Genomic DNA, 72,089 nt, shown 5'->3' with positions numbered 1-72,089 from the left:
GTTTAAAAAGAAAGTTTAACAACAAGAAGGAAATGTCTTTGAGAGGAAAATTTTGAAATACGGTTCAAATGGAGAAAAAGTCCAAATCTAAGTACCCAAAAAAAAATACTCCATTAACGATTAAAACAACAAAAAACCCACAATGAAAACAACCATGCGAACAAAAGAGGGAAAATATTTCACCTCGGTGCTTGAACATACAAAGGATTCCAGTTCGCCAAACATGAATATGAAGGAAACCTATTACAGTACAGATGGTTGTACAAAGTAAAGAAAGCTCAAATGAAATGAAAGAGGGAGAAATGTGAAAGACAAAATAGAGCAAACCCAGGGAAGAAAAAATCAAAGAAATGAAAGAGAGAAACAAAAAAAAAGCAACGAAATGAAAAAAATAGAAACAGAGGTTAGAGTAAATCGAAGAAAGAGAAACGAAAAATGAAAGTAAATGAGAGTTTGAAATGAGAGGGAAATGTGGAGATGGTTTTAAAAATGAGAGTTTTGTGACACGTGTAAGCTCTACAGCGTGCCACTTGTCACTCCAGAATGCCTTTTAGATTGCTATTTTGGGATAAAATTTGAATTTTTTTTTCTTTTTGATTTTGTTCTAGAACTTACCCTAGGAGTGCCTTCCATTTGTATTATAGATTGATTTACCAAAAAATATTTCCCTTAATCACAGAACACATCTCGCCTAACCGCAAAAATTGTTGTTTGAGCTAAACAATGTTGAGATTAATTAATTTTTTTATTATAAATTTCCAAAATTTTTGGGCCACTAGTCAGAGAGAATACATGGCACAAAAGTCCATTTTTTTATTAATCCATCATCCACACATTTTGATTCAGCGATTACCTTATCCTCAAAACGAAATTGTTGACCACGAATGCACATTCTTTCGCTACAATGACATCCCTCATTCGTTGGAGCGAAAACATGGCCAAAATTAACTAGAAGAAAACTATGGCTTCACCGAAGAAATTCTCGAAATGAACTGCACTCAAAAGCTCCACTTTTTGCTGCAACGAGAAAAGTTTGACTTTAGTGAAACACTACCTGAAATGAATTGCACTCAACAGCTGCATTTTTCGCTTCAACGACAAAAATCTAGCTTCAGCAAAAAAATGGCCAAAATGGAGTACACTCAAAACCTCCACTTTTCGCTCAAACGACAAATGTCTAGTTGAGCGAAAACTCTACCGAATTTAGTGGAAGAACTTTCGTCAGAGGAAGAAATGTGTGCTTAGAGCGAAACTTGGGGACAAACAAAACTAGTTATCCGTGTGACTCGACACGGTCAATTTTGTTACGGTCATGGTCACCCACTGATGACAGGATAAACTGCCTCAAGTCAATTAACAGTTACTTCTGCATCACCCCCACAACATCAGCAAAGTCATCCTTACTCTTCAATTACTTCGAATTTGGTCATGACAACTGTTTTTCGGATAACCGGAACAAACCATGGCAGAACTGGACACGCACCCTACCACAAGTGGTTACCCATGCATAGGTTTATGCACACTGCTACCCCTTGGCCAAAGGAATGTAGTTTGAACTTCACGAACCTTCCGCCCACATCCTTGCATACTGTGTATGGTATGAATTGAACATGTCAAAAAATTCTTACCAAGCTACCAAAGTCATACCAAAATATGTACACATCCACTACAACAAGCCAAACTGGTTACTCACGTCACTATAACTGGTCACTTTTGTTAGGTTTATGGTCACCCACTGGTGACAGTATCAACTATCTCAAATCACTTAACAATTAATGGTTGTTCCAATGGTACTTGGACAGTGGTTGTTCCAAACATATGACTGGAGATCTTAGAAAATTCACTAGCTTGAAGCTCAAGGCAGAGATACATGTAACCTATGGTGATAATAACCGTGGAAAAATTCTGGGAGAGGCACTGTTGGAACTGGGAATTCAACCACTATTGAGAATGTGCTTTATGTAGAAGGACTCAAGCATAGCCTTCTCAGTATCAGTCAACTTTGTGACAAAGGATACAAGGTTAACTTCAAGTCAAAGGGCTGCACAATCTCTAGTGACTCATCTGGTAAGGTGTTGTTTATTGGTAAGAGAGTGAATAACATATACCTCTTGGATATCATGGAAACTAACTCTTCAAATGAGTGTTTACTGTCTAGAAGTGATGAGTTTTGGTTGAGGCACAGGAGGTTAGCTCACATACACACTAATCAGTTAAATAAATTGAAATCTAAAGATCTTGTTTCTGGTTTACCTAACATTAAATTTCAGGATAACTGGCTTTGTGATGCTTGTGTGAAAGGTAAACAAATCAGATCCTCTTTCAATTCAAAAGACATTGTTTCTACAAAAAATCCATTGGATGTATTGCATATGGACTTATTTGGACCCTCTAGAGTTGCTAGCTTGGCTAGAAATTTGTATGTTTTAGTTGTTGTGGATGACTACTCTAGATTTCCATGGACTCTGTTTCTTGCACATAAAAATGATGCTTACAATGCCTCTAAGAAATTAGCAAAGGTTCTGCATAATGAAAATGGTTGCTGTATAAAATCAATTCGAAGTGATCATGGGGGAGAGTTTCAGAATGCTAGATTTGAGAGGTTCTGTGAGAAACATGGGATATCACATAGCTTTTCAGCCCCTAGGACTCCTCAACAAAACGATGTAGTTGAAAGGAAAAACAGATCATTAGAAGAACTAGCTAGGACTATGTTAAATGAATCTAAGCTTCCTAAGTATTTTTGGGCAGATGCAGTCTATATTGCAGCTTATGTGTTAAACAGAACCTTAATTAGACCCATTCTTAAGAAAACTCCATATGAATTGTATAAGGACAGGAAACCTAGTGTGAGTCACCTTAGAGTGTTTGGGTGTAAATGCTTTGTATTGAATAATGGCAAAGAAAATTTAGGTAAGTTTGATGCTAAATCTGATGAAGGTGTGCACATTGGTTATTCTTTGAATGGTCATGCATATAGAGTCTTCAATAAAATATTGCTCATAGTAGAAGAATCAATGCATGTTGTATTTGATGAAGTTGATCATAGCATATCTAAAACTGTTGCAGATGACCTTGAATGTGATGAATTTAAATCTGTTTTAAATCAAAATGAATCGATTCGTATTGATATTGTTGACTCACATGTTATCCAAGAACCTATTGTTTCTGCAGGTTTGCCAAAAGAATGGAAAATCCCAAGAGATCTAACCCTTGATAATGTCATTGGGAACATTGAGAAAGGAGTATCAACAAGGAAATCCCTGAATAACTTCTATGAAACAATGGCCTTGGTATCTCAAGTGGAACCCAAAAATCTGAATGAAGCCCTCAAGGACAGTAACTGGATTTTGGCAATGCAAGAGGAACTGAATCAATTTGATCTGAATGAGGTTTGGACTCTTGTTCCTAGAATACCTGAAATGAATATCATTGAAACAAAATGGGTATTCAGAAACAAGATGGATAAGCATGGGGGTGATTACAATAAATAAGGCTAGACTAGTAGCTAAAGGGTATAATCAAGAAGAAGGAATAGACTATGATGAGACATATGCACCAGTGGCTCAGCTAGAAGCTGTTAGATTGCTACTTGCCTTCTCCTGCATCAAAGGGTTCAAGCTATTCCAAATGGATGTGAAGAGTGCCTTCTTGAATGGTTATATAAATGAAGAGGTATTTGTTTCACAGCCACCAGGTTTTGAAGACCATCAGCATCCAGGACACATGTTCAAACTCAAAAAGGCTCTCTATGGGCTCAAGCAAGCTCCTAGGCAATGGTATGGGAGGCTAAGTGATTTCCTCACCTCACAAGGCTATGACAGAGGCACATCAGATAAGAACTTGTTCATTAAGAAGAAAGGAGATGACACAATTCTAGTGCAAGTATATGTGGATGACATCATTTTTGGATCAAACAATGGGGAATTGTGTGAAACTATTTTGGAAATCATGAAGAGTGAGTTTGAAATGTCAATGATGGGTGAGTTGAACTATTTTCTAGGCTTGCAGGTCAAACAAATCAAGGTAGGCATATTCTTGAATCAAGTTAAGTATTGCAAGGATCTGCTGAGAAAATTTGAAATGGACAAGTGCAAACCAATCAGCACACCCTTCTCAACTAGTTGTCACTTGGATCATGATGAAGCTGGAATTCCTGTTGATGAAACTAAATACAGAGGAATCATAGGATCCCTACTGTATCTCACTGCCAGCAGGCCAGACATAATGTTTGCAGTATGCATGTGTGCTCGGTTTCAATCTGCACCTAAATAATCACACTTCAATGCTGCCAAAAGGATTCTAAAATATTTGCAAGGTACTAAAGAAGTTGGCTTGTGGTATCCAGGTAACATTTCATTGAGTTTGACTGGATATTCTGATTCAGACTTTGCAGGTTGCAAAATTGATAGGAAGAGCATCAGTGGAACCTGTCACTTGCTTGGATCAAGCTTGATCTCATGGCAATGAAAAAAACAGGCATGTGTTGCTCTCTCCACTGCTGAAGTTGAGTACATTGCAGGGAGTTGTTGTGCTCAAACCATATGGCTAAGACAGCAATTAAATGACTTTGGTATCTTACTTAACCATATACCTTTGTTGTGTGATAACACAAGTGCCATCAACTTAATCAAAAATCCTGTCATGCATTCAAGAACCAAACACATTGAAATTAGGCATCACTTCCTAAGGGAACACATATCAAATGGAACATGTGAGATTAAGTTCATTGGTACAGATTTACAACTTGCAGATTTGCTTACAAAACCATTGGCTAAAGATAGGTTTAATTTTCTGCTCAATGAATTGGAAATTATAAATGTTAATTGTGTCTCGCAGTGAAAATTTAAATCTGTTTATTCGCAGTTAAATGTGTTTATTTTTGGTACTGATATGCTTTGATGACTAGGAAAGAGAAAGTTTGATCTTTGACTGATTGACTGACTTAGTGGGTATTAACCACTGTACCTTTGACGGTTTTGGATGTAACCGATTTGATGCATTGGTTGCTCAATTAAGGTGTGATATGTGTGCATCGTGACCCCAAATATTTGTTGCACATTTTCAAATATTCTCTGCACATTTTCAAAGAATAAAATCCTTGTGCACATCTGCTCTTAACTGCTCCATCAACCTATTCATTTTTCAATATAAATCTGTGTGAAATTGTTACCCATGTTGGCTACCCATATTCGTTGCTCACCATTGAAATCACAAGAAAAATTCTTGTTCAACCATGGCTTCCTCTTCAAGACAGAAAAAGAAAATCCAGGAGAGGCAAAGCACCTTTCAAGGAGTTCTAGAAAGCTGGTTTGCTGGAGATGAAGAGGGTATCAATGCCTACATTCACGAGATGAGCAGAAAACAGATTAACATACCCAAGGTGCTGGATTTCAACTGGCTGAAATCGGAAAAATTGACTGAAACAAGGTCTGCACTGAAGCACCAGACTCTGAAAAAGCTGCTGGTAATGTATACCCTAACTTGGTTAAGGTGTTTTACACAAATCTAACTCTGGATGGAAAGAACATTGTTTCCTATGTGAAAGGGATCAAAATGAAGGTCACAAGTGAAGTCTGGAATTCAGTGGCTGGAATCAAATATTATGGTCTAAAGGTTGGAAAAGGGAACAAGAGTGGGATTCAAGAGTTCAACAAAATTCAATATTACAGAAGTTGTATGAGGAACCCTGCCCAGAGCATAAGCATATTCCATGCAGGTAATCTGAACCTAACACCACGACTTGTTGCCTACACAATAGCATGGCAGCTCATCCCTAAAGGTACAAATCATGTTGTTTTACATGAAGAAGATTTAATCTTGTTATACTGCATCATGAATCTGATCAAGGTTAACTAGGTGTATATCATCAATGAGCATATGCTGAAATCCAAAAGATTAACTGATTATCGCTTTCCTTATGCTATACTTGTTTCAAAATTGATTGACTACTTTGGCATTGACACTTCTAATGAGCGAAATGAAACCATCAAAGATGTAAGTGAGATTGATAACTCAACTCTCACAAAAATGGGGTTTCATAAAGTGGAGGACAGCTGGGTGATTCTCAAAGGAAAGAATCCTTAAGAAGAACATGGAGCCTCAAACCTCAACAATGAAGATGGAGATGAAGTTGTTCCCATGGAAGATGACATGGTTCAAGCTGCAGAACACTCATGTTATCTTATCCATCACTCCTACGGGCAAGAGCCATCTGCTGATCATGCTGGAAGTCAAAGGATAAGTTCTCCATCTGTAGAAATCAAAGGAGATTCACCTGCTCCCCAATCAATGCATGAAGAAGCTGTTGCAACTCATCAAAATGCTACTGTTGCCTATCAAACCCCAGAGTACAGAGGTGAACCCTTATCCATGTTTGAGAGGCAAGTTCTGTATCGCCTTGATGCCATGACAGTAGAACAGAGAGCATATTTTGAGACAACTCAAGCAAGGTTTCAGCACCTTGATTATCAAATTGAAGGAGTTCAGTTGCAGCTTGCAAAGTTATATTACAAAGATTAGAAGTATCTTTCTTTCCATGCTTTCCTTTTATCAGTTTATATTTCTGTAATGTTGAACAATTTGTATTTGTTTTCTAGACTATTATGGTTGTGTTTCTGTTTTATCTTTCTTTATGCTTAATTTCTGTTTGATGAATCCAAAGGGGGAGAAAAATAGCTCACCTTGAAGCTAGGTGAAACAGGAAGTTACATTCTGCACCTTAAAACTGATTCACATGTTATGCATTGTTTCAACTTTCTGGTTTGATATTTGGTGCAATACAGGTTCTTAAAGTAACAGAGCTATGGGGTTTTGTCTCCATCAAACAGGGGGAGATTGTTGAAGATGGTTGTTGCCCCCTTCAAGACATGTGTTTGATGAAGTCATTTGTGTAAATTACATTTGCTTTAAGAATGTCTTATGTGTAGTTTAGAGGATGTTTAGAGTAGGCTTTTTGCTAGGTAACTCGCCTCTTAACCCCAGACCATGTAATAAGAGCAAGCACAATTTTTCTGAAACTATTTTTCACATGTTTTGCAAAAATACCCTTACTGCATAAAAAATAAATCTGTTCTTTTCTAAATGAATAGATTCTTTTCTTAAGTTGATGCTTTGATTAAAGTGTTTTTGAAAATCATGGTTTGTGCATCAAGTATTTTAACTAAGTTTTCATTCCATCAAAACGACTGTGTTTCACTTGTTAAGAAATTTTTGTTATCGTTTTGAAAATAAATCTCTTCATCTGTAAATGAATGGATTCTTTTTTAGTCTGGTGCCATGTTTACCATAAAAGGCTTTTTTCGTTTTATCTTTGCACCAGGGTGTTTGACTAAGTCTCCTTCACATAACAGATTCTCTAACTGCTTTTGAAAATAAATCTGTTCATTTTATTTTCAATCTGTTCTTTTTATAACAACTTTAACTGTTTTTTGAAAATTTGTTATAAGATGGTTTTCTATAAAAGGAGAGCTTATTCATGCGTTTAAGAGTGAAACATACAATTGAGAAAACAAGTTTTACAACAGAGAACTAAGGATTTACATAGAATTAGCATGTGTTCTGGAAATTTTTACAAATCACAAAGTGTGCTTGTTCTTGGTTGGCTCTGAGGCTTGGTTAGAGGTGTTGCTACTGTGTGAGCAATCTGTTCTACTGGTCTAAGGCAGATTTCTGCATTCTCTATCACGTGTATTCGTTTCATATTCATTTTCTTGTAAAAGTGTGGTTGCAAACTCTTCTTGATAGGGTTTCTTGAAGAGTTGTGTGTGCTGGAATAGTGTTTTTCAACAAAGTTTGGTCATGTTCTTGTAGGGTTCAAGAACAGTGGTGTTTGTAATTGTTTGAATTGTGTTTTAGTGAATTTCGCCTTGGATTAGGTGAACACTAGATGTAGCTCATTGGACTGAACCAGTATAATTGCTCTGTGTTCATTCTCTCTCAATCTCTGCACTCAATAACTGCTAAATAGACTAAACTGTCACGAAATAAATTTGTTCAATTGTAATTGAATTTTTTCTTTTTGGGCACGATATACTGTTCTTGATTTTCTAAAGAATTTCTGCATAAATCCATATGTGGTGAAACATCAGTGAATTTCATGCTCTGTTAAGGTTAATACAATCTTTCAAGTGTTTTGAAAAACAAAACATTAGTTGTGTATTCAAAGGTTGTGATTAACTGCTGAAGCTCATTGTTTTAATTCTGCAAAAATCAATTTGAATTTTGCCTGCAGATCATCTAACTCAATCTTAAAATCAAAAATTATTCCACTGGGATAAATGCCTTAAAATACATAAACAGTATAAAATAAATAAATTTGTTCATTGCTAAATAAATCGATTTATTTTCTGTGTACTATGACAATATCTAATTCTGTGCGAAACTTTTAAAAGGTCAATTCACCCCCCCCCCCCCTCTTGAACTTTGACACTATTGAACCCAACAACCCTTACTCCTAAATTATCTTGAATTTGGTCATGACAACCGTTTTTGGGCAACCATAATAAACCATGCCAGAACTGGACACCCACCCTACCACAAGTGGTTACGCAGGCATAGGCTTCGGCACATCTGCTAGGACAGGAAACACTAGTTACCCGTGACATTGTAAGTTGTCACTTCTGTTCGGTTTATGGCCACCTACTGGTGACAATATCAATTGTCTCGAATCACTTAACAATTACTTCTGCATCACCTCCACTACATTAAAAAGGTCACCCTTACTTCTCAACTACTTTGAATTTGGTCATGACAACCATTTTTGGGCAACCAGAACGAACCATGCTAGAACTAGCAACCCACCATACCATAATTGGTTACCCAAGAACAACTTTCTTCACACTAATAATTATTAGCCAAAGGAATGCAGTTTCAACTTCACCAATCGTATGCCCATGTCTTTACATACTATGTATAGTGTGAATTGAATAACATGTACCAAAATTCTTGCTAGGCTACTAAGGGCATACCAAAATATGTACACATCCATAAGACAAGCCGAACCAGATATGTGTGTCACTATAATTGGTCACTTTTGTTAGGTTTATTGCCACCCATTGGTGACAATATCAACTGTCTCAAATCACGTAACAATTACTTTTGCATCACCCCCATTACATCAAAAAGGTCACTCTTACTTCTCAATTACATTGAATTTAGTCATGACAACCATTTTTAGACAACCAAAACGAACCATGCTAGAATTGGACACCTACCCTACCACAATTGGTTACCCAGGCACAACTTTCTTCACATTAGTACTTCTTCACCAAAAGGAATGTAGTTTCAACTTCACCAACCTTATGCCCACGTCCTAACATACTGTGTATTGTGTGAATTGAAGAACATGTACAAAAATTCCTTCTAGCCTGCCAAAGGCAAACCAAAATATGTACACATCCACTTGGACAAGCATAACTGGTTACCCGTGTCATTATAAATGGTCACTTGTATTTGGTTTATCACCACGCACTGTTGACAGGATCAGTTGTCTCAAATTACTTAACAATTACTTCTGCATCACCCCCACCAAGTCAAAAACGTCACCCTTACTCCTCTATTACTTTGAATTTGGTCATGACAACCGTTTTTTGGGCAACCAGAACGAACCATGCCAGAACTGGACACCCACCCTACCACAAGTGGTTACCCAAGCACAGGTTTATGCACATCTATTGGGATAGACAAAACTGGTTACCCATGTCACTGTAAGTTGTCACTTCTGTTAGGTTTATGGCCACCCACTGGTGATTGTATCAACTATCTCAAATCACTTACACTTACTTCTACATCACCTCAACAACATAAAAAAGGTCATTTTTACTCCTCAATCACTTTAAATTTGGTCATGACAACAGTTTTTGGGTGATCAGAATGAACCATTCAAGAACTGGACACTCACACTACCACAAGTGGTTACCTAGTCACAGGTTTTTGCACATCTGCTGGCACAGGCGGAACTGGTTACCCGTGTCACTGTAAGTTGTCACTTCTGTTTGGTTTATGGCGACCCACTGTTGACAAGATCAATTTTCTCAAATCACTTAACAATTACTTCTACAACACCCCTACCACATCAAAAAGGTCACCCTTACTCCTAAATTACCTTGAATTTGATCATGACAACCGTTTTTGGGCAACCATAATGAACCATGCCAGAACTGGACACCCACCCTACCACAAGTGGTTACCCAGGCATAGGCTTCTGCACATCTGAGAGGATAGGCAGAACTAGTTACCCGTGACATTGTAAGTTGTCACTTCTGTTAGGTTTATGGCCACCCACTGGTGACAATATCAATTGTCTCAAATCACTTAACAATTACTTCTGCATCACCCACACTACATTAAAAAGACATTAAAAAGGTCACCCTTACTTCTCAACTACTTTGAATTTGGTCATGACAACCATTTTTGGGCAACCAGAACGAACCATGCCAGAACTAGCAACCCACCCTACCATAATTGGTTACCCAAGAACAACTTTCTTCACACTGATAATTATTAGCCAAAGGAATGCAGTTTTAAGTTCACCAACCTTATGCCCACGTCTTTACATATTATGTATGGTGTGAATTGAATAACATGTACCAAAATTCCTGCTAGGCTACTAAGGGCATACCAAAATATGTACACATCAATAAGACAAGCCGAATCGGATATGTGTGTCACTATAATTGGTCACTTTTGTTAGGTTTATTGCCACCCATTGGTGACAATATCAACTGTCTCAAATCACGTAACAATTACTTGTGCATCACCCCCATTACATCAAAAAGGTCACTCTTACATCTCAATTACATTGAATTTGGTCATGACAACCGTTTTTAGACAACCAGAACGAACCATGCTAGAATTGGACACCTACCCTACCACAATTGGTTACCCAGGCACAACTTTCTTCACATTAGTACTTCTTCACCAAAAGGAATGTAGTTTCAACTTCACCAACTTTATGCCCACGTCCTAACATACTGTGTATGGTGTGAATTGAAGAACATGTATAAAAATTCCTTCTAGCCTGCCAAAGGAAAACCAAAATAAGTACACATCCACTTGAACAAGCATAACTGCTTACCCGTGTCATTATAAGTGGTCACTTATATTTGGTTTATCACCACCCACTGTTGACAGGATCAATTGTCTCAAATTACTTAACAATTACTTCTGCATCACCCCCACCAAGTCAAAAACGTCACCCTTACTCCTCTATTACTTTGATTTTGGTCATGACAACCATTTTTTTGGGCAACCGGAACGAACCATGCCAGAACTGGACACCCACCCTACCACAAGTGGTTACCCAGACACAGGTTTCTGCACATCTACTGGGATAGACAAAATTGGTTACCCATGTCACTGTAAGTTGTCACTTCTGTTAGGTTTATGGCCACCCACTGGTGATTGTATCAACTATCTCAAATCACTTACACTTACTTCTGCATCACCTCAACAACATAAAAAAAGGTCATCTTTACTCCTCAATCACTTTGAATTTGGTCATGACAACAATTTTTGGGTGATCAGAATGAACCATTCAAGAACTGGACACTCACACTACCACAAGTGGTTACCCAGTCACAGGTTTTTGCACATTTGTTGGCACAGGCAGAACTGGTTACCCGTGTCACTGTAAGTTGTCACTTCTGTTTGGTTTATGGCGACCCACTGGTGAAAGTATCAACTGTCTCAAATCACTTAACAATTACTTTTGCATCACCTCATAACATGTAAAAGTTCACCTTTAGACCTCAATCACTTTGAATTTGGTCATGACAACTGTTTTTGGGTAACTAAAATGAACCATTCTAGAACTGGACATCCACTCTACCATAAGTACTTACCCAGACACAAGTTTCTTCACATCTTCTGGCATAGGCACAGCTGGTTACCCGTGTCACTATAAGTGGTCACTTTTGTTAGGTTTATGGCTACCCACTCTTGACAGGATACCCTTGTCATTATGCTGCAACTTTAGTAGGGTTTCCCTCTCAACCACTTCTGACAGTAAGGACTGTCATAATCAGTTAACTACTTTTGCATTACCCTGAGTACTTAATTACTTTGTAAATGGTAAGGACTAAAATTTGTAATCACTCAATTTCACAACACTTGAACAACGCAAAAGTGGATACCGTTGTACAATATGGTAACTTTGATGGACCTTTACACACAATTCAATGATAATTTGTGTTCAAATTAAAGGGTAATCGGTGTTCATTTTTTCATGACCTTTGATTTAGATTACAATTATAGTGTTTATATTTTCGTCACATGTGATTGAATTATTCAACTATTAGCATCATTCTTGTTTTTACTCAACATAATCAAACATTAAATCAAAACTCACATTTTGAATCAATAATTACATTTATACAAATGTAGCATTACATAAAATAGTCATTCTAGGTCATAAATATCTATAATTTTTCCAATAAAATGTCAACTCATGTCCAAAATCATTTAACAATTATAAGGTCAAAATTTGATTTACAAGTTGAAGCCTGTATCCTATCCTAATTACACAACATTGCAGGGCGTCACACTTTTTTGCCCCTCAAGTCCAAATCTGACAGCAAATGTTCACGATGGATGTCATCTTTGTGAAACACCCATTTGGAAATCAAATCCTCCAGCAAACTTTGAATTTGAACCTAAACAAACATCACCCATTAATATATACACAGATACCTTAAAAGACAAACAAAAACATATATAAATGTAATCAAAGTAAAACCAGTTGAGGTGTATTATGGCATAGTATTGCTATCAAACTTAGGGGACTCCGTCCCATAACTCCATATATTTCACAACCATGACCCCACAATCAAACTGCAAAATGCGAACCACAACCACATTATTCAGTAATACATACATGAACAACTTAAACCTATCTAACCTTAATTACAAAGTACTACAAAATCGATAACTACTCACATATTTGGTTATAATGGAAGCTTTGGTTCAATAACCTTAAGAGGACCATCCATTCCAACCATATTAAACATATGTTGAACTCTTTGTGTTTGGCCAAATAAAATCAATTTCAAAAAAACACATACCAAACAAAACACAAATCAGATCATATTTTATATTTCACAAACACTTTACATTTACTTAGCAACATACCACAACTTTATCAATGCAACTAGTGCAAAAAAAACGCATATAACATCGGTTCTAGGAGACATATAACATTGGTTCCTTCATCGATGTAGATCTCAGCGATGTTAAAGGTCAATCACATATAACATCGTTTGTAGAAACCAGTGTAAAATGTACCAAAATCTAAATAAAATATTAAAAAATATGTGCTTCAGAAGGCATATTCCGATTGTGGCTCCCAACCGGTGTTATATGTGCTACAAAGTCACGTACTAAGGCCACTTTTACACCGGTTAGGACGCGCAATTCACAAACACGTAATAGGCACTTATTCAATAAGCCATTTACTCGTCTATATAAACTCTTCAAGAATAGGAAAGTAAAAAACTATAAAAAATATTATCAAGATCATTGCATTTCTTTTCCTATCTATGCATTCTAGCCTTAATCAGAAAAAACATAAAATATTTTAAAAAAATATGCAAACTTGAGAAAAAAAATTCCCAATTCAATACTAAAAGCATGAGATTTTAGTATACAATTTCCGAAAATGAGCAAAAGCAGCAATTAGAAATGAAATCAAAATGAAAAAGGAGCGGATTTAGAAGTGGAAAAGGACCTGATATGTCTCTACTTGATGAGAACCCTGGCATGGTGGATGGACTTGGCCATGCCGAACTTGAATACGAGAGTCTAGAGGCGGCACTCTAGGAAGTTCTCAACAGTGAGTGCAAGGACGTAATCGAGTTTGTTCTGAATCTCGTCGAGGAGATTGTAGCAAAACATGCGACGGAGGAGAGCCTCGCCCTCAAAGATTCGGCGTGGGTTCTTCTTGTCGAGAGTGAGGAGGTTACAAGCGTTGTTGCGGATGCGAATAGGGAAGTACTGAACCCTCAACAACTCCTTGCATCGAGGCCCGTACTCTCCCACTAGCTTCAACTCCACGTCTAGACGCTCCTTCTCATAAGGACGACGAGGCTTCTTGAACGTTTTTCCATCTGCCATACAAAACAAAAGAGATTAGTGGTGTTATTACGGTTGTTGGAAGCGGCATTGGCAACAAAGTTGGAAGGAGAAATGGAGGCAAAAAGAAGAAGGAAAACATAGAGTAACGCGAATGGAGACTAAAGGCATAAGCCAAGAAAATAGGGTAAAAACATATAATACACCGATTATGACTAATAACTGGTGTAATATATCTTTTTATTCACTTAAAAAAATTGAATCTGAAATTACATATAACACTGATTGGATAGATGTGTAATATGTTCCAAATATTTTTAAAAATATCACCGCGTTTTTGTTTACATCAGTTCTCATTTAACTGACCTAATATGTCATTCTAAAAAGCGTTATTTGCATAGTGTGTATTTGCATGATTAGCCATTGTGTCCAAGGGAATCCAAGACAAACAACTCCCTACTGTCACATTTGACCGCATAACACCACCAGTGGTCATCATGCACAGTTGGCACAAACACCTAAGTGTTAGCAAAACGAAAGAAATTATTCTAATGTTCCTAAACATGTATTTCATATGTATGTTAAAAAATAATCACTCACAATATTAGCATTTAATATATCTTCTAATTCAAGGATGTCATTCGGGTAAAAAACTTTGTAATCCTTTGCATCCCAAGCCCACAATTTAGATTTTGGCTTCTTTATTTCTTCAAAATACTAGTTTGTAAAGAAATGGAATCAGATAATTACAACAACATGTTGAATGAAACAACAAACATATTACACATACCGCAAAAAAAGGATTCAAGCAAACATGTTTCAGATTGTTGCTTCGACTTTGCTTTTTTTTCATCGTACATCATTGTACTACATGTAAACAACATAACCTACCTGTATATCAAACATTATATGTAAAATTATAACTATGGATTTTACCATGTTGTCCACTTTCCCTCTAGGCTCAAGCGAATGGATGTCGCCTTCTGTCATGATCTGCTTATTGACTCAACTATGACTCTACACAAAAACAAGCATCATATTAACACTACATTTTGATGGGGACTCTCCACCAAAATGTCGTGCTTCAACCACTATATCCAACGTCTCTTCTTCCTTTAACAAACCCCAATCCCATACAATCTAAAAAAATTCCAATAAATGAATTTAGGTAAATTAAAACTTTCACTTCAAAAGTTCAATAAATGAATCATCAATTACTCCATAAAAAACTTCATAATACCTCATTCGAAGCAAAAACAACATGTATTTTGCTTGATCGGTCATTTACATGGGCCCATTGAAGAACACGCAAAAAACAAAATGTTGAACTGGCATGACCAACACCTACGTGTTGAACTGCCCACAACTGTTACAATGAAAAACAAAGTTCGTAAATCACTTTTTCAATTTCAAAAATACAACACTTGTCCATATTGAAAATATGCAAAAAGCACTTCAACTAACTTGTAACACAGCAACACCTACCAAATGTAGTTCGACTGAATTCTTTTGGAGGTTGAAAATTTCAGAAGCTCACTGTAGACTCCTAACAACTAACTCGTGCACGAATTCACCCAAATTATACATATTCAATTCATCTAAATTATCTAACAAACTCAAGGGAAAACTACTAAAACACCTAGATGTTCGGGGAAAATAAAAAATACCAAACCCAAACAATATATACAGTCTACAAAATACATCAACATGTTTTTTTTTCTTATTTTACTTTCCTTCAACTTGTTAACAATGTCAACTATTCTGATCTCCTCCTCAACAAATAATTTTTTAATCAAGTCACCCTCATAATCTTCTAACTTAACATTTTTACCAGTAATTCTCAATCCCAAACAGATACAAACATCAAAAGGACTAAATGACACTAGATGTTGCCTTATCCTAAAATATTAGTCCTCATTTGACCACCTACTAACCAATTCCCTTAAAATAGTACTTGAAATAATTAATGGTTTATCTAATCTAAAAGATAAACTGGGACTAGATGTAAAGTTGGTGTGGTTCATTCTAAAACCAAGACAAGCCCAACACAAAGACCAAACTAGAACCACACCAACAGAAGAGAACAAAGTGCGACACAACAGAAAACGCAACACCACCACCAACTGGAACCACCACGGAAAACGTAGCACATCGACGACGACCTGAACCAAGAGAACAACGACAACGAAAAGGAGGTCACTGTGAGAACATAAATGACCGCATAGAAACGAAGAGGGAGGTCACTCAAAAGTCAAACGAGCGTGGGAATGAATCTTTTCGACCTAACATTTTTTATTTCAAAAATTGCCACCTCCACTTGTCGCATCACCCACATCACTCTCACTATGCCAGCTCATGCCATAGAGGGTGTCAACGTATCGAAACCCATAATTTTATATGAGGTGATGAGGAAAAGCATAAACAGAATCACACGTTAGTGTTTGTTTGTGTTTGTGGACCCACATTATTGAACAAAATGCTTTGATGACTCCAAATCCAAGTGGAAAGCTTGAAGACCTTGCTGTTGTGTGTGTGTTGTCTAGTTGTTTGAAACTTGTTAATTCACTCCTTAAGATGATCCAAGTTCATTTGAATCTTTAACATTTTGAAAAGATGGGTTTTCTAAAAGGAAGTGAAATTTCAACAGGTTGAAATTTCGAATCAACAGGTTGTTTGACACTTAGTGGATTTTAAAATGATTTGGAAAAGCTTTGTCTTTGCCTTTACTGTCAAACAAATTTCAACAGGTTGAAATTTCGAATCAACAGGTTGTTTGACACTTAGTGGATTTTAGAATGATTTGGAAAAGTTTTGTCTTTGCCTTTGTTTTCAAACAAAAATCAATTGATTCTTTCGATAAAACAACCGATTGTTTTTCTAAAAACCTTAATAGAATTTTGTTAAGTAGTTTCAATATTTTTTTAATGATCTTAACTGCCTTAGCTCCTTAATTAAATGTTTTTTACCACTTAGTTGGTTTATATAAAGGTGGTTTTATGCTCCTAATCTGGAAGCAAGAAAGAGAGTTTATCAAAATAGTTTTTCCAAGATTTGAAAGAGCTTTGGATCATCTCAAATGTGTGGAATAGGATTGGATCTTGTATTCTGAACTTTGATCTTGTGATTTACCCAGGTTTATTCTATTCCCTTCTTCCTTGATAATTGTATTTTTGTACTGGTGTTGCCAAAAAGTGTTGTGTGTTCTTGAAGGGATCAAGATCAACATTCTTGGTGTGGGTTTTGCCAAGGAGTGGTGTACTCTTGAGGGGTTCAAGATCATCACTCTTGATTACATAGTGTATTCGTAGTGGTTTCTGAGGACTAGATGTAGCTTAGGTGTTGAGTGAACCAGTATAAACTTTCTGTGTGAATCTCTCTATCCTTACACTCTTTAAACTGCCTTAACTTTGTTTGTATAAACTGCTTATAAAAACAACCGATTTTTTCGAAAAAACAACCGATTGTTTTTCTGGAATCATTCTAAAAACAAGTTTGTTGATTGGCTAATCTTATTCCTTCTTCTGTGATACTTCATTAATCTTCATTCTCTCCTGTATTTGCGAAAATATTTAAACAAACAATTCACTCCCCTCTTGTTTAAGGCTTACAATTCTAACACACGTATGCAGTAAAGGTACTATTTCCAATTGTAAGGGTAAATCGGTAACACCCATTTCTAACATTGAAAATAGGTCATATTTGAGGAAATAAATAAAATAATGTGAATTAAAATAATAATATTTCATAATATATAAGTGAATGTAAACTTAATTTTAGAAGTTGGTATGTAAAGTTGAGTTAGACTTAAAGTTTATTTTTTAAGATTGTATCATAATCATTTAAAGTTTGTTCTAGCGAGAGTTTGTTTTAGCTAGAGCTTATTGAGTCTATTAAATCATTGTCAGACTAGTTATAAATATATAGTTTGACACACGAGTTGGAAGATCTCAGCGTGACGAGGTATATTGAAAATCTCACATCAGTTAAAAATAAAAACATTTTTATAATATATAAATTAATGCAAATCTAATTTTATAAACCTATTTTATAAGGTTTAATAGCTTCTTAACAAGGATTGATCATAAAAGATAAAAAAAAAAACTATATAAAAATAGAAATTAAATTAAATTTTTAATTACTTATAGTATAAAAATATGTGAAAAATAAAGATACAAGGTTTTGAAATTTTGGCCACTTAATTCATACATAAAAGATAACAAAAAATAAAATAAAATATGTAATTTAATTGAGGACATTGATAAATTGAGAACTGACTCTTATGTAGATCATTCTCCAATTAATAATACTATTATTTTAATATTTTTTCATATTATTTACTTCCAAATTTATTCTTTAATAAATATATTTTTTTCTAAAACATAGACTCTCATGGTTGTAGAGTACAATTTTCCTTTTTAACATCCAGTGAGGTTTTTGCTTGGATTGAGTGATTAATGTTTCTTTCTTAAAGCAAACCCAACAAAGCTTAAATGGAAGTTAGGAAATTGGTAACCTTAATGAAACAATGTTCAACTGTGAAGCAGGCAAAGCAAATTCATGCCCACATATTCATCAACGGTTTTACTTTTCTTCAGCCCATTTTAATCCATCACATGCTTCTTCGGGATGTCACTAACTATAGAACTGTGGCACACTATGCCTACTCAATGCTTCACCATTTGCAGAATCCAGATTCCTTCTCGTGGGGTTGTGTGATTCGGTTCCTCTCTCAAAAGGGTCTGTTTACTGAAGCTGTTTCACTATATGTTGAAATGCACAGGAGAAGATTGTATCCAACTTCACATGCTATCTCCTCCGCACTCAAGTCATGTGCTAGGATTCAGAACATGTTGGGAGGTGTATCAATTCATGGGCAAGTTCATGTGTTTGGATTTGATACTTGTGTTTATGTACAAACGGCCCTTCTTGATTTGTACTCGAAAATGGGTGACATGGGGACTGCTCGACACGTGTTTGACGGAATGGCTGAGCGAAGTGTGGTTTCTTGGAATTCTTTGTTATCTGGCTATCTAAAAGCAGGTAACTTGGATGAAGCTCAAAATTTTTTTGATCAGATTCCCAAGAAAGATGTTATATCTTGGAACTCTATGGTATCTGGGTATGCCAAAGCAGGAAATATGGATCAGGCGTGTACTTTGTTTCAACTAATGCCAGAGAGAAACCTGGCCTCCTGGAATGCAATGATCACTGGTTTCATTGATTGTGGAAGCATAGTGTCAGCAAGAGAACTTTTTGATGCAATGCCCAGTCGAAACTGTGTATCTTGGATGGCAATGATTGCTGGATATTCAAAGGGTGGGGATGTTGATTCTGCTTGTAAGCTCTTTGACCAGATGAATCACAAAGATTTGCTCTCGTATAATGCTATGATAGCTTGTTATGCTCAAAATAGCAAACCCAAGGAAGCCCTTGAACTATTTAATGATATGCTTAAACACAATATCTATATACATCCTGATAAGATGACATTTGCTAGTGTTATATCAGCTTGTTCTCAATTGGGGGATCTGGAGCGTTGGTGCTGGATTGAGTCACGTATGAATGACTTTGGAATTGTTTTGGATGATCATTTGGCTACTGCTTTAATTGATTTGTATGCAAAGTCTGGAAGCATTGGCATGGCGTACGAGCTATTCCATGGCCTGAGAAAGAGGGATTTGGTTGCATATTCTGCAATGATATACGGATGTGGAATAAATGGAAAACCATCTGATGCGATCAAGTTATTTGAACAGATGCTTGCTGAATGTATTATTCCTAATCTAGTCACCTATAGTGGAATCCTAACTGCCTATAATCATGCTGGATTGGTTGAAAAAGGTTACCAGTGCTTTAACTCCATGAAGAACTATGGACTCGTGCCTTCAATTGATCATTATGGAGTCATGGTTGATCTCTTAGGGAGGGCAGGACATCTGGATGAAGCATACAAGCTTATAATAAATATGCCAATGCAACCCAATGCTGGCGTTTGGGGAGCTCTGCTTCTTGCTTGCAGATTACACAATAATGTGGATCTTGGGGAGATAGCTGTTCAGCATTGCATTAAACTGGAGAGTGATACAACTGGTTATTGTTCTCTTCTTTCTAGCATATATGCTACAGTTGGCAGATGGGATGATTCCAAGAAGATGAGAACGGGTGTGGAAGGAAAGGAAATCATTAGGATACCTGGATGTAGTTGGACAAGTAACTTAACTACTCCATGATTGGCAGTCTTTGAGGGATTGAATGGTAGTAATGAAGCAGTGACTGGAGGTGACGTGGTACGTGATTCTGCCAGTGACTCAATGTCATAATTGTCCATTATGATTGAGGAATTTGAAGCTCTTGTTCTACCACCTTTTCTTAACCTTTTGCTCCCATTCTATTGCAAATCTAGAATGCCTTCGGCCTAGACTTGTGAGTCAACATACAAGAAACTTGAATGACACACTGGTAAAACAATTGACATGCTTGCTTTTTTTTGTGCAACTGTCTTCAGTTATTGACTGTCGATTTTGTGATTTGACTTATACTTTATCCGCTCCTTTTTAATTATCAGCCTTTTTTTGACAAAAAAATTGGTTCATTTTTATTTGTCATTTTTAAAAAATTTAGATAATAATATTTTTTTCAATTATACCCTTAATCTAATTAACATGGAGAGAGAGAAAAATTAGTTATGATTACAGAAAGAGAAAATGTAATGACACATAAATGTACATTCAAATAAGAAAACTGAAAGAGGTAAAATAGGTAACTCACTTAAAATTGTATTAAAAATAAAAGATTAAACGATTTCCTTGGTTTTGGTGAAAAAACCTTAAAACTATGAACAGATAGAATTTTTTTTATTTGTCAAGGGCTGAAACCGTAGGTGTTGTGAGACAGGATGCAACAGCTGTGGTCCATCAAGCTTGCTTATTTCTCAAATAACATTTTTAGAGGTTTTGGGGGTAGTCAAGAGGGCAAGGGCACAAGGGAACTTCATGGTATGAGATGCACATTGTTATTTGGCGCCTAGCTGCCCATGGTTGGTGATGAATTTTTAAATATAAGGGACAATTTTTGCTTTCACCTCTCCTGTGGGATAAAACAGTTTGTGGTGTTTAGCTGTTGGCTATTTTAGATCTTTATTATATATACAGAGACGTTGATGAACATTTTTGTTTGTTATGGTTTTTAAATTTATAATCTCGGGTTTCTTCTTCAAGGATATTTTGATACTTTATTAATCAGTTGTTTACAAGGTTTATTTTTACTCTTTTGAATTTTCACTTTTATTGATAAAATTTTATATGCAACTTTATAAGCTCTTCTCCTTTTGTTACCAACTACGAAAGGTCTTCTTTGATTTTATGTTTTAAATTTTGAGTTCCCTCTCACTATTGCTGTGAAATTAATTTCTTGTTGTCCAAATTAAGCATTGTCAATTGGTTTTCTCCTCTAGCATAAGTTGTTCATTTGCTTGTGACTCACTTTTATCTTGTGATGCTAATTCTATTTCTGCATTTCCCTTTATATCTACTGTAGTATATTTCCTTATCTCAGAAGGCAGGAACAAACTTTTACATCCAATCAACCTTTTTGTGGTTAAAACTACTTGTAAAGTATCTTGGTATTTATGATAGTTGATTTTGGAATATAATATATTTTAAATTGTTTAAGAAAACCCTTTAGTTTCGATTTAATATGTTCTATTGTATCCCTTTATAGGTCATTTTTCCTATCATTGCAGATTATATAGGAAGGTTTATGGATTGTTGAACTTTAGATCTGGATTTCTTTGGCAGTCAAGACCCTTAATTTGATCCACACATTGATGCACTCTCATCATCATCAAAAACCTGAAGATGGATCAATCAGTCATTGAGTCCAGAGATTGACAAGTATCCGTTTCTGAGGGTATCATGTTCTGGCTTGCCATTTTCTTGGTTATACTTGCTTAAACAGTTGATATTCTCTTAATTATTGACATTCCCGGTGTGTTATACAGAAACAATCGGATCTTTTGCTGAATGCTGATGATTTGGATGCAATGTGGGTGTGCTTTAAGATAGAACTGTGCGATTGATGATGCTACTACTGCAGAAAAGGTTTGGCATTTTCACATAGTGTATTTATAAGTCCTGGTTAGTTATCAATTATCTTCTAAATCTTAACTAATATCATTTAATCTTTAAAATTCTCTTCAACTGATTTCAAGTACCACAAAGAGATATAGCCCTGGTTACTTATCTCTTATCTTCTAAAGCTTAACTAATATTATTTAATCCATAAAACTCTCCTCAACTGATTTACTTATCTCTTTTCAAGTACTATGAGTAGATATCCCTTTAGTCTTGGCTAAGGAAGTTTTATTGAATCTCTCTTTTTGTTAATCATTAATAGACCCTATAACCGATTTTAGATAAGTTACATCCCCTATTAATAAGAGATCAGACCCATGACCGGTATACAGCCTCAAGCCGAGTAGATGAGGCGAAGAGGGTTAATAATTAATAGGTTCTATAATTGACTTTAGATAAGTTACATCCCCTATTAATAGGAGATCAGACTAACTACCAATACACAGCCCCCCAGCCTCAATCCGAGTAGACGAGGCGAAGAGGGTTATCCAGTAAGAAATCAAGAAATAAATTATGATGTAAGTTGTGCCTAATTTGTCTATGGTCGTGTACGAAAACATTAGATTTTGACAGATACAAACATTAATAAGGTGTTAACTTCCTTATAGGCATGTAAAAATATTGAAATTTGTCCCATAAAAATATCAAGTGCAGGGAAATATTAAATACCTTGACAGATAAGCCTTTAGCCCTCGTGTAGTTCATTTTGATGATTCATTTACTTGACGTGCATTGTTTCGTTGCTTCCATGGTCGAGTTTTAACCAATTTAATCAGTTGGTGGTCATCCTTAGTTTAATCTAAGGCTGTAATCTAGTCAAGCTAGAACCGTTCAGTTGATGGTCAACTTTAATTTACTTCTAAGGTTGGAAGCTAGCCGAGTTAGACGTGTTTAGTCGATAGTCAACCTTAGTTTATTTCTAAGGCTGGAATCTAGTCGAGCTACACCTGTTTAGTCGATGTAGATTTTGCCCAATATGTTGGGTTGTAAATTTTCTGTTGTAGATTTTCTCTTAGTTGTAGTAGATTTCGCCCGGTCGTGCTGTTGTAGATGTTTTGTTGTAGATTTTCTCTCGGTCGTAGTAGATTTCATCCAGTCATGCTATTGTAGATGTTTTCTCAATCATAGCAAATTTCACCCACTCATGCTGAGTTGTAGATTTTCTTAGTAGATTTCGCCCACTCATGCTGATTAGATTTTATGTGAGTAGTAGTAGATTTTGCTCACTCGTGCTAGTCGTGTTGGGTTGTAGATTTTCTCTCTAAATGTACGTATGCTGCAAGATCAATACCTTCTTGTTGTTCCAAAATAAAAGCGGATCTTTCAAGTGGAATTCTCTGAATTACAGAGGCCCTTTCTCTATATATCTTCTTCTCTTTCTGCTTCTGTTTTTTTTTACTGTTTGTAGTGGTAGCAGTGTCCCATACGTCGAGACCCTTTGAAGCGGATTCATCAGAGGACGATTTAGAAGGGGGTTTAGGGTTTACAGAATTTTTTAATCCTTCCCTTCAAACTTTATGAAGTTTGAGAAAAATGAGCAGGGAAGAATTGCTATTCTACCCTTTTACCTTTATGTGATCCGAACTGTTCGTCACCTGCCAATCTTTACTGTTTCAGTGTAATTGCTGTTTAATTCTTTTGAATACTTTGGCGTATATGCAGCTGTGTTATTGGTTCATTAAAACATGATGAATATATCTAATGTTTGTGACTGTTATTGTTTCTTCATTAAAACGTGATGAATATACTTAATGTTTGTGACAGCTACTGAGTACTAGTTATGGTTATGCAGGTTTCACTTACACAGGCAAGAATTGACATGAGTGAGCTTGATGTGGATTCTGATTTTTCTTCAGCCTAGTGGATGAATTCTTATTGCTGTTAGGCTTCTAATTGTTTTAAATTGAAAATGAGTTCACTATCTCATCTGTTCATTTTTTATTTTGCTGTACACATATATACATACGTATTCTGTTATAGGAATAGTCACTTTGATTCAATTTTATATGCACACTTTTCTTCAAATAGAATCCTTTCACTGGTCAACCACACTTATGGAGTGGTATCACATGATTCATCCTTGTTATGAGTATATAGCCTTAATTTTATTGGTGTGCATGGTTCTTATGTCTAACCCTAATTTTATACAGTAAGCAAATTCCTCTTGGCCAAATTGAGTGTTTGAGAATTGTAACCCATGGAGTGGTTTATTTAGTATGCTCAATATGAAGCTAGAAAATAAATTGTATTTGAACAATTTATTACATTCTTATATAAAAACATTATGTTAAACTTCATTATTCTCATTATTTACTTTGCTCTTCAGGAAATGGAGGCCTGTATACGAGGTCTGATACCCAACATGGCATGGCACAGTTACGCGACATGACCGCCTTTGTTCAGTATTGTCATATTGCAGCACACAAATTCTTCTTCTTTTCTGATCCTCATAGACTAGAGTTGCATGGCTGATATCTTTTAGTTTTTAAGTTTAGATCTTGCTTCATAGTTGCATTACCTCTGTTTGGATTTATGTATTGTCACAAAGGATAATTTTTTTAATTTTAGAATATATTGACGTACGGCATAACTCATAGCAGCTTTCAGTATGTTCTCTAAATAAGAGAAAAAACAGACAGAAATTGAGTACGGAATCTATAAAATAGTCCTCTTCAATGTTTTCATGGTAGTTTGCAAATTGTTACAACTTTCAATCCTATCATTTTCCATATTCATCTTGTAATAGATTATCCAAATATGGGATGCTGTTTAGCAATTGTTGCTGAAGTGAACTGTTGACGTCAGAAAGCTATTAATCAATCATTGAACTCAATTACACGGAGAAAATCCCAATATTTAAACATATTGTTTCTGAGATTCATGAAGCATCTAATCAACATTTTTCTTGTCATATTTATCATTCAAGAGAGCACCTATTGTCATTCTCCATCCTAGTTTTTCCATTTTCAGAATCCTACGAGTGCTAGGACCGATGACAAAATGAGACCTTGATGAAACACAATCTTCCCAAATATTTTCCACATAATGTCCAGTCTCCACACAGGGTTTTTATCAAATAAAAGCAATTTATGCTTAGAATCTAACCCAATTCAATTGTCACCAAAGTTGACCGCCATATTATCACCATAATACACGTTGAACATTGGCTGGTTTATTGTGGAATCTAATTGATAACTAATACTAGTGCTGCCATCCTGTCGGTTGTTTTTTGCTTATTCGTCAACATTGAATTTTACATTCACAATGGTAGCTTGAGTATTGCAAATTAGTTTCTTGAACACCACTATAAATTACTGTTCTTTCGAGCACCTAAAGGATATTTAGCATTAGATTCCATGATTTGATCAGTTTCTTTCACGAGTATTCAGTTAGATACTGTGTTGCAAATAATTTACTACTAATGAACCTTGTTCATGTAGTAATGTAGAAATGAAAAATTGTTCCGATTGGTGGTTTCGGTTCACAAGTTAAGTTGTGAGGGTCAGTGAATAAGTAGTTAGAGCACGAGAAAATGTTGATTTAGTCATATCTTAATTATGTCTCTTTTAAATGCTTGTGCTCGTTTATGCTCAAGCACTTTTGCCTGTTTGAATTTAAGCTGATGAAGATTATTTTTATCCTAGTATTATGAAAGTCTTTTTTCATATGGGAAAAGCTTGCATTAAGAAAGTAATTGTCTCCAGGAACTCATGGAGCTTCATCAGGTAGATTGTTTAAAAAGTTCTCTTAATACTTTTCGAATGTTGCCACTTCCAAGTCGGACACCCGTGCCAAGGACGCAGCTGCTCCTATCGCGCCACTGCTACCCACTCCTCTTGTATTTCGCTTTCTCATCATTCACTCTCGTCATCGTTCTCCATGCACCATTATGTTTGGGTTGTTGGAGGAGAAGAGGAAAATCATAAATGAAGGAGAAGCAAGTTTGTGGTTAAAAAAAGTTATGGTTTTTATCAAACCCAAATACATTCCATGATTCAAGGCACGATACGTAAGCAATTTTGTGATTTTTTTAACGATTCGCACTTATGTAGTGCGATACGCGAGTAAAAACAATTATTCCCACAATTCGTATTATAGGAGAGCAGAATCGTATCGTTTCCTATGAATTGTATCGTGTATCACACGATACTTATACCATGGTGCATGGTAGTTGAATCATGAATTGTATCGTGAATCGGAGAGCTTATATTTCGAATTGTGAATTGTTTCGTATCGTGAATTGTAAGATTCATAAACATTTAAAAAATATAATATAAAACATTTAAACGTGTAAAAATATAATTAATACTGACAACCACATTTAAAAATAGTGGTTGTACCATATTAGATTAATATTATAATGGTTGAATTGGACTAGATTATATGGCCCAACTCCTTTGTTAGATGAAAAAAACATATTTGGGTTGGTGGCCCAAGGAGAGACAACATTTGGGTTGTCTTATGCACAAGTGGCTCTTCATTTTCAATGGGCATGTTACTGTTGTTGCAATTGTCTCTTCCTTTTCGGATACTACCGCTTGAAAGTCACACTCTCGTGCCTCGAACGGCGTTTCTCCTATCGCGCCTCCCACTCGTCCTACATTTTGCTTCCTCATAATTCACACTCGTTGTCATTCTCCATGTGTCACTATGTTTGGGCTATAAGAGGGAAATCATAATTGAAGCAGAAGCAAGTTTGTGGTTAAAAAAAGTTAGGGTTTTTTATCAAACCCAAATACACTACACGATTCAAGGTACGATACATAAGTGATTCTACGGTTTTTTTGAACGATTTGCACTTGTATCGTGCAATACGGTAGTAAAAACGATTATTCTCACGATTCGTATCGTGGGAAAGGAGAATCTTATCATTTTGTATGAATCGTATCATGTATCGCACGATACTTACTACCATGGTGCATGGTAGTTGAATCGTGAATCATATCATGAATGGTAAGATTCATAAACATAATATAATATAAAACATATACACATGTAAAAATATAATTAATACTGACAACCACATTTAAAAAGTGTGGTTGTACCATATTAGGTTAATATTATAATGGTTGAATTGGGCTAGATTATATGGCCCACCTCCTTTGTTAGATGGAAAAAAAAAAACATATTTGGGTTGGTACCCCAAGGAGAGACAACACTAGGGTTGTCTTCTGCACAAGTGGCTCTTAATATTCCATAGGCATGTTACTATTGTTGTAGTTGTCTCTTCCTTTTCGCATAATGTTGCTTTAAAGTCATACTCCCGTGCCTCGGACGCCGCTACTCCTATCGCGTCTCCCACTCCTCCTAAATCTCGCTTCCTCATCATTCACTGTCGTCGTCGTTCTCTATGCGTCACTATGATAGGGCCATTGGAGAAGAAGAGAGAAATCATAATTCAAGGAGAAGCAAGTTCGTGGTTAAAAAAAGTTATGGTTTTTACCAAACCCAAATACGTTCCACAATACATAAGTGATTCTGCGATTTTTTTTGAACAATTCGCATTTGTCTCGTGCGATACGGGAGTAAAAACGATTATTCCCACGATACAAATCGTGGGAGGGGAGAATCCTATCGTGTATCGCACGATACTTACTACCATGGTTCATGGTAATTGAATTGTGAATCGTATCGTGTATCGCACCATAGTTACTACACTGGTGCATGGTAGTTGAATTGTGAATCAGAGAGGTTATATTTCAAATCGTGAATCGTTTGTATCATGAATCGTAAGATTCATAAACATTTAAAAAAAATATAATATAACACATATAAACATGTAAATATATAATTAATACTGACAACCACATTTAAAAAGAATGGTTGTACCATATTAGGTTAATATTATAATGGTTGAATTGGGCTAGATGATATGACCCAACTCCTTTGTTAGATGAAAAAAACATATTTGGGTTGGTGGCCCAGGGAGAGAAAACATTAGGGTTGTCTTCTGCACCAGTGGCTCTTCATTTTCCATGGACATGTTATTGTTGCGGCAGTTTTCTCTTCCTTCTTGCATGTTATTGCTTGAATGTCGAACTCCCGTGCCTAGAACGTCGCTGCTCATATCGCGCCTCCCACTCCTCCTACATTTCGGTTCCTCATCATTCACTCTCGTCGTCGTTCTCCAAGAGTCACTATGTTTGGGCCATCGGACGAGAAGACGGAAATCATAATTGAAGGAGAAGCAAGTTCATGGTTAAAAAAGTTAAAGTTTTTACCCAACCCAAATGCACTTAACGATTCAAGGCACGATACATAAGCGATTATGCTGTTTTTTTAACGATTCGCACTTGTATCGTGCAATACGGGTGCCAAAACGATTATTCCCACGATTCGTATCGTGGGAAAGCAAAATCGTATTGTTTCATATGAATTGTATCGTGTATCGCACGATACTTACTATCATGGTGCATGGTAATTGAATCGTGAATCGTATCGTGATTCGGAGAGCATATATTTCGAATCGTGAATCGTTTTGTATCGTAAATCGTAAGATTCATAAACATTTAAAAAATATAATATAAACATGTAAATATATAATTAATATTGACAACCCCATTTAAAAAGAGTGGTTGTACTATATTAGGTTAATATTATAATGGTTGAATTGGGTTAGATGATATGGCCAAACACCTTTGTAAGATGAAAAAAACATATTTGGGTTGGTGGCCTAGGGAGAGACAACATTAGTGTTGTCTTTTGCACAAGTGGCTCTTCATTTTCCATGGGCATGTTACTGCTGCAGCAATTTTCTCTTCCTTTTTGCATGCTACTGGTTGAAATTAAGACTCTCGTGCCTAGAACGTCAATGTTCCTATCGCGCCTCCCACTCCTCCTTCACTCTCATTGTCGTTCTCTGTGCGTCACTATGTTTGAGCCATTGGACGAGAAGAGGGAAATCATAATTGAAGGAGAAGCAAGTTCATGGTTAAAAAAAGTTAGGGTTTTTACCAAACCCAAATACACTGAACGATTCAAGGCACGATACATAAGCGATTTTGCGGTTTTTTTGAACGATTCGCACTTGTATCGTGCAATATGGGTCCCAAAACGATTATTCCCACGATTCGTATCGTGGGAGAGTAGAATCATATTGTGTATCGTATGATACTTACTACTGTTATTGTCGGTTGAATTGCTCATCAGTTGACTCTGATGACAAGCTCTAGCTCCGCCTATTTCTTCACAAGTTTGTTCTATCTCTTGTTGCTCTGGAACGCAGCTCCGTTGAAATAGAGGGGGGCCTACCTGTTGATTGCACTCCGACGATCAAGTTAGTACAGGGCTTTTAAGAATTTAAGAAGTAGTAAGTTTCAGTCGTCCAAATACAATGCACGATTCAAGTCACAATACATAAGTGATTCCGCGATTTTTTTGAACGATTCGCACTTGTATCGTGCGTTACGGGAGTAAAAACAATTATTCCCACGATTCGCATCATGGGAGAGCATAATCATATTGTGTATCTCATGATACTTACTAATATGGTGCATGGTAGTTGAATTGTGAATCATATCATGTATCGCACGATACCTACTACCATGGTGTATGGTAATTGAATCGTGAATCGAAGAGCTTATATTTCGAATCATGAATCAAAGATTCATAAACATTTAAAAAATATAATATAAAACATATAAACATGTAAAAATCTAATTAATACTGACAACCTTATTTAAAAAGAGTTGTTGTACCATATTAGGTTAATATTATAATGGTTGAATTGGGCTAGATTATATGACCCAACTCCTTTGTTAGATGAAAAAAAAAATATTTGGGTTGGTGGCCCAGGGAGAGACATCATTAGGGTTGTCTTCTGCACAAGTGGCTCTTCATTTTCCATGGGAATATTACTGTTACTGCAGTTGTCTCTTCCTTTTCGCATGTTGTCGTTTGAAAGTCGGACTTCCTTGCCTCAGATATTGTTGCTCCTATCGTGCCTCCCACTCCTCCTGCATTTCGCTTCCTCATCATTCACTCTCGTTGTCGTTCTTCACGTGTCACTATGTTTGGGTCATTGGAGAAGAACAAGGAAATCATAATTGAAGGAGAAGCAAGTTCGTGACTAAAAAAAGTTAGTGTTTTTACCAAACCTAAATACACTGCACGATTCAAGGCACGATACATAAGCGATTCTGCGATTTTTTTGAACAATTTTCACTTATATCTTGCGATACGAGAGTACAAACGATTATTCCCACTATTTGTATTGTGCGAGAGCAGAATCGTATCGTTTCGCATGAATCGTATCGTGTATCGAACGATACTTACTACCATGGCATGGTGCATGAAGAATTTGTCGATTTTCAATCCGTGGGTGGTATTAAGCAAGCAGGAGTTGCAAAATATGTAGATGGGACTCTTATTGATATTTTTATTGAGTGGGTAAAAATTACTACGACATTGCCCTTCTCATATATGGTGTAAATTTTGGCACATATGTACCCTAATGTTATTATTGTAATCTTGTTTAATATATGTTTAAGTCAGTATTAGGCCGAGTAACACCTAGTCTGCATGAAAGGAACAAGGAACAGAATGTACTTCGTAAGAACCTATCCAAAATATTATCAGATAATTTTGTTAAAACTAGGAAACAAAAGAACTTTGAGCAGTTATTTCTTCCAATGTAAAAATTGGCTAGGTAATATTTTGTACTAGATGTTTGCTTTAACATTATATTGATTTTCACTTTCACTTCAATTTCTTCAAATTTATCTTGTTGAAGTATGTTACTCTTAACATAAGATTTTACTAAGTCATGGCTAAAGATTTGCATTCTCTGCTTAAAGATAAAGTGGAAACAGCTTAATATTGACAACCGCACTATCCAATTGTTAAGCACAACTTTTAGAAAATGTCATAACTTCATTTGTTAATTGTACTCATTTGGGCATGTTGTTAGAAGCTATTGTAAAGAGAAAGAATATATTTGATAATGTGTGTTATACAAAGGATAGAAAGGGAATATATATATAGGATTACAGAGCATGTATACGTAAATGTATACTTAAATGTCTAATATCTCCCCTTTAAAATTATGGTTTATTAGTAACCATAACTTTACGACGAAAACTATTGAAAGAATGACCAAACACTGGTTTTGTTAAAACATCGGCTACTTGAAATCTAGATGGAAGATGAATTAACTTAACATGTTGTTTTTTAACGTAATCTCTAACGAAGTGGAGATCTAATTCAAAATGTTTTGTACGAGAATGCATTATGGGATTTGCACTGAGTAAAACAGCTCCCAGGTTATCAGAAAAGATTTGTGATTGACCAGTGGAGATGTGAAGTTCATGAAGAAGAGAAAGTTCATGAAGAAGAGATTAAAATCAAATAACCTCAGTTAGAGCAACAACTATGCTTCGGTACTCTACTTTTGTGCTACTCCTCGAAACTACCTTTTGTTATGTGAAGACCAAGCTATAATGTTTGATCTAAGGTAAACACAATAGTCGGTGGTAGATTTTCTATGGTCAACGTCACTACCCCAGCCTGCATAACTGAAAGCAAGATTATCCATGGATGTGCTACATTTGATAAGCAAACCATGTGTTGTTGTTCCAACAAGGTACCGTAAGATATGTTTAACTGCTTTTCAATGATGTTCTTGTGGATTTTGCATGAATTGGCAAGCTTTGTTAACGGCATATGAGAGCTTGGGACGTGTAATGAGAATGTATTGGAGAGCACCGACTACAAAGCGATATAAGGTGGAGTCTTGAACAGCAGGTGAAGCATCTTTTGCAAGGCGAAGAGTGGATTGCATGGAAGTTGGAACAGGGTTAGCTTCTTGCATGTGTGTGCGTCGTAGAAGATCATTGATGTATTTTTTTTAACACATAAGAATATTTCCACCATTGAGATGTTGGACTTCAATGCCAAGAAAGTAATGAAGATGTCCCAAGTCTTTTTTAGTAAAGAATGAGCCCAACTTTTTAATCAGCGCTTGAATCTCGTAAGCTAAAGATCCTGTAATTACAATGTCATCTAAATAGATTAAAATGAAAATAGTATAAGAATTGTGAAACTTAACAAATAGAGAATTATCGCTCTTTGAGGAATGGAAACCAAACATTTCTAAAGTAAAAGTTAGCTTTTGAAACGACGACTGCAGTGCATGCTTCAAGCCATATATAGTTTTTGAAGTTTGCAAACAAGGTGGGGAGATGAACACTCAAAACCTGGAGGTTGCTACATATATACATCTTCTTGAAGCTCGCTGTTCAGAAACGCATTGTTAACGTCGATCTGGTATATTGGCCATGCAGTAGAGACAGCGTGCTAGAGTACAATGCAAATAGTGGATGGCTTTATAAAAGAACTGTAGGTTTCGTTGTAGTCACGAACGATGAAGCCTTTCGCGAAAAAACGTGCCTTGTGCCTTTGAAAAGAGTCGTCAACATTGTATTTTTTGAAGATCCATCTGCAGTCGGCAACTTTGGATCCGGAGGGAAGACAAGTGAGGACCCATATCTTGTTGTGGATAAGGAGATCATATTCTTCTATCATAGCTCTAAACCAATTGGAAGAGTGAAGTTCCTCTTTGATAGTAGCAGGTATAGAGGAATGCATAACAGTGTTAATAGTAAAACTTTTTGGTTTGAACACACCCACTCTGGATCGTGTTATCATATGATGATTGTTTTTTGTATTATCAATTATGCAAACATTAATAGAATTATCAGAAGGAATAGATGAGAAGATCTCAGAAAAATTATTATCGAGATTATGAGTTGGGGAAGAAGGAGAGATAATTAAATTATTACTATGATCGGAGCATGAAAGTTTAGATAAAATTAAAGGCATTTGTGCAGGATTTGCAGGAATGATGTCGTGAAAATCATGCTTAATAAAATTGTATTGTAGAATATTATAAAGGAAAAAATCTTCTTGAAAAAGAACGTGAGGAGATATATAAACCTTACCAGAAGAAGAAAGACATATATAACCTCGATTATGTATGTTGTATCCAAGAAAAATGCAACATGAAAAAAGAAAATCAAGTTTGTTTTTATGATATGGACGTAAAAGAGGGTAGCATGCACATCCAAAAGTTTTTAAAGTTGTGTAATCAGGAGCATGTGTAAATAAAAGTTCATGGGGAGATTTGTTACCAATAACAAGGGAAGGATGTTGATAACGTGAACAACACTCATGAAGGCTTCTGCCCTTAATTTAATAGGTAAAGAAGTTGAAGAAAGAAGGGTAAGCCCCATGTCTGTGATATGTCTGTGATATGCCTGTGTTTTCTTTCTATGGATCAATTCTGGTCGTGAGTATGGGGACAGATGAGACGATGATCAATTCCAAAATCATTAGTAAATTGTTTGAAACATAAGAACTCTTTTGCATTTTCGGTTTGTATTGCTTTTAATTTATATCCAATTTGATTTTCAACAAAAGTTTTGAACCGTGATAAAGCAGTGGAAGCTTGAGATTTATTGTGAATAACAAATAGTCATGTATATCTACTATAAGCATCCAGAAAAGATATATAATATCGTGAACCATTTGAAGCACGTACAGATGAAGCTCCTCAAATATCAATGAAAATCAACTGTAAAGGTATGGTATATTGTGTAGCAGAAGCGTGAAAAGGGAGTTGGTGAGACTTACCTATCACACATGCAGGGCAAAAATATTTCTTAGAATTGTATGGTATTTTACAAGATTTTAAAACTCTTTGAACAACAGGAAAATTGTTGTGCCCAATTCTATTATGTCATAGCTATAAAGGATGAACATTAGGTTTATAGCAAGCGTAGTTAGCACTGTAAGATAAAGAAGCATTGGATGAAGGGAAGACATATAGACCATCTTTAACTACTCCTTGAAGTAAGATCTTGTGGGTGTCCTGATGTTTAACAAAGCATGAGTGAGAGAAAAATTCAAAAATGCTAATCAAGTTCTTTGTAATATTTGGAACATGCAGCAAATTACGCAAAATGAAATTTGTGTTTCTATGTGGTGCAGTGTAAAAAGCATAACCTGTATGCATGATGTTCATACCTTGACCATTTTCAACTTTAAAGATTCTGATTCATGGTAAAGGTGTTTGGTATTGAAAATAGATGAGTCTTTAGTGACATGATGAGTGGATCCACTATCGGGGTACCAAAGAGAATCTTCAATGGTTAAAGGAGCACCCAGAATAGATGGTGTGGAGTCTTCATCAACTGAGAAAGAATATTGAGACACATTAACCATAAAAGAATGATTGTTAGGTGAATCATACTTATGCCAACATGTATCAGCAATGTCACCTGGTTTATGGCATATTTGACAAAACTGTTTGATGGGATTCCAAGGTGCAGGTGAACGGTAGAAAGGACAAGTGGTGTGTCTTGGGCTAGAAAACGAATTTGCAGTGTTGGGATGCGGAGGAAGTCTGTTGCGGAAGCCTTTGTTGTGAAAATTTAATTTGTTCTTGTTTGGGCAAGTAGAGAACCATGGTGTAGTAACATTATTTTCTTGAATAATGGAACTTTGCAACACTTTATTTTTTTCAAACCTCTCTTCTTGAGCAAGCAATAAAGACTCAAGCTCGTCAACATTGTATGGATCAGAATGGAGGTGATGAAACCATCATAGTCCTTTGATAGGTCATCCAAGATCGCATCGATGTGTTCAGCAGTAGAAATGGAAGTGCCTATGGCAGAGAGAGAATCGACAGTCTTCTTGATGTCAAGAAGATAGTTAGCAACGGATCTTTCATTCTTTGGTGTGCATAGGAGAAGACGAAGCTTATTAAGAGTTGCCCTTGTGTGATGCATAATACGTGAATAAACTATTCCAAGTGGGAGTAGAGGATTCAAGACCTACCATTTTGATCAAGATGGAAAAGGACATTGATGCAAGCAACCACAGTACTAATAATTGGTCTTGCTTATGATAATGCAGATATACAGTATTGATGGTGGGTTCTTGATTTGCAGTTTGGAGAAACTGTAACGACACACTATCTCCAACCAAGAATTGTATCTGGTCGAGCCCTCAGAGAGTGGCAAAGATTTGTTGCTTCCAAACCAAAAAAAAAATTCATCAGTTAACTTGAGAAATGATGCAAAGGTGGTGCAACCATTGGAAAGGTCGATTGAGAAAGATCAGAGGAAGAAGAAGCGGAAGAGTTCATGAGAGAAAAATAGTTCTAGATACCATGTTAGCTATTGTAAAGAAAAATAATATATTTGATAATATGTGTTATACAAAGGATAGAAAGGGTATATATATAAGATTACAGAGCATAGCATGTATACGTAACTGAATACTTAATTGTCTAATACATGTCAATCTATTTTACTTTACTCGCTTTTAACAACGTGAAGAGGATAATTGTCATATTTCTGTCAAAATGTTACATAATATAAATTTTTCAAACAATTCATGTATTAGAACTTCAGTTTAATTATCTTCTCCTTAATTAGTAATTTAATCTCTACATGTAACGATGATCTAACAGAAATGTGGATAAAAACCGGATTAAATAGTTTAGGAATTCAGATTACAAACTTTTATAACAATAAAACTTATTAAAATATCTCAAGATTAATTTATAGAACCTGTTTACAACTTTCCAATAAAGATTAATTTAATAAAACAAACAAACAAACAAGCCTATTCATGCTTCAACTGAATGCGCAATTGAAGGAAAAGAAAACTTAACCAATTAATTTTCATTTATTGTAATCACAAGTATTTTTTTCCCGAGGGGTGTCAAATTTATAACATTTCAATTTATTGTAAGAATCCTCTTAAAAGTATTAGACATCTCTTAGCATAGACAACAAAGCAGTATCATTACTTCATATCCAATCATCATAAGCATTTGGCTAAAGTTTAGGATCGAACTTCGAACCCATGGCTACACTACATACACACTAATTTATGATGTTTTTACAGTTAACATGTCGAGAAACACAACTAATTCAACATTTAATAATTCAAACATATGAGCAGTTTACATCTTGTGATTGTGAGGAATCCTAAGTTGGAATGTACCCGACGCAGAAATTTTATGTTAGCAAGTCTCTGATCAGAGTTATTCTTCTTCAGGTTCTTCTTCCTCCTGGAGAAGATTTTCTCTATTGTCATGAGCCCAGAAACCACGCACATCTATGAGCATGCTGGCTACAGTTCCACCCTGTTTGCAGGTCAGTAGGTCTGCCAATGTTATCTTGAGTGGATCGACTGGCTTAACCATATCCCAGATTTCATCCCTTACATCTTCAATACAAAGTTCATAGTTGCCACCCTCAATCCATTTATGGTGTACATCTCTGTTTTTTCACAAAAAAAGGGCTAGTCAGTGAACACTTGAACTAACAAAGTCAAATTATGACTATTAAATGCAATCCAGTCAAGGCACGTCAACCATCTCCGTGGGTTTCATCTTATAACTAATAACTAATGTGTGTCTGTCTTTTTGAGACTTACAGTACTTGCTCAAGCACTGCAAGCAGGAAATAACAGTTCTTCTCTATAGGAAGATTGTATCAGGCAACATCTGGCCATCTAGATGCTCCCCTTCTATTCTTCCAAAATAATAGCATTAAATAATCATTTCTGGTTTAGAAGTTTGATAACTTATTGTACAAGAAACAAATATTATCACCACATGTAAGTGAAAATCAAAAAGCCCAAGAGAAGTAAAGAAAGCAGATACTAGCAAAAGATTGAGGTAAATACTTAATAAATACTAGTATACCAACAGAATGACAGTTTACCTGAAAAGGGAGTGAATGTCAGCTGTAGTGAGGTAACCCCTCCCTTGAAGATCAAGGCAACGAAACAAGTATGTCAAGCCTTCTGGGGTGTCTTTGTTTTCTAAAGCCAGAACAAAGTCCAGAAAACTCTCAAAATCCATCTCTCGAGCATTTCCACCACCACTCTTTCCATGACGAATATGTTCATCATATACTACAAAAAGTGCATTTGTTTTAGTTTTTTATTTACAAATGAGTATTAAACTATCAATCACAGACCCATATTAAACATTGTTTTAACTAAACCAAGATTATGTTCCAATTCAGGACTAAAAATTAGAAGAACGCAAAATAGAGAACATATAAAGGGCATCGACCACAACTATAATTACCAATAGGAAATTGGAGGAAACCAGCATTTTGGAGTTCAGAATACGTAAATACATGTCCGTGCCAATGGTAAATATGTGCCAAAAATTACACCATATCTGAAAAGGGTATTGTCATAGTAATTTTTACCTCTCTCAATAAAAATATCAGTCAGGGTCCCATCAGCATACTCTCGGAGCTCTTGCTTGCTTAATGTACCATTAGTATCTTTATCCAGGGCAAGAAACATGTCTGCAGAAAAATTCAGAATGAACATAAACACAAATGAACAGGAAATAGTTTTAACCCTACTTATTCATAATTTCAATTCATGAAATTCCGGCTAGTCAATGTATGAGTTTAATAAGAAACTCAGTAAAATTTGATAAGAAAGTTCCTTAACACAACACATTGCATTGAAAATCGTATATAAACAAGCAATGATGGACTGACGGACTGGAATGGAGCAGAGGCATTGGGTATATGAGTCTGAATACTAAAACTATACAGAAAACCCACCACATATGCGTTGAGCAGAAGTCAAAGAGAACCAATTTTCGGCTTGCTCTGTGTCTGTAACTTCTTCTTCACTTTCCTGAAATACACAACATTATAATAAAAAAATAAGTATTCAAGCTTATGCAGAGTTAGAACAAAATACAGTTAACGGTTCTTATAACAAAGCAAAATAATCATGTGAGGCAATGCTTTTAAACACCAGAAGGTCCATGACAATATTAACCTACAGAGAGAGGAAGAGAACAGGATAACATGGTGTTTAGTTCCAAAGATATTAGGAGAACTTTTTAAACAATCTACCTGGTGAAGCTCCATGAGTTCCTGGAGACAATTACTAAGCAACACTTTCTTGATGCAAGCTTTTCCTATATGAAAAAAGAAAACGTCTTTCATAATACTACGATAAAAACACTCTGCATTAGCTGAAATTCAAATAGCAAAAGTGCTTGAGCACAAACGAGCACAAGCCTTTAAAAGATAAATATAATTAAGCTATCATAAATCAACATTTTCTCATGCCCAAACTACTTTTTTACTGACCCTTACAACTTAACTTGTGAACCAAAACCACCAATCAGAACAATTTTTCATTTCTACCTCATAACATGAACAAGGTTCAGTAAAGCACCCTACCTTGTGCTCAAGGCCTTATTAGTAGTAAATTACTTGCAACACAGTATCTAACTGAATATTCATGAAATAAACTGATCAAATTATGGAATCTAATGCTAAATATCCTTTAGGTTAATGAATGAAAAGTAATTTATAGTGGTGTTCAAGAAACTAATTTGCAATAACAAGCTACCATTGTCAACGTAAAATTCAATTTTGTCTCATGAATAACGTATAAGCAATAGGCAACAGGCAGGATGGCAGCACCACCCAATGCTAATTCAACGAGTTTTATGGTGCAGAAGTTTATAATATGGCATTCAACTTTGGTGGCAATTGAATTGGGTTAGAATCTAAGCATCATTTGCTTATATTTGTTGTGGGAAAGTATTTGGGAAGATTATGTGCTTGAACAGTAATTTATAGTGGTAATCAAGAAACTGATTTGCCATACATAAGCTGCCACTGTCAATGTAAATTCAATGTTGTATCTGGAATAACGAATAAGAAATAGGCAACAGACAGGATGGCAGCACAAAATATTAACTAGATTCCACAATAAACCAACCAATGCTAAGTCAACGTGTTTTACAGTGCAAAAGTTTATGATATGGCAATCAACGTTGGTGACAATTGAATTGGGCTAGAATCTAAGGATCAATTGCTTTTATCTGATAAAACCCTGTTTAGTGGACATTCTGTGCGAAAATATTTGGGAAGATTGTGCTTCATCAAGGTCTCATTTTGTCATTGGTAGTAGCACACGTAGGATTCTGAAAATGGAAAAGGTTGGATGGAGAATGGCAATAGATGTTCTCTAGAATTATAATTATGACCAGCAAAATGTTGATTAGATGCTCCACGAATCTCAGAAACAATAGTTTAAATATTGGAAGGTTCTCCGAGTAGTTGAGTTTAATGATTGATTAGTAGCTTTCTCGGGTCAACAGTTCACTTTAACAACAATTCCTAAACATCGTCCCATATTTGGATATTCTATTACAATGAATATTGAAAATGATAGGATTGAAAGCTGTAACAATTTGCAAACTGCCATGGAAATATTGAAGAGAACTATTTTATATATTCCTTACTCAATTTCTGTCTTTTTTTTCTCTTATTTAAAGAACATACTGAAAGCTAGATATGAGTTATGCTCCTTTGGATTTATCACAATATATTTCTATTTATTATTCTAAAATTAAAAAAGAAAAACTTGTGTAACAATACAGAATTTCAAACAGAGGAAATACAACCATGAAGCACCATCAAAACTTAAAAACTAAAATATAGCAGCCATGCAAACCTCGTCTATGAGGATCACAAAAGAAGAAGAATTTGTGTGCAGCAATACGACAATACATCTGAACAAAGGCAGCAGGCATGTCACGTAACTGCGCCAAGTTGGGTATCAGACCTCGTATATAGGCCTCCATTTCCTGAAGTAAACAATAATAATAATAATGAAGGTTAACATAATGATTTTATATGAGAATGTAAGAAATTGTTCAAATACAATTTTTTTCCAGCTTCATATTCAGCATACTAAATAAACCACTCCAGATGTTACAATTCTCAAAAACTTAACTTGACCAACAGAGGAGTTTGTTCACGGTATAAACTTAAGGTTAGAAACATAAGAACCATATGCACAGAATACATATGTATATGTGTACAGAAAAATAAAAAATGAATAGATGAGATAGTGAACTTATAGTTCAACTTAAAACGATTGAAAGCCTAACAGCGATAAGAATTCATACATGTGGCTGAAGAAAACCATCAGAATCCTCATCAAGCTCACTCATGTCAATTCTTGCCTGTGTAAGTGAAACCTGCATAACCATAACCAGTACTTAGCTGTCACAAACATCAGATATATCCATCATGTTCAGGTGCATGCAAACAACACAGTTTTAATGAAGAAACTATAACACAGCTCCATTTATGCTGAAATATTCAGAAGAATTAAACAGGAATCCCACTGAAATAATAAACATTGGCAGGTGACCTACCGTTCGCATCACATAAAGGTAAAAGGGTAGAATAGCAATTCTTCCCAGCTCATCTTTCTCAAACTTCATAAAGTTTGAAGGACTGAAAAACCGTCGACATTTAGGACCTATTTGTTCTGTACATACAGAAGCAATGTGGCAAAAGTCTTCATAATTCATCTATAAGAAACAAATTGAAGTTTGCATTAGGATTGCTGTAAAAATAGTGCATAAAGCTAAAGAATATCCATATAAACAATGTTGGTGTAACTTGGAGATTATCAAGGTGAAAATCTTGGCCAAGTAATAAATTAGGTGAATAAAATCAACTTATATCTCCCATTCAACAGGAAAAAAAAATTAGATAGACAAATAGACATCTTTGAAGGTAGAGTAAATTTAAATCATCACTGTGAAACAAATAAGATTGTCTCAGCAAAATTCCATAAGAGTTTTGTGGTAGATTTAAAAGATTTATCATACTTTTTATAAGTACTTTTAATAAGGCAAATCTAGTTTAATATGCCGTAAAATCTAGAAATATCGAGAAGAAAAACACAAATGTGAAAATGCCAAACCTTTTCTGCACCAGTGGCATCATCAATCACACAGTTTTCTCTTAGGCACACCCACATAGCATCCAAATCATCAGCATTCAGCAAAAGATCCGATTGTTTCTGTGCAACACACACTGGAAATGTCAACAATTAAGAAAATATAAACTCTTTAAGCAAGTATAACCAAAAAAGGGGTAAGCCAGAACATGATACCCTCAGAAACCGATACTTCGCCAATCTCTGGACTCTATGACTGATTGATCCATCTTCGGGTTTCTGAATGAAGACGAGAGCTTATCAATGTTTGGATCACATGAAGGGTCTCACATGAATGCCAAAGAAATCCAAATCTAAAGTTCAAAAATCCATAAACCATCCTATATAACCTGTAATGATAGACAAAATGACCCATAAAGGGATACATTACAACGCACAAGAGTCTGTTCTGTCGGCTATAAACATCAGAGCACTGGTAAATGACAGCTCTCTTATCAATTTGAACTCAATCCATAAACTAGTCAATCTGCGTGTTGTTACTTTTGTAATTACAACAAGCATATTCATACGGAAATACTGTGAGAAAAAATGCAAAGGCAACCGTAAAGGCGCCCGTCCTTAAAAAATTAAAACACAGCGATGTCTTCATGAGTCCACCATCGGTAATAAAGTATAAGAATGTAATAATTGTACTCAGTGCAAGCAATTCGTGCATAAAATATACAAGAAAAACGAATATGATGAAACGATGCTTTATTTCACGTGCCTTCTTGTAGAAACTTGGAATTGTACCAGCTTCGGCGCTTTTCTTCTGCTTTTCTTTGAAAATGTCGAGCAGAATTCTCTTCGTTTCGAGTTCTGCGGAAGGGGGAGAATACATTGAACAATCATTAGGGTTTGAAAAAAGAACGGTACTCTAATTAACGGATTCCTGATTATGACGACGCCGATAAAATTCATCTACAATAACGAAATGTAACCCCGAAATGGGGCGGATACTGACCCATCAAGGCTTCGGATCCAAGACCGGCGCCGGATCCGATGAAACGGCGAAGATTGCGGACCCATAGCATGGAGGAGGCCGGAGGAATTTTCCGATGAGGGGCGTCATGGGTTTCGCCGTCGCTGGAGCCGCTGTACATGGCGAAGTGAAGTCGTAACTCGTAACTAAGTAATTGGTTGGAGAGAGAGGATCTGAACGAAACTCACTCAAGTTTGTTCTCTTTCGGCTTCAGCTTCTGAATTCACCATCACATAATCTTCTCACTCACTCACTTCTCTTCCCATCTAATCTACCATTGGATCCCTTTTACCAAACCTCTCTTCCTCTTTTTTCAATCCCTAACCAAACTAATTACTTTTTACTCTCATTTTTAGCATCTTTTTTAGGTTATTCACAATTCTTAGATCTACCACTTCAAATTTTTATACACTTCTAAATTTAAATTTCAGTGTTGCATTTTTTAAGTATTTTCTATGGAAAATTTGAATTACAGGAATAATCATATGAAAATACAAAAATAGTTTTGATTTTAACTAAAAGAATCACATCAATGAATTCACAAAACATTTCATCAACCTCACACACTAGTCATTCCATTTCATTTTTACCCATAAATATATTTATAAGAATTTTAATGATAAAAATAATAACAGCATCGTGCAATGCTTAAATTCTTCAGTAAATTAGTTCAATTAGAATATCATAAATAAATAAAACCTTTAATAAACTTGTTTAAAATAAATATGAAAAAAAATATATTAGCATGATAAAAATAAGCAATTGAATCAAATTTATTTAAGTAAAAAAAATCAAGTTTTCTTATATATAAAAAATTTCAATAAATTTGAGTCAGAAAATTTATAAAGAAGAAAAAAAAAAAAAATATATATATATATATATATATATATATATATGTTCCTATTACATATACCAATATCTCTCAAATTTTACCATCGCCCTTCAAAAAAAAAATTAGTTATAAATTCATCCTCCTCTTTATTTTTCAGATTGAAAATATTGAATTTTCTAAACTTTATAAAACATATTAAAATTAAAATAACGTGTGTTATAATTATTTTTACTGTGTTTGTACTCTTCTTTAAGGAAAATGTTTATAATTTTCATCATCCAAATGTAAGTGTAAGATTTGGAATGCATATCCCTGTTGAAGGCCATTATTAAACATCAAGTTAAGTTTATACCATAAGATCACATAGACATGACCTAGTTCATATATTGATGGATTTTTTCAAAATTCATTGGTAGCATAACTGATCAAAAAATTACTGAATAAAAAAAACTTCGTTTCTCGTTTCTTCAATCATTCAAATTGTAAAAATGAATTTTCCAATCATACAAAAATTTATTTACTTTGGTAAGCAACTTAAGAACCAATTAGGAGAATCATATATATGATTTTTTTTACACTTTAATTTTTCTTATTCATTTGGCATTATTATTGTAATCTGTATAGGATCGTAAATATATTATTATTTTTATTAATATCTTTAAATTTGAGTTTATCGTACATTTTAATATAATTATTTAAATATAAAATTTTGTATGTCTTTTAAATACTATATAATATGATTTACAAACATAAGGTAAACATAAAGTAAGTCAATACAATAAATAAGAAATAAAGAATTATTGTTTTTACTTTACTTTGTTATCAATTCATTTTAATTATGCTCAACTTTCTTATGAATTGACCTAAAGTCTATGTTTCATTATGATGTGATTGTGTCCATTAGAAAGAAAAATAATTAATACATATATCGATGGTAAGTAAAACAAAACCACCATTTTTTTCAGATATCACAAAATTATATATGATAAATATATAAAAAAATAATTATAATAGTTTTAAAAATGACATCAAATATTACTAGTTACTCTTAAAAATTAAATAAATGTGAACTTGAGGAAACAACATAATTTTGCAATGGTATGGTCCACATTAAATTTTGCATTCATAACAATGAAAATAGAAAATAGTTTGAAAAAATACCGAAAATTTTAAATATCATGAATTGAGTTTCATTCAGTCAAAAGTTCAAAAGTTCATATTGTAAAATTTAAATGAGCAAACTATTCTTACATTGCTTTTTCATTAATATTTTGGTATTCTGCACCTTTTGTTTGCATGTAATATTTAATTGAAACATGAACATTTAGTTTATTTAAAAGAAAGTTAGATCATTTTTAAAAATTATAAGGAAGAAAAATATTTTAAAAAAAGTTTGTCTATATATCATAATACACAGTGACAATATTAGAAAAACATATAAATGAGTGAGAATAAAAAGATATATACTAACAAGTTTATAAAATATTAAAAATATATAATCAATTACCAAAAACTAGCTAGTATATGTAAATAAAGATAGGAGATTCAACATTGACCACAACTCCACAATTAAATGTTTATGAATTCGAACTAGTTTTAAGTTTAAGAATTTTAAGAGATAAATTCATATATGACATTATTTATAGATTAGTCATTAGTTTATTCTCATTAAGCTCAACACTTATATAATGATATTTAGATAAACTTATTATTCTATATTTATCATGGATGCCTCTATGTTGTTTAATCGTTGACATTTAAGTTATACAAATGTAAGAAAAACAACATAATTATACTCAATACATGATAAAATACAAAGACACGTAGTATTCCAAAATACATGGCAGATAAGATAATTATAATACCCTTTGAAGTGAAATGAAATAATATTTATTTCACACATATTAAGTACAAAATAAACTTATGGAAATAATACTTCATGCATTTTTTGTATTTTTTGTGTAGTTAATTTTTGCATTGTCATAATAAAATAATTTAATACAACAAATGAGAATTAGAAAAAAAAAATATTAGTAGGTTTAGAAGGTATTATAAATATTTAAGAAATTGTCAAAAAAATATTGAATATTGAATATTTAATTTTTATCAACAACTTTTATCTCATTGTAGGCCTTTACAAATTGCAAAAGATAAACCGACCTATGACATTAATAATCATATTTCATAAATTAAGTCTCACTAAAAAAAGTCTATATTGTAGTATCAAATTCAACACATTATTCTTATTTTACTTTTTTATGAATATTTTTATATTATTCAACTTCTTTTAATAACCTAAAAAATAATGTAGATTTTACATGTGATCATGATAAATTGAACTATATTTAAAATATATATATATATAACTAATTACAAAAAAAAATATTAAATAAAATTAATTTTAGAAATAAAAAATAAATAATTACTATATTGACTAAATTAGATATTATTTTAAAAAATAAATAAATTATTAGTATTTAAAATCATTTCTATTATTAATAAAATTTATAAATTATTTAATTAATACTTAAAATTTTAAAATTAAAATTAATATATATGATATGACCACGGAAGAATCATTGTCATTGACAAGTAAACATCTATAAAGTTGTCATTTTCATCTTTATAACAAATCACAGGCAATATTGAAATTTATAGTTTTCCATAATACTTTTCAAAGGATGGTTTGGTCTTGTTTGTTCTGAAACCATAACATTACTGGGTGTATTAGATTCTACCCTGACAATAAATATTTTCTTATAATTAGTGCAAAAATAATTGGATGTGTAATCGAAGTAGTAGAGTTAGAATGAATCCTCTGTATATCAGATTACATTGTCCTTAGTAACTATGTATTTGTTTGGAATTTGATGTTTAACCCATACATTAAAGGTCTAAGAATATGATTAATAGTCTAATCATTTGTTATAGTGTAAATCAAAATGCTCTCATATTATTTTGCGTACATATACCTTTAAGGTTTTTGTGAACAAAGTGTCTTTGATAAACCAAGAGCTAATACAAAATGCATAAATGCACAGTTAGCCTGAGAGAGAAATAGTAAAATCAAGAAGAAAGAATGTGAAATGGGGTTGAAGACACTTTGAGAAGATTGAAAGAAAATGAAGGAAAGGGTTTGAACTTCCCAAACTACTGTATTTCATATGCATTGTTATTGTGGACCCAAATGCAAAAGATAAAAAAGGTTGAAGTCACATCCACAATTGTTCCTTGAATAATAGGGTACACAAAATTGCTTTCCAAATGTTGCTTTCCTCAACAAATGTGGAAATTAGTTCATACGGAGGGTACTATTGGAAGGAGATACAAAAAAGGAGGTATACTATTAAAGATAGAGATATTTAAATAACAATTGCCTAGATTAAATTTTAATTAGATGAGATGGTAAATAATAAGTGTTATTATCTTCCTTCACTCTCATAATTTCTAACTGAACCCCATAATTTTAAAATGATATTTTATCCTCCGTAAAAGTGACTTTTGTATTATCTACTTTGAAAATATTTCGGAACAAGCAGAACTTTTGGAACATGATTTTTGGAACATAATTTCTAATACACATGAAATAATTTTGGAATGAGTTTTCCAAAATAGAATTTTTGGAATAAGCTTTCTACAACATACATTACAACATGATGCCTTTCAAAACGAGTTTTTTAGAATAAGTTTTTTATATACTTTACTGGTATGAATCGAACTGTCAATACCATAACTCGTTCTCCTTGATCGAGCTCAGCACGTTCGTGTACGCCGATCAACACATCCAGATCATTAACGCTCAAATCAAGGTCAGTAAAACTAAACTACCATTAAGAACTAGGTAATACGCCCATAATTCCATTATACTCCACTAATTCGGTCCAATAAGGTAAGCCCATTAAAATAATATAAATAACGCATATTTCAATAACAAGGTACGTCATTAATTACTGTACACTTCCGAGTGTCGAACACCCATTTTGTTGACTTGAGCGTCAGAGTGCCTTTTACAGGTAACCCCATTCGGCATTCACCTGAGACTGAGCGATTGAGACCTGAAGGAGCAATAAGAGAGTAGGAGGAGTAAGCTTCAGTGTGAGTCGACTGCCCGACAGAAAGGAAGGAAACGAAGTTAGTCAACAATTCTCTAGGTCTCATCTCCCTAGCATGAACATATACATTTAATGAGTTTCAGGTGTAGTGAGGGAGGTATTTTTGTCTTCTTCTATTGGTATGGAGTGTAGTTACTAACAATGGAGGTGCAGGAAGAAAAAACCTAAAAGTTGGGTTAGTGTGTTTCCCTCAGTGGGCTCCCAAACACCAACAATCCATTACTTTTAGTTTAACTTTTGCTTCCTGCACCCAGTTTTCGAACCTATACCCTATCAATTTTTGAAATTTCAGAATTACTCTTGCACATTTCAATGCATTATAGAATTGAAAGTTCGTAATTGATAAATAGGTTGTTTTGTATTCCCTAAAATGAAATTCTAAAATAGAACACCAAAATCTCATTTTAGAAAGACAAATCTATAATACAAATAGTATATTCATTATGAAAAACAAAATCCAAAACATATTCAAAATGATATTCCAAAAAGTTGTTATGGAAAGCTTAATCCAAAAAGTGTCTCACAGACCTAAATTCAAAATTTTATTATATTCATACTTCCTTCCTTTTAAAATAAAAAAAAAGATAATTTTAATATCTATTTTGGTCTGACCAATAGTTATACGAGTAAAAATTAGTAATCCGTCCCATTAAATGTTGAGTTGGTCTGTCATTTTTTTTTATCTATTTACTTGGTTATAGTAATTGATATCATTTTTTGGACAATAAAAATACAAAGAAGAGTAATAAATTTGAATTAAACTTTAATATTTTAATAAAAATATATTTAATGTCTAACCAAATAAAGTAAATATCAACCATACTTCAATAAATCAAATGATGTATAAAGAAATTAAAGTAGATAAAATTTTATATAAAATATTAACCACCACCAATTTTAATTAAAAAAATATAATATTTATATTTAAAAATATAAAAAATAAACACTTATCTCACTTATAATTTACTGAGTTAACAAGTTTAAAAAATGAACAAGGGATGGACGCGCTAACGAACCGATTTTATCAACCCTAAATTTTATCATTTCAGATTAATGATAAAGTGCATATTTAAATTTGATTGGATACAGGAAGGAAAAGTCTTATACTTTTTCGTGTTTTCTTTATAGGTCAACTCAAAATGGTATTAAAAAGTGATAATTATTTTTATATTTTTTTTTCTTCTCCATTACAGATGAAGTGTTGATTTTGGTATGAATTATTATATATTTTTGTATGTATTTTTATCTATAAAAAAAACTCTATTGAAATATTTTTTTGGTCAGAGTTAAATGTTTCCGATTAAAAAACATTATATAAAATGTTATTATTATTATAATGTATTATATTTTTTTCTATTTTTATTTTTTAAATTAAATAGAAACGAGTAAAACTTGAGGTTAAAACAAAAATGTAAATTAGACACATGAGATGATTACCGAGTTTATTTGTGGGTGTTTTAGATTGAAAATTTAGAAATAGACTATTTTGACATAAAAAAAAATCTTACACATTTGAAAAATAATGTAAGAATATTGCGACTTGTCATTTTTTTCAAAAGACTTCTATGTTTGAAATTTCGGATTTGAATTATGATAAATTTATGCTATAAGAATTTTAAATATTTGGAACAACTATATGTTTTTTAGAAAATATTTAAATTTGCAAGAGTTAATGAAAAATAACAAGAAATATAAAATTTGAATAAAAATAAAGGCAATACAATTTTATCAATATATATGTTAATAGTTAATCAATTATAACTCACGTCCTTTTACACTAATATCTTCTTTTATCTGTTTCTGGGTTAGAATAATATATTAAATATCGAAGATGAATGTTCAATTTGAAATTTATTAAAACGATATTCTTCATGGTAAACGATACCAAATACAGTACACAAATATTTTTGCCATTGTCTTCAATAAAATGAGAAGAAATGTGTGATAGATGGATGATATGGTATTTTTATATCTATACAAAAAAACACTTGGATTTTACTAAAATCTTTTTTTTAAAATAAATTATTGAATTTTGTCTACTTTTAAATACCAATGGATTTTTTTAGTTGTAAAAATATATTTAATACGAAATATCATAAATCTAATTCCTTTTTAAACAAATTTTAATTATCATGAGTAAACACCACAAAACTTATTTATATTATTTGAAAGTATTAATAAAAAATTCATAAAAAAAAAAATCTATTGAAATTTAACTCAATACATTATATGTTTAATTCGAATCACTAGGTCTTTGTAAGTAGGTGAAAAGAGGACACATAATTGTAGCAAAAAGCTATCTTCTTCTGTTATATGTGCTGAAAATGCGAAAATTTGAAAAATAAAAATATGTCATATTTTTCTACACAAATATATTGGGAAATAAGTTGAAGGTAATTTTTATACCATAAATATTTTAATAATATTTGTCTGTATATATTTATGTTACATGCCATAAATGTTTTATTAATATTTATATTTTCATTTATTACAATAATAATAAATAATTAAAAATATTAAAAATTAAATTAAATTAAATTATTAACAGTAAAAATATTAATCTCACTTTTCATCATTTTAAATATATAATTTCATTTTTCACTTATTTTTACATTTATTTTTATATTTTTACTCTCTTACTTTCTATCATATAATAATTAAAAAAATCAAAGAAAAAAATTGGAGTTGCATAAAGTAAAAATAGATGATGTAACTTGTGAGGGCCACACAAATAAATTTAAACAACTAAAATAAGTATAATTAATAAAGACACTGATTGGTTTATCAAGCCATGTGACTTTGGTAGACCCTAATAAACAATGACATATGCAGCTAACCAATCCCTTAAAGACATTTCTTAAGAATTAAAAAGTATAAAAAAAATATCTTAAGAGACTCGTACGTACGATTTTATAATGATAATATTTGTATTTATAGTTTTTTAATGGAAATGTTTTTTCAATATTTTCTAAAAATTACCACATATAAATATCTAAAAATTACCAAGATGAAACTTTCATTCGAATTAGAACAAAAACACTTGTAAATTTGATGTTGTCCTTAAGAAAATTAATAAAGAGAGAGAAGGGAAGGGGGCATCATCTTAGTAGGTTTCCCTTTCTCATTATATTCTTAATAAACTTTGTGCTATTCCAAAGGGCTAAGACCAATACAAATATTTAATATAACCAATCATACACTTTGTCTATTCTTCATCAGGAACAACAATAATATATGCACGTCCTTATACTTATTACAACGTTAAACAAGTTCGAGGTCGGTTTTGATTAGAACTAGCATCTCAATTTTTTTTAATGTTTTTCATACTTAGCATTTAATAAATACATTTGATAATAACTTTTTTTTTTTTTTAAATTAACAATATTAATTATTCTCGTAGGGACGATCCTAGTCAGCAAAGTTGTGAGGTCTTCAATCTGTGAGGACGAATACTTAAAAAAGGTATTTCAATGTTTAAGTTAGATCTTGATACATAGTAAGTAAGAATAATAAATATTATCTATTACATATTTTGACTGATATGCATATTTATAAGATCTAGTCAACAAAGTAGTGAGGTTTTCAATCGGTGAAGAGTGATGCTTAAATTAGATCTTGATACGTAAAATAATAAATATTAGTTAATGTGTACATTTATCTTGATTGATATGCACATTTATAAGATCATAGTGAGTCTTCGAGTCTAGATTAGGATAAGTTATCGGGTTAATCTCGAAATTAAGATTATGTTAATCATATTATCTCAAAAAAAATGTTTATTGGATCTTTTAGAGTTATGTCAACCACATCATCTGTCTGATTAACTGTTATGATCAAATGAGTCTTAATGATGTATGATATACTAATATATGATAAAAAGTAACCTATCAAAATAAAATAAAATGGGAAAACATATGTAAGAAAACTAACTAAAATTCAAGGCAGGAAGTAAGTTTTAGATAGATTTGATTACTTTGAACCTAAGTTTTCATTAAAAAAAGTTTGCTTGTTGTCTCCAATCACGTGAGAGGCTTGCATGTTATCATGTAACTTTGACTAAAGCATCAATAATGCATAATTGGATGGCATTGTGAAGTAGCGTTGAGGTGGTCATGAGACAGAACACACTTGCGAAAGAAGAGGGTTTAAATTCCAAAAAACACTGATTTGTGGAAGGACACGAGTGTGGTTGTTTTTGAGCAGAAAGAAGCCGAAGCATCAAAAGCTAACATGGGACAGCTTTGAACCAAAAGTGCTTCCAAGAACACTTGTCACTTAATTAAACACCATTACTTAGTTTCTTCTTCCGTCAAAATCCAAGTCCTAAAAAACATGTTTATCTTTTTCCCTAAATCCCGGACGACCTTTAACATTAGCAAAAAAGTGTGTGCCACTTTTGGAGAATGTGCACAATTCCCTTCTGACCATAAAAAGTTACGTGCTAAAAACCATCTTAGACAAAATAAAAAACATTAAGAAGAGAGAGAGACACACACACTCTGAGCTACCTTTCTTTGCCCTCTTGTTTGGTCATTATGGAAGAAAAACATCTATTTTAGGGATGTCTAAAGCACCTTGTCAATATGTACCCTTTGCCAACCCAACTTCAAAGTCACATCTTTTGAGACACCCATTGACTAACCTTTTCTTCTTTCTTAATGCTAACTTCCAAAACCTTCCATGGCATTTCATTCTTCTTCCTCTCTTCAAATCTACTTCTTTTCTTAATTACCCACCACTGTAATACTGTAATATATGTATACTTTTCCCATGTTTTATTTAAATGACACTGTTTTTTTTTTTTTTTTTGCTTTTCCCTTTTACCATATATTCATTCAGCTAGCACTCTTCATAATGAAAAAAAAAACTATGACAGAAAACTCTCCATGCCCATTTTCTGAATTTTCTATTTATGTGTGTTCTTTTTTTTCATATTAGTAGTCATTAAGTTGTCTTGGTACACGAGAGCACTATGATACCATGCTCAATACTAATATTTTGCCCTTTCTCTCTGGGACCCAAATGGAGCTAACATACTATCTTTCTGCCTCTTGGAATCTTTAGTGGATGAGTCAAGGGTCTTGGATTCAAACCCCAATCAATTAACAAACACAAATCACTAATTAATCTTAAACAAATGTAGTTGAGCCCGTGTGACATCTCTATCCTTTCATGAGCCTACACTTATTACTAGTTGCAAAAACTTTGACACTGTTAATCATTATCCTACTGGTTAATAGGGTTTTTCAGTTGAAATTCATATTAAAAAATGCATTGAAAATCACAGCAGAGATATATTAATGATATTTTTTCAATGAGATGTTTTTAATTTGAATTTCTTAAGCATTAAGATGATAGTCAAAAAAGAGATTTGGCACTAGGAAATAATCTGCTGAGAAGAACAAAACGGCTTGACCCATTTGAATGATTAGCATTGTGCTATTTCCAATGCTTATAGGCATGTGATTGCAGACTTATTTAAAACAGTACTAAATTACATTTTCCTTGTAGGAACTATGTACTAATAAAAATGTGCCCACTATGCTTTAGCTTTGTGGGGGCGGTTTAATCCAACTCAACGTGCTAATCTCCTTTAAACTTTTCATTGCCCTTTTGACTACACCCTTTTAATATTGGCTTTTGGAGATCAGAGATAGTAAAGGTGATTAACCAAAAAGGCATTTTTTTGTTCTCTATTTAATTTTATGCCAGTCACAAGCCTTAAAACTCTGCACTGTAGATTCATAAGTTCATCTTTTAGCATAAACACAACTACCACCAAAATTTGTTATAATCTTCATAATGCACAGTTGTAAGCATCTTTTCAAGGTTCATAATACGAGTATATTGCTCTGAATTTAAATTGTTAAAGTATTGTTTATTTTGGAGGTAGGTGTTTGTTGACGATTTTTTTTTTAAAAAACATTTTAAAAGATTAAAAGAGAAAAAAGTTTATAAACTTACTTTGTTTTAGACTCTGAGCAATGAGACTATATTAGCAATATGCAGTTTCAAAATAAACTTAGATCTGCAGGAATGTTGTTCAAAAGGATGTGAAAACTTGACAGTGTAAGCTAAGTGATCCAAATTCTAGTCCAGTAAAAAAAGAACTGATCTACACTTTTATCTAAGAGGTTTAGTTTTACCTGACTGAGTCACATAATCATAACAGGGCACTAAGCTAAGACCATGGTCAACCGCTATGATCAGTTTGGCCCAAATAAACACTTGTACTGGAATTAAAAATTCAACAATTGAATTGCCAAAAGAAATTTAAAAATGTACTGTTTATATATGAAACATAATGTGTATATATATATAGAGAACAAACAAAGTTAAGAGTTTGTCTTGCGGGCCCTTCAAAAGGGAACTTTTTATTTTTGTACTCGAGTGTGGGGTTGTTTCCATGACACAAGACAGGGAAGGGTCATACAATATAAAATTGTTGGATAATTTTGTGTGTAATTAGAGATGATTTTAACTGCTCCCTTTGAAAATCATGAAGCAAACAAGAAGCTCCCTTTGTAATTGGTTGATTATTTTGCATAAAACGCGGATTCACATGTGCATAATACATGCAGCTAGTGTGAATGTCATGCTAAGATTAGTACCTCCAAATTCAAATGTTTGAGACTCTCAAGGAGTAAGTATGTACTAGACAAAACCACGCAGTTGTTTTTCCCTTTCTGGTTTTTGTCAGGGACTGATTCCAGCATAATAAAATTTCAGATTTCATTTACACCAATCATTCAATCACCCAGGAAAGTTCTCATAAAAACAGCAGTGTATGTATTATCTCAAAAACGTAACCTTATAGCTCAATATCTATCTATCTATCTATCTATCAAGTCTAGAGCAAAAACTGAAGGAGAAATTTTATGTTTTAGATTTCTTTGTACATAAATTAAAATGAAAAGTAGTAATTAACGGGAAAGCTTTTGTTTTTGGTGCTTAAGTATGCCTGTTTTTTCATTATATTTTCCCTTGTATTGGAAATAGCAAAATAGAGCTTACAAGGTCAATTCCAGGTAGTTAGTTGATTAGCTGGGAGTTTACACGTGAACTGATATGAATAGAGATTTTAACTTTGTGAATTCTTATCAAATCCCAATAGCTTGCATGGTGATGATGTAATAATTACCTCACTAACTTTTACAGTATTCAACTACTCCGTGTAAATTTTATGGATTTTCCAACTCATTGTCTATGTCTGTGCTTATTATTGCTAAGAAACAGAAAACACATTTTATGCTGTGGTTGGAACTAGAAAGAAAGTGACTGTTGCAAAAAATAAGATCTCAAAAGTGCAGTGTGTAGAGCCCCATTTAAGGTACTTGACAAGTGAAGGGAATCTTTATTTTCACTGTTTAGTTGTGAGTCTTAACTAAATGGGATGGAGAAGTTGAGGTTTAATAGAAATGAGAAAAAGAAAGATTTAAAAAAGTAGGTGGAAAGGGGAGGATGGTCTCCAAAGAATGACATCTGCAAAATGTCCTTTTTCTTCCTTGCATGATCAAGTCACAGTCTTTAAAAGACTCCCCAAGACTTCTCCCATTCATCATAACATAACCTTCACTGCTCCTAAGTCCTAAGTCCTACCTTCTGCAGTCCCCATTCTGTTCTGTCCTCTCTTCATTTGGCACACTATTTAACTCCCAGTAGCCCACTCACATTTCCTCAGCTCATTTCACTCCAAATTTTCTTTGCCATTTCCCCACCAATGTCAACCTCTAGAACCTCAGATACACCCTTCAAAGGATATGATCCCACCCAAACTCAAATGTGTCTCTCTCTTCTCCAACGCAACACATCTCCTTGTGGTGAGAGAAGAGGCAGAAGGAAGCAAGCAGAGCCAGGAAGGTTCCTCGGGGTAAGGAGGCGCCCCTGGGGTCGATATGCTGCTGAGATCAGAGACCCCACAACCAAAGAAAGGCATTGGCTTGGCACATTTGACACTGCTCAAGAAGCAGCTCTTGCTTATGACAGAGCTGCTCTGTCCATGAAAGGAAGCCAGGCAAGAACCAACTTTGTTTACTCTGACAACATCAACTTCCACACTATCCTTTCTCCTGCGGATGTTCAAGTTCAAGTTCAAGTTCAACCTCTCTTGCCACCTTCACAGTTCCTCACTAACACCACTCACACCAAACAACCAAACCACCAAAATACCCTCCCCAAGGTTATTCACACTTCAAACGGTGGAAATCCCTCCCCATTGAACAATATTGACGTGTGTGTTGAAACCACATATGGGTCGGCTCAGGATGATAGTTACTTCTTTTCCAGTGATTCTAACTCTGGCTATCTGGAATGCATAGTTCCTGATAACTGTTTCAGACCCGCTTCCTCCAGCACCAACAGTTCAAACTCCAGAAAGAGCAATGTGAGCGATCAAAAGGCTAACGCAAACTCCATTGAGAGTACTAATCATCACCACTACTCGCATGTTGACATGACTTCATTCTCTCAAGAAGGCATGGAAATGGCACCAATGGCCTCTAACTTTTCAGATTTTTGGTATCCAAGTGAACTGAGCCAAGGATCATGGGATGATCAACAGTCATGGGATTGGAACAGCAGTGAACTTTCAGCTATATTTAAGAACCCATTAAGGGTGGAAAATGGGTGCATGGATGCATTGTATCCCATCACTGATCACAGTCCTAGTCCAAGTCCAAGCTATGGGCTAATGAATGAAGCTGCTTCTTCTACTACCTGTTCTCCATCACTTCCACCCTTTGGGGACGTAGACTTGGGATACCCACTCTTCTGAGTCTCAGAGACTGAGGTGCATTTATCAAGGAGTGTCTTAGTTAGCCCTTCTGTACTTGCATTGCATGCACTTGTACGTTTTTCTTTTTAATTTTCCTTGTAACTTGGGTCTATCAACCCTTTTTCCTTCTTCTAATGTAATTACTAAATTGCACACATGATGGGGTGAGTGAGTGAGTGAGTGAGTGAGCTCTTTAGGTTTTGAGATGTTGAAAAAAGCTCCACCACCACCTCTCACTTTCAAATCAATGGAAACCCTTTCCCCAGTTACTATTTATTATTTATACTACTTTTTTTTCCATATCATTTGGCTCTTTAGATCCTTTTGGTAGAGGGCATATCTTTGATGTGAAATCATCTTAGAACAACAAGTTAGTAGCATATGAATACGTAATAGTAAACTTGTAATTCCAAATCAAACATACTTCTTCAATTAAAACAACTTCCATAGTAAAAAAAGTTATAAACAGAATCGGAGCAATTCGAAATAAAGCTAAAATCATAGTTGAAAGAAGAATATAAAGAAGAAAAGTACAAAAAAAGAAGTTATTATTTATATTGATGCATATTGATGGCATGATTTTATCCTTCTTTTGGGCTAGTTGCCTAAACTTTTGGGTACAATAAAGGTAGTGATGGCACAACCATATCCATCAAACAGCATATATAGGTTCACAGAAAGACATATTGTGAAGCCAATAACCCGCGATTCTAATCTATTGCTTGCAGTACATTCCCTTTTCCTGACTACTGATTGATTAGATAATGAGTTGTTTTTCCTTCTTTTCCTCTTCCTTTTCCCTTTTCTTTTATAACCTTCTAAAACAGGTTTTATTTTCAAACCCAAAATAAAAAGTTCTGTGCTTTATTAACCAATATCATGGTTAGGTATGGGAACATGGGAAGCAGGACAGCAAGGCATTCCAAATAAATCCTATCACTTGCATTTTGTTTTTGGATCAAAATAGTTACTAAATAAATTGTTATGATAAATTTCTCTAAAAAACTAAAACAATAAGTTTCTTGATAAGCAATACAAACACCTCTAACACATTTTATCTCTGTAATAAATAGGTCCCATAAAATTAACCTACATCGTTGTGTTTTATTGATCATATGTAATTTTCATGTGAGTCGACTTTTAAAACATGATATTTTTAAAATAATCATGTATATTTTGATAATAAACACAGAATACTTTGTAATAAATATTTATTTATATTGTAAATCACATTACAGTAAGATATAGTTTGATGTCATTTTTTTTAACATTTTAGCTTATATTCTTTTTTGCAAATTTGATATACTTTATCGAAATCCTTAACTAATGGTCGAATTGATATAAATTAGTTTCGAGAAAAAACAATTAAAAAATAATTTTACAAGATTTGATGCTGGAATTGTTATTAAGTAATTTATAATAAAGAACTTTCTATTCAGAGTATAGATTTCATATTTTTATTTTTAATTATATTTTAGAATTAAAAAAACTATTCAAATATTACAAGACAAATTACAAATCACTCACATTTTTTAACAACACGATATACTTCAAATTACTCATCTTCTTTTGTGAGTATGACAAAGTAGGTTAGGTTTCATGAAGTGACCTGCCACAATTTAGCAAGTGAGACTAGTATTTTTAGTTCGTTATCTTACTTTGAATTTATTAACCATTTTTCAATTAAAAATTAAAATAAAAAATATTTTAAAAGATTAACTTTTTTTTGCATTATATTATTTAAAACATACAAATATGTCATAATATTGTAATTTAAATTATTAATATTTATAAATTATTTTAATTATTATTTATAATGAAGTGATTTAACCTATAAAGTTGATAATATTTTTTAATATATATATATATATATATATATATTAAAATAAAAACAAATTAAATAAAAACTTGCAAGCAGGATGTCATCCTACCTTCTAATGGAATGAGTCAAGATTTTTAATTGTCTAGGTAGGTCAAGACAAAATAGATCAAACTAACTTGTTTTTTCACCCCTAATATTTTGTGTAACTATCATTATTAATTTTACTTTTTAAAAAAAAAATATAGATGCAAAAAGTTCATCTTCCACATTGGTGAGTATAACTTGGTTAGGAACTAATTCAACTAATGAAAAATGTCACAATTTCACCATTACTAGGTTTTATGTGTGTTGTCCATCAATAATATGATGTTATATGCATTTATCAATTTTATTGAATCAATGAGTGTCAAAAAAAATTTGTAACAATTTGCGAGGACTCGTCAAACCTACTACAATGTATATACATGTCACACTCTAACAACATCATTAACTAGAGTATTTCAGTTCTTGGTCTTTTTTGTGATCTTCTACATACATACCTGACAATGTACACTTACTTTATAGTAGTCACATTTTTGTATTGTTCACCTTCAAAGTAAGTAAGATGTTGGCCGATTTCAATAAACTTTTAGTCATGTCAACCTCCATAGAATGCTCATTATGTTTTAATCTGCTACCATATGAATGACATACTAATGTATTAGCTAATTCATGTTTGTATCTCCTATATTTACCACATCAAACAAGACATTTTTCACACCCTAATAAGATATATGTTTTTCTTCCTTATTGTTTATTTGTTGTACCAAACCTTAATATCGCAATTACTAATTCAAATTTAAATGTTATCCCACACACATATTCAAGTAAATCATCTTGTGTCCCAAATACCTACATAAATACGTTACAACTTTAACATATGTCTTTTGTCACATTTTTTACACAAAATAATAATATATTTTACTTACCCCATCCATTGTAAAAGCTTGTATGCAATCCCTTTCAACCAATTTACCTTATATTATCAAATTTTATAATATAAGACATTTGATCCATATCAAACAACATATCAACTTCATCTTATGTTTTATCTCAAAATTTGGATTCCATTTTTGTAAAAAAAAATAACTAGTAACAAAATAGTTGCAAAAATAATCACAAAAGAATGTAACACTTTGATATTGTGTTGTAATTAAGCAGACTTAAGAATGAACTAACTAAAAATAAAAACACAAAATTGATTTTCAAATTGTGTAACAAAAAAGTTCAAATTAGTTTTCGAATCCCATGATCTAAATCAAATGCGTAATCCAAAAATCAAATGTGTAATCCAAAAAACAATCACTTATCACTTACGAAATACACAATCAGAAAACTTTCAAATTGCAAAATCTAGAAAAAAATTTCAAACTAAAAATCTAGGAAACATCAAAACCAAACATAAATCTCTTCCCTATTTTCAGACATCACTATCTTCACTTTGTCTCAATCTTGCCAAAACTTATTCAACCACTCAACCATGGATAACAAAGAACATAAATCAATGCTTCAAGTGTGAAGCAACACAACATAAGAACACAACACCACAACACCAACAAATTCTCCTTAGTTGCCCTTTAATACAACAAGAAAAAATGGCATTTATATTTTTAGGGAGTTTGCATAAGGAAAGCATAGGGGCAAAAAGAAATCTTTGTGACTTTGTTGATGTTGTTATCTACTTCCCGTTATGTAGTACTCATGGACCCAACAACTGTTAAATTGAAGGTGTTCGAAGTAGTGCGAGGCCCAAGTGAATAGCCACGTTTTCGTAGGACAACTTCTTCCTGCACCTCCATGACTTCTTCCACCACCCCATACTAAAAGCGCATTTACTATTATACCTTTCAGTAAAAAATATTAAAAAATTAAAATATAATTTTAACCTAATTTTAATTCTCTTTCACGGTGTCCCTTTCACTCTCCAACATCACAACCCACCCCCTCCCACCTCCTTCCAAGCTTTCTTCTTGTTTTAAATTCTCCTTCTCTCAAACTCTTCTTCTCTGAAAGTTCTCATCCCTTTTAAATCTCTCATTCTCCATCATTCACCACTACCCTCTTCATTCATAGGTTAGTAATTTCACTGTACTGATTTTCATTCTTGTGGAAATATTTGAAAGCGTTTGTGCGTTCGTTTGTTCCTTCGCAGAAATAGGTACCGGATTATTTAACTAGGTAATGTTTCAGTGTTTAAAGTAATTTTGGATTACATAATCCGATTTAGGTGTTTAAAGTAGTTCTGGATTACCTAATCCAATTTAGGGTTGCAATAAGTTCCGGATTACATAATCTGGTATGGACAGTTGTGTACTTAGGGTTTTAGATTACATAATCCGATAGTGTTGTCCAATTAAGTTTCGAATTACGTAATTCGAAGGTTGCAATTTTTGTTTCAAAATGACTTCTGAATTCAGTAATCCATAAGCCAAATTTCAATAGCAAAATGAGTTCTGGATTTTGTAATTCGTAAGGCATATATCAAGTTGAAAAATGACTTTTGAATTGCATAATCCATAGTTTATTTAGTACCAGATTACACAATTTGGAAGTGTGATTTTGCTACATTCCAAATCCAATATACATACAAATTATCTAATTCGGAATATTTTTATTTTATGCGTAACAAACCGGATTGTGTGATCCAGCACCACACCAAGCACCTTCTTTTTCAATCGCCTACAAAATGTAAAACAACTTTCATTTTTTTTTTTTTTTACTGAAGGACAATTTTGATATTTTGAAAGTTTAAGAAGCTGTCTTTCCGTAGCACTCCCTTTGTTATTCTCATAACCTTAGTTCTTTCCAAAAGAAAAAGAAGAAGAACACTACTCTACAACGATGACAAAAGTGTTTGGCTCTTTCGTTGGGATTTGTATGTCACCCAAATTAAATCAACATGGAGAAGATTTTATTAATTGTAGGTAAAGGATAGGATTTGATAAACAAAAGTGAATTACTAAAGGATGCACATGATCATACAGATAAGACAATTATTTCCCGTACCCAACAAATTTAGACTCGCACCCAATCACTGAAGCAAAATGACCAAAATGCACTTTATAGTTTTTTAAATATGGGTAGGGTACAACTAAAATTGTATTCCAAATTTGATATTCTAAAATACATTTTCGAATTTGAGTTTCCAGAACACTTTTCCGAATTCTTTTTTCATAATATCCTTTCAGATTTTATTCTTTAAAATTTCTTTTCTGGAATATATTTCTTGTATTTCAGAATTGTTTTTCTTGAATAAGATTTGGTTTTCCAATTTTTCAAAATCTATTATGAATTTACTTTTTCAAATTATTTTTTAATTTTGAAATGTCTATTTCGAAACGAAGGAGAATTTTAGAACTTCAAAAATTGATTGGGGGCATGTATAAAATGATTGGATGCAGGGAGCAGCATATAATTATCAAGTTCCTCAAATTGACTTGAACTTGTAAAGTACATGTCGACTGTGTTAAATCCTATTTGAGGTTGTAAACCTCTTCTTGAAGTTTAGCGAAGCAACACAAATCGTTGCTTTAAATCGTTCAAAACATTAATGGCTTGACCGAAATATACGAGAGTATTAAGTTTGCTCCAGTTGAAGCTTTTATCCCATGACAAAAACTTTAGATAGAAAGGAAAAACATACTTAAACAAAATACAGGACAACGTGCATATATTTATCATCACGTCTATCAAAACAACACCACATTAGAGATTGAACGTATAAGGATGGAATTTTTTTCCTGCATAACAGAATACCAAAAATGCACCATTTAACGTAATGAAAAATAGCATGCAAGAACAACGCAACAAGGATGATTCGAGAATGAGGAAAGAAAGAGGCGTCGATACTGGTCTTGAATTTAACTATTTTCTGACAATTTGGTCCTAGTATTAGAAATACTCTCACACTCAGTATTTCCCATTATTAGTTTTAGAATAATTTTTATTAATGAAAACATTACTTTAATAGACTTTCCTTACATGGCCCCTTTAAAGTTAAAAAAGTCATTGATATATAAAAAACTTTTCTCAATTTTAAAGGACTCAAGTGCGAAGAACCCTAAAAAGGGCCATAAAAAAATACTTTAAAGTCCTCTTTCAGAATTATTCTCATTTGACTCGTTATTTTCATTTTGTCCGTTGTCCTGTATCGTTGATTAAAATCTAAGTATCCAATTATAGAGATACTAAGAACCTTTTTAATAGAATAAAGAAAAACCGAGCTTAATAAATCTAAAAAAAATGGAAAAACATGTTGTAACATAATTTTCTAAAACATAAATAATTTGACGAGAGATTCATTCCAGTTCAGAGGCTGACAACATAGGTTTTACCAACAGCATCTACCGTTAATTTGAAATGGATACAAAACTGGGTCTTGTATTGTATCTACGCCGAAACAAAAAAGAAACTCCTTTTAAAGAAAGGAAAATAAACTTTGAAGAGAGCAGTTTAATATTTGATTTTTAAGGTTGATTAGAAAACGTCGTTTTTAGTGTCACGTCGGTTAGGGTGGTGAGGTCGTGCAATACACCTGGCCTTAAACTCTGAAGCGGCTAAGAAATAAGAACACGTGTACCTTATATTTGTCTCTGCATTGCGTTGTATGTGCCGTTGCATGCCACGCTGCCCTGTGCTCGTTAGCTGGAGTAAAATGCATTCTATTTTTAAGTACAACCATCTTACAACAAACATATCCGAATATAATGAGGGAGGGTGATGAAAATAATTAAAAAGAAATCCTCCATAAAAATCCCCTTATCAGGTAAAATGACTGAAAAAAAAGATTATTAGACTTTAAAATGTGTTAATTTAAATGTCTTTCTTCATATATGTATTCTGTAATAAACGTAAGTACCAAGTCAAGCATTTTACTTGTCACAACATCACCGTGTATCTAAAATCATAAAAGATAGCAATGTGAAGCCTCATTGTAGTCTCCTGATTACTGCTCTTCACGTCAAACCTTGGATAAGTGGGGAACAGTGGCAAACAGGACATTCCAGGAAAGGATTTAGATGTATTCCCAAATGCAAAAGGGATTCATGTGAAGAGAGATTACACACGGTCAATGAAACTCCTGGCAGAAATTTTCTCATCAAAAAAGATTGAAGCATAAATAAGCACCATAAACTACTAAAATTGGAGATGTGGATGGACATGTGCATAATGAAGTTGCAGATACTTTTGAAGTTATCCAAAAGCAAGGTGCGTGTATGGGTTGCTAAAATTCTCAAGGTTGGCCATGGATTATTCAAGATAAAAAGGATGGCCACAGAAAGATTATATGAACACAGACAATTGGTGCAAAGTGTGCTAGACCTGAATGTGGGAACTGGAATAATTGAAAAATAAAACCTATTTGGGAACCTCCTTAAGTACTGATGGCCGGTTGAAAAATTGAGATAAAAAGGAGTATTAATGAGGAATTCATTCACATTGCTTAGCTTGAGGTGTGAGAGACAGTGCTACTTGTGGTAGCACTGGTAGTTGCTGAAGAACTGGAACTTTGAGCAGATGGTTGGGTGCTTGAATGAGAGATGTGTCCAACGCTTGACAAGGTCAAACCAACTGATCCAGTTGACGTGCTCATCGAAGACATTCTGGATGAAACGGACTCCTTACTGACTCCTGCACCAAGCTCAGGCCGCAACTCTGACGATGAAGATGACGGAGCAAGAGTACCAATTGAGGAACCCACAGGATAGGGTGCAACTGGCATGTCGGCCAGGGAAGAGGCAGATGGACTATAACTAAGTGATCCCATAGGATGATCGAATTTGCATGCAGAACCAAATTTGCAAACTCCACGCTGGGTGTAATGAGTGCAAGGCTGTGCCCCCTGATTATCAAACACAAAGTTAAACGATTAACAATTAAGAATTTATGAATGCAGTCAGATCATTTAAAAGCTAAAACAAAATAGGCAGATTTATCATTGCATAAACAGTTCTTTAAGCAAATAAAGTCATAATGAGTAAAAACAATTACATGTCTATTCTTCAACCACAGTCCAGAGAACAAAATAAAATGCTACAGCAATACGGAGAGAGAAAGAATAGCCAAAAAGATCATTATCGTCTAGCCTACGAAGACTGGAAATGTTCTCGTAAAATAACACGAGGAAGCATGCAATGAAACATCAACATCTGTTTGTACATTGAAAATAGAAATCAACCTAATCCAAAATTACAAGAATGAAATATGAAATTACTAATAAAAATAAGGTTGAACACCTCAAGCTAGCACGAGAACATAGCTCTAAGGAGAACAACAGATAACAGAGCACATATACAGTTATGAACACCTCACTAAACACAGAAACCAGAAATTCGTGGCATCGACAAAGATTAAAGGAAAATACAAACAATGTCAACCAATTCCATACAAAGCCAAAAACCCATACAATACTCTTACGGTTTTTAATCACAACTTCATATTAGAAAGACATTTCATAATATAGATAAATTTCAAGCATACAAACAAGTGAAAATAATGTGGAATGCTCCAATAGACTGAACCATAGCTTCATAGAAGGTAAATAATAAACATCCAATAAGAATGGAAATAAGTAGGACATAACACGTGACATATAAATTAGACAATGAAAACAATGATGTCATGGCAATGCACAAGGTTTAATAAACTATGGTGGATTTAAAACACAATGTCAAACAAGTAGCTGAAAAAATGGCTTGCACTTGACCGGATAGATCCACAAACAGAATATAAATGCTGGCAACCAGCGGAAAACCAAGAATCGAACTTCAGTAAAACTCCATTTGAAATTCAATAAAAGTATAAACAAAATAATCGAACCTATTAATAAGAAACAATTTTGGGATTTTTACTAGTATGAGATCAGGGATTAGCTGGTTATTTTGAGACAACATGCTACCGGAGAATCTAACCAGTGCATACAGATTTGATCCTTGCTGCCCACTCTCTTTTGATGAAATTTAAAGATGAGTGCAAAAGTTTCAATCATTCAAGAAAATATTCCCTGGCCAGTCAAAGATCATATCCATACAACCAGAATTGAAAAATGATTTAACATACAGATATAAGTACTATAAGTATTACGGTGATAAACTAGAATTTATTTAACAAAACCAAAACCTAAAAGAAGGAACAGAAGCACACTTAAAAAGGATGTTTTACAAAATAGAAATTCCAAAATCCTAAAAGGTGACTCTAAAAACCAACAGAATGTGTAGTCCAACATGAATGCATAATGCATGAAAATAGAAAGGTATCTAAAAAATAGCTAGCATAAAATAAAAACAAAAATGATTCCTACTGTAATCCTTTTTTAAGGACAGCCCAGTATAAAGCACCAAAGAAGTTGAAATTACCGGACGCAGAGGAAGACCCACAGGACTAAGGATTACATTTGCTTTAGGTGCACCCTTGTCTGGTGGATGATGGTATCTGCAAGATGGACCAAATTTGCACTCCCCTGTTTTCATGTAATAATGACATTCTGGTTGATCAGGTCTTTCTGGAAATGGATGCTCCTTCTGAATAGCACCTGAAGGACCAATTGAGGAACCAGAAGATTGATAAGGTCCAGTATAAGTAGCTGCCGACGAAGGTAGCGGGGTTATCCCATAAAGCTGTGTTGAACCAACATTAGACGCAGTGCTAGATGGAATTACAGGGGTTGTTGCCGGAGCCTGCACCAAGTGCCTAAAAGCTTCAGTAAATGTGCACATAACTTGAGTAAGCAGTTCATAGTGGACCTACCTGATAAGGACCCCATCCTGAAAAGGGGACCATGGCAGGAGACACTACCATAGGCCCATACGGACCCTGAACTACTGAGCCGGGTAGCATAGGTGGTCTTGCAACAAGTACACCATATTGTTGTTGCGAAGGGCCAGATTGGGGCTGTACAGTTGGATATACTGGTGAAGGTACAGGCACAGGCAGATGTGAAACTGAGGGAACCGGTGATGGTGCAATAACCTGGACACCTGCAGGCTGGGGATGGTGGAATTTACAAGTTGCACCAAATTTGCACTGTCCAGTTTTCACATAATAGGAACACTCTTTCTCACCCTGTTATTGTTTATGAAAAATAGTTTGAATCAAACTTCCATCCTCACTAAGAAAATATGATCCCATCATTCACAAAGAACATATAATATTAGACAATAAACATAGAACGATACAGACCACTCGCAACGGATATCCATAATAATTAAGTGGCACAGGGGTAGCAGTGCCTGCTGCCTGTCTAGGATGGTGGTATTTGCAGGATGCACCAAACTTGCATGATCCCGTCCTCATATAGTACTGCAGTTCAACCACGAGCATATACAACACAACCAACACATAAGGAAGGCCACGAGCATTGAAGACAACCAGAACAGAAATAGAAGTCAATTTCAATTTTCACCCAAACCTTGACATTTATTAAAAAAAAAAACACCAGAACACGTCATTTTGTAAAACATAAAGTAATTGCATTTACAGTATCACCAATCAAATGCAACCATTTAATACAGGTGCAGCACAGAATCTATGAAAGCCATATTAAAAACCTGGCACACAGGCTGCCCCACGCGCTCTGGAAACTCCCCTCCAGTCCTCGCCGCAGCTCCAATGACCTAAGTAACAAAACATGCATAAATAGTTCCAACTTAGGAAACATCATTCGATCACAGTGTCCAATGCAGACCTCTAAATCTCGCGCAACTGAGTTCAATTAACCCACAACACAAGTAAAATTCAACAAACTGAATTGTACAAAGCCAAGATCAAAGGCGAAATTGGAGACACGCATGTACACAGGAGCAAGCAACAACCAAAAACCCTGAGAAAGTAGAAATAAGAAGAAGATTTATTTATTACCGCAGCACGGTCGCGAGGATGGTTGAAACGACACCGTGTGCCGTAACCGCAAAATCCCGTCCTCAAGTAGTAGATACAATCAGCCTCATCGGGACGCAGAGGGTACGATTCGGCAGCTGCTAATCCGAGTTGCCACGAGGACTCTGCATTAATAGCGAAATCAAGATCAAACCTACTTCCATTATTATCACACTCTGCATTATTCTGCGCAAATCGAAAATCGTGAAGGAAATAACAGATAATGCGGATAGAGTCACCTTCGATGCCAGCGTCGGCGCCGGCCACGGTCCATTCCGGCGACGGATCAGACTGCGACCCTTCACTGGCCCGGCCGTACCGCTCCATTGTACGGACCAAAGGGAAGAAAAAAGGGACTCAATCTGAAGGCAGGAATGAGAGGTTCCGATCAAAAGAGTGAGAAACTGCTTCGGATTTTCTCTCTCTTTCTCTCTCACTCACTCACTCACTCACATACACTGCCTCTATGTTTCTTCCACACTATTAGTTGCTCTCTTTCTCTCTCTACTTTCTCTCTCTTTCAGTTTCTAACCTTCTTTTCTTAATTATTTTTATTTTTTTCCTTTGAAAGACTCTTTTCATTGGTAGGAGAGAGAGAGTGTTGGTTTATTATTTATGTACCCGCCAAACATGTCATAAAATTACCCAAATATAAAAAAACACTAATATAATCTCCCTTTTTCATTCTTAATTATTAACATTTGTAAATTACTTTTTTAGAAATGAAGAATCTATATAAAGGTATTAAGATTCTAGCATTATTCTTTGAGAAAATAGTCCCTCCACCCACAATATAAAGAAATTTTACATTTTTAACAAATCTCACTAAAGGAATGATTAATATATAGTAAGTTTGTTAATTTAAAATAATTATCTTAAAAGTGATGTTGCAAATTATAGAATATTACATAAAAATGAAATTAGTTGAATTTTGAAACGTGGTTATATTAGTGCAGATAAGTGGTGGTAAGAAAAGTGAATACAATATGTGGAAGATATTGTGTGGTGGAGGTGATGCATTTGTCCTATTTATATTAAACACAAAAAGTAAGGAATAAATTTAGTGAGATGATTAATTAGTTAATCTTGTTCATGGTTGTGGGCAGGCGTTGTCGCTGGGGAAGAAAAGAAACACGAGTAGATGTCATTGGCTCCACGTGGCCGAAACATGTTAGATCTTCCTTAAAAGTGGTAAAAAAAAGGTTAAAGGAAACAGCACTATGTATGATGTAACTGTGGGATTTCGGGATCTATTCCCTTACATGTTATGAACTTCCAACTAATCAGTTTCTTCCTTACTTTCAGACTCGGTTATTGAATTTCAGAAATTTTTGTCGCACAGTGTATAATAACAAAAGCTTCCAACATTCCCGTCAAGATTGCTTCATTTCAACTTTGGCCGAATCAAATGAAAACAAATTATTCATATCTTTCCATTAGCTTCCATTTAGATTCTGTCTCTGCTTAATTGTGTAATGAAATTTCACTTTATCTTCAAACCTCATTGGTTGACACAAAGTAGGTTTTGCAGCACTCCTACATTTCGGCACAAATACCTGTAAATTACTTGTCTCTCCCTGGAAGGCGTAGTTTTCAACCAATATTTAATATTTATCTTCTTAATTTAATTTAGGTTTTAATGTCAATGTTTTCATTTTTTTATCCTTAAAAATATATTTTTTTTAATTAAAACCATTGTTTTTAATTAAACTTCAAACTTCTATGTTTAAGGAAAGATAATGGTTATAAAAATAATAATGTATAGAATGTGCAGTATGAATTAGGTGCATGTGTGTGCAGAATTCAGGTGAACTTAAATTTAAATAGTGTTAATTATTTTCTAAAACTTAATTTTAAATGAATTGAAATAAATTATAGTTTACCACTCTTAAAAGAATATTTTATCTTCTCCAATGACAAATGAATACAATGCTTTACTTAAAACTAAAATCCATTATCCTACTATATAATTTTTTGGTGTTATGGTTTTTGGTTGTAAATGAATTTTTAAGAATGAGTTTAATGTTGATGGGAGTTTCAAAAACACAAGACTCGTCTCATTGCCAATCAAATTAAGGGTTTAAATTACATATAAATGCTTAGTCCATTGATTAAACATATCACCATTCGAGTGATTCTTGTTATTCATTATGGAAGTGTCTAGTGGTCGATCTATCAAATTAATGTTAACAATGTCTTAACAATGTTTTTCTGAGTAAATATATGGAAGAAAATGTTTACATGCAACAACTTTCATGTGGTCTTAAACAAACGTCCAAAGCTTGGTTCATAAGTTCAATTGGACTCTACAACCGTTCAAATTATTTGTTAAATTTTCTAACTCTTCCACTATTTTTATTTTTGTATATGCAGACAATATTATCATTATTGGTTAATCTTTATCTGTCATAGACTCTTTTATCTCAATGCTAAGTTCATCTTTTGCTTTGAAGGATCTTGGTCTTCTACATTACTTTCTTGTAATAAAGGTTTTTAGCACATTTGATTGCAATTTGTATGTCTCAAGCTTAATATATCATTGATCTTTTAAGAAAAATTGATATGTTTCATCCCAACCATCAATCCACTCCTATGATATCACCTTTACATCTTCAATAAGATGCTTGTGTTGTTGTTATTAATCCCACTTTGTATTGTTCGATTGTTTTGTATCCTTAAATACATTCTTATCACCAAAGCTTTCTTTTGCTATAAATAAGTTTTGTTTGCACAAGTCTCAATACCATCGCTAGAAAGTTGTTAAACACATTTTTAGATACATTGTTAGTATCATTCGTCATGGTCTTGTTAGAGAAAACTCAAGTTCTTTTATCATTGGTTTTTGTGATGCTGACGGAGTTTATTGTTAAATGGTGTTTATAATGTCTAGTGTATTAGACAATATATATAGCATTAAATCGTCTCTATAACGTCTAATGCTTAGTTCTATTTTCTATTATTTGATAGTTTTCTGGTTTCTCCTTTCAATTTTTTTATATAAAAATGTTTTCATGTTAGACATCATTATGCAACTTGACATCTCAGCTAAGCTGACACCTCAAGTAACAACAATCAACTGTGATCACATGAAAATAGTATTATTAAAAAAAAGAAAAAAAATGGGAGGACTAGACCAAAACCCATATGTTAACAAAAACGATACATAGGTATATTATACCTATTCATGAAGAATTTTAAGAACACTAGATAGAAGCCTATTATACCAATGAAATGATTCTCCTCTCAGATTATATATCGAATGATTATTTCTGTAAATGAGTTTTGCTTTCTGAATGAAATCATTCTTCATTCACTCTTAACTTTGTAATATCAATAGTTTGTTATCTCCTCTTGTCTCATAATGAATTCCAGAATTTACAATCTCTTTTTTTAATAAAAGTTTTCATGTTAGACATCACTATGCAACTTGACATCTCAGATAGGCTGACACTTCAAGTAACAACAATCATCCGTCATCACATGAAAAAAGTATTATAAAAAAAAATACAAAAATATGAGAGAACTAGACCAAAACTCATGTTAACAAAAACGATACATAGGTGGATTATACGTATTCATAAAGAATTCTAAGAACATATTAGATGAAAATCTATTATCCCAGTCAAATGTTTCTAAAGTGTCCTCCTAGTGTTTTTAAGAACATATTAGGTGCTTTTATTAACAATATTATTGATTTAAATAGCAAATTAATATATATAGACCTTATCACACAATGTCTAAAAAATGCCAACTTCTTAATTCACTTAACACAATAAAGACTAACAAGAATAAGAAAATAAAAATAAACTAAATAAATATCTGTAAAGTATAGTATTATTTACAAGATATTAATTTCTTTAGTTTCAGACAATCTATTCCTAATGAAGCATATATATATATATATAATTTTATTTACAGTATTTTTGAAATATTTATAATATTTAATTGTCATTTTCAAAGTAAAAAATCGTTGATTATTTTTTTGTCATTTCTATTTTTACCTGTCCCCTGTTTTTTATCAGTTAAACTTTTTATTCTATTTTTTAATTTCTAAAAAAACATTGAATTTCCCTTAAAAAGAAACTGTTATATTATATAATATTGTTTATAACTTTTTACAATTTCAAGACATCTACTGTCAACTAAAATAATCTATTTTTTAGGCTTAAAAAATTAAATTAAAAATGTTAGACTTTGAAGATTGTAAGAAAGTGAGGTTTTTATACATAATTTTTCATTAATATTTATTTTGCAAGTCAAGCATCTATCTCACTTCCTATACTTCCTATAGACTATGATTGACTACAATTACTGTGCCAAATATTTAGGTATTTGTTTCACCTATGAATTTACTTTCTTTTGCATTTTCTTAATATTATAGTTTAAAATCTTTGAGTATAAAATAACTTTTTTATTATTATCACAGTAGAAAATTCAGTTTCACATCAGTAAAAACAGTTAAAGCTCATATTTTATTATATTATTTAATTCATAAAATTTTCCCTTTGCCTTTAATTACTTCTGTGTTCCTATGTTGCGACTGTAATTTATATGATCCCACAATTATGTCACTGATTATATCCTTAACCTTATAAAAAGAACAATTATGTTGTCAAACATCATGGTTTAATGTTTTGTTTCTTATCATAATGTTGGACTGTCTTGATAGGCAGTGAGAGTGCACAAAGACAACATAACTATTTTGGTGCATTCTTTGTCTATGAGCCTAACTTAATTATCATAATACAAAGTGTTAATGGTCAATGACATAACTTTTTTTAATCTCTTCCTTATTTTCACAAATCCATGTTAGCAAAACCTGAACATTATTGATGACATTTAACTATTACGGTTATTTTTAATTTTATTGCAAAAACCTATAATGTTCAGTTTCTAATGTCTTATCCTTTGTTGTTATATACTTCTCAAATAATTCATAATAGTCAGAAAAATGTCAGGGCAGTCAGATGTGAAAACAAAAATGAGTAAAATCCAACACAGATATTTTCATCCTATTTAGTCTTATATATACTCCAACTATTTAATATAGTTAAGTTTTATTATTAAAAATAATGGGCAGATTTATTTAACTTTTTTTATAAATTTCTGTCTATTGTGTTTATGGCAATCTTGTCATTATTTAGATATAAGAGAATTTTAAAATAATAAAATTCATTTATATTTAAGTATATCAAACTTTAGTTTTCTTTAATTTATTTTTTCATTCAAGTGGGAGTAAATTTTTATTTTTTTATGATTACTTTTCAAAATAAAATTATTGAAAGAGAAAATACAGGGAAAGTGAATTACACAATAATAATGTAAACATTTTTTTTTCAATTATTTAATAACAAATTTTCATATATAATAAGTTTGTCAATGTTTACAATCATTATTTTAAAAGTGTAATATATACAAATACAAATTAAACTTTTATTAGATTAGTTAGTTTTTTGCTTGAATTTTTATTTTTATTCTATGTAGTATACCTAGGTGATGAAGACAAATTAGTCCTTGTAAGTAGCCTATAAGGTATTTTATCAACAAAAAAATTCAATCATAGGATAAAATTGTTATTTTGCTTCATAGGATCTAGTATTTGTGTTTTTTTGGTAAAGAAAAAAAATCTTTTATATCAAAAAAATTCCTTAGCAA

The 72,089-nt window shown here is 33.5% G+C and overlaps 4 protein-coding genes, 1 non-coding gene and 1 pseudogene across 10 annotated transcripts; 2 read left to right on the top strand and 4 right to left on the bottom strand.

Annotated features, from left to right (window-relative positions):
* Positions 1 to 12,594: 12,594 nt before the first annotated feature.
* On the bottom strand, positions 12,595 to 16,091 carry LOC150028757 (uncharacterized; annotated as a pseudogene).
* A 2,382-nt stretch (positions 16,092 to 18,473) lies between these two features.
* Positions 18,474 to 24,881, top strand: LOC137806912 (Tetratricopeptide repeat (TPR)-like superfamily protein). 5 transcript variants are annotated; one of them, XM_068607294.2, is made up of 5 exons: positions 18,474 to 20,354; positions 21,809 to 21,975; positions 22,067 to 22,166; positions 23,992 to 24,079; positions 24,526 to 24,881. In XM_068607294.2, the coding sequence occupies exon 1, from the start codon at positions 18,558 to 18,560 to the stop codon at positions 20,295 to 20,297; it is 1,740 nt and encodes a 579-aa protein (XP_068463395.1). In that variant the 5' UTR covers positions 18,474 to 18,557; the 3' UTR covers positions 20,298 to 20,354; positions 21,809 to 21,975; positions 22,067 to 22,166; positions 23,992 to 24,079; positions 24,526 to 24,881. The 5 variants fall into 5 exon arrangements, with proteins under 5 accessions (XP_068463395.1, XP_068463394.1, XP_068463393.1 ...); XM_068607293.2 differs by having other exon boundaries at positions 18,474 to 20,490; XM_068607292.2 differs by having other exon boundaries at positions 18,474 to 20,526; positions 21,864 to 21,975.
* An 11,101-nt stretch (positions 24,882 to 35,982) lies between these two features.
* FASS (tonneau 2 (TON2)) lies at positions 35,983 to 42,559 on the bottom strand. The gene is made up of 12 exons (XM_068607289.1): positions 41,965 to 42,559; positions 41,728 to 41,819; positions 41,178 to 41,240; positions 40,986 to 41,084; positions 40,429 to 40,587; positions 40,177 to 40,248; positions 39,720 to 39,852; positions 38,102 to 38,166; positions 37,802 to 37,877; positions 37,433 to 37,534; positions 36,935 to 37,127; positions 35,983 to 36,487 (listed from the first exon to the last, which is right to left on the bottom strand). The coding sequence occupies exons 1-12, from the start codon at positions 42,101 to 42,103 to the stop codon at positions 36,250 to 36,252; spliced, it is 1,431 nt and encodes a 476-aa protein (XP_068463390.1). The 5' UTR covers positions 42,104 to 42,559; the 3' UTR covers positions 35,983 to 36,249.
* On the bottom strand, positions 36,618 to 36,735 carry LOC137808840 (small nucleolar RNA snoR104). Its single transcript, XR_011080739.1, has one exon. It is a non-coding gene; the product is annotated as a small nucleolar RNA snoR104 (small nucleolar RNA).
* Positions 42,560 to 54,477: 11,918 nt separating the features above from the next.
* LOC137805835 (ethylene-responsive transcription factor ERF086) lies at positions 54,478 to 56,001 on the top strand. Its single transcript, XM_068605744.2, has one exon. It carries the CDS (start codon positions 54,647 to 54,649, stop codon positions 55,697 to 55,699), a length of 1,053 nt encoding a protein of 350 aa, XP_068461845.1. The 5' UTR covers positions 54,478 to 54,646; the 3' UTR covers positions 55,700 to 56,001.
* Positions 56,002 to 62,363: 6,362 nt separating this feature from the next.
* LOC137806910 (Zinc finger C-x8-C-x5-C-x3-H type family protein) lies at positions 62,364 to 67,020 on the bottom strand. 2 transcript variants are annotated; one of them, XM_068607287.1, is made up of 8 exons: positions 66,674 to 67,020; positions 66,417 to 66,559; positions 66,107 to 66,172; positions 65,739 to 65,858; positions 65,307 to 65,621; positions 64,916 to 65,236; positions 62,999 to 63,402; positions 62,364 to 62,640 (listed from the first exon to the last, which is right to left on the bottom strand). In XM_068607287.1, the coding sequence occupies exons 1-7, from the start codon at positions 66,759 to 66,761 to the stop codon at positions 63,004 to 63,006; spliced, it is 1,452 nt and encodes a 483-aa protein (XP_068463388.1). In that variant the 5' UTR covers positions 66,762 to 67,020; the 3' UTR covers positions 62,364 to 62,640; positions 62,999 to 63,003. The 2 variants fall into 2 exon arrangements, with proteins under 2 accessions (XP_068463388.1, XP_068463387.1); XM_068607286.1 differs by having other exon boundaries at positions 62,364 to 63,402.
* Between the last annotated feature and the right edge of the window lie 5,069 nt (positions 67,021 to 72,089).

The sequence above is a fragment of the Phaseolus vulgaris genome, chromosome 3 (assembly GCF_051622355.1).
Source record: "Phaseolus vulgaris cultivar YP4 chromosome 3, ASM5162235v1, whole genome shotgun sequence".
Lineage (NCBI taxonomy): Eukaryota > Viridiplantae > Streptophyta > Magnoliopsida > Fabales > Fabaceae > Phaseolus > Phaseolus vulgaris.
This window is presented reverse-complemented; position numbering and strand designations above follow the sequence as displayed.

What these genes read in the sequence shown, in the direction of transcription:
- LOC137806912 (XM_068607294.2), top strand. Translation starts at nt 18,558, where the DNA reads ATGGAAGTTAGGAAATTGGTAACCTTAATGAAACAATGTTCAACTGTG.
- FASS (XM_068607289.1), bottom strand. Translation starts at nt 42,103, where the DNA reads ATGTACAGCGGCTCCAGCGACGGCGAAACCCATGACGCCCCTCATCGG. An exon ending in CGAAGTATCGGTTTCTGAGG is followed by an intron (nt 41,085 to 41,177) that starts GTATCATGTTCT and finishes TGTGTTGCACAG; the next exon opens with AAACAATCGGATCTTTTGCT. An exon ending in GACATTCACTCCCTTTTCAG is followed by an intron (nt 36,488 to 36,934) that starts GTAAACTGTCAT and finishes GTGAAAAAACAG; the next exon opens with AGATGTACACCATAAATGGA.
- LOC137805835 (XM_068605744.2), top strand. Translation starts at nt 54,647, where the DNA reads ATGTCAACCTCTAGAACCTCAGATACACCCTTCAAAGGATATGATCCC.
- LOC137806910 (XM_068607286.1), bottom strand. Translation starts at nt 66,761, where the DNA reads ATGGAGCGGTACGGCCGGGCCAGTGAAGGGTCGCAGTCTGATCCGTCG. An exon ending in ATCCTCGCGACCGTGCTGCG is followed by an intron (nt 66,173 to 66,416) that starts GTAATAAATAAA and finishes TTTGTTACTTAG; the next exon opens with GTCATTGGAGCTGCGGCGAG. An exon ending in CAGGATGGGGTCCTTATCAG is followed by an intron (nt 65,237 to 65,306) that starts GTAGGTCCACTA and finishes CACTTGGTGCAG; the next exon opens with GCTCCGGCAACAACCCCTGT.